At 43.8% G+C, this 72,089-nt stretch overlaps 2 protein-coding genes across 3 annotated transcripts; both read right to left on the bottom strand.

Annotated features, from left to right (window-relative positions):
• Nucleotides 1-3,476: 3,476 nt before the first annotated feature.
• gats (opposite strand transcription unit to Stag3) lies at nt 3,477-27,323 on the bottom strand. 2 transcript variants are annotated; one of them, XM_014159990.2, is made up of 9 exons: nt 26,982-27,323; nt 22,538-22,608; nt 20,363-20,556; nt 19,008-19,143; nt 18,605-18,728; nt 18,279-18,389; nt 11,864-11,988; nt 11,664-11,758; nt 3,477-4,711 (listed from the first exon to the last, which is right to left on the bottom strand). In XM_014159990.2, the coding sequence occupies exons 1-9, from the start codon at nt 27,092-27,094 to the stop codon at nt 4,643-4,645; spliced, it is 1,038 nt and encodes a 345-aa protein (XP_014015465.1). In that variant the 5' UTR covers nt 27,095-27,323; the 3' UTR covers nt 3,477-4,642. The 2 variants fall into 2 exon arrangements, with proteins under 2 accessions (XP_014015465.1, NP_001167286.1); NM_001173815.1 differs by having other exon boundaries at nt 11,906-11,988; nt 26,982-27,251.
• Nucleotides 27,324-27,669: 346 nt separating this feature from the next.
• Nucleotides 27,670-53,607, bottom strand: nipsnap1 (nipsnap homolog 1 (C. elegans)). The gene is made up of 10 exons (XM_014159993.2): nt 53,341-53,607; nt 51,829-51,947; nt 51,142-51,187; nt 50,860-50,954; nt 50,550-50,620; nt 48,616-48,756; nt 29,484-29,515; nt 29,191-29,285; nt 28,864-28,947; nt 27,670-28,391 (listed from the first exon to the last, which is right to left on the bottom strand). Exons 1-10 carry the CDS (start codon nt 53,412-53,414, stop codon nt 28,327-28,329), a joined length of 822 nt encoding a protein of 273 aa, XP_014015468.1. The 5' UTR covers nt 53,415-53,607; the 3' UTR covers nt 27,670-28,326.
• Between the last annotated feature and the right edge of the window lie 18,482 nt (nt 53,608-72,089).

The following is a 72,089-nucleotide window of genomic DNA, read 5'->3' on the forward strand; positions in this document are numbered from 1 at the left end:
GTGGGGTAAGGTACAAAACAACAGGCAGTCTCAGGGTCAGGGCAGGTAGAACGGTCAAAACCTGGAGGGACTAGAAAACAAGAGCAGGGAAACAAACACTGGTAAGTTTTACAAACAAAACTAACTGGCAATAGACAAAAAGAGAACACGGGTATAAATACACGGGATAATGGGGAAGATGGGCGACACCTGGAAGGGGGTGGAGACAATCACAAAGACAGGTGAAACAGATCAGGGTGTGACACCACAGTTGGAATTGGAGCAGGGAAGAGGACCTGAGCAGTGCATTACCATAGAAGTGAAGCGGGGAAGCTCAATGGTAGGAATATGTAACCTGAAAGCGAGCGGTTATTGGCATAGATGTTTGTTAGTCTTTATTATTTTTGCCTGGTGATGTCCTGAGGCAATCCACAGCTCCAGCCATGCAGAACCTGCTAAATTTAAAGTTCTGTGTTGATTTTCAACCAGCAACTATTGGGGAAATAACACTGATCACGTGCTTCACATGTACAGTGTTTGTTTCATCAGCTGTTGTACACATTTCATACAAAACAAAGGAAAAACTGAATTTTGGCTACACTGAGCTTTTAATATGAATGGCAAAACAAATACAGTAAAAGTAGTCATTCATTACAGTATTCATGTTTTTTTAATTAAATATGAATAACATTTACAGTGTTTACTACCTACAGCTCCAGTTCTTGAAGGGAACATCACCCATTTCATACTTATTTTTGAGGTGTTCATATCAATCGCATGACAAATTGAACACATACATTTTGTGTGTAAATTGAACACAAATGTCCAGTTTATAAAAAGGCCACCACTACTTGACGTAGCTAAGAGACCAAAAGTGGCAAGTTTAAACACAAACCCATATAGTGTACAGTTAAAAACAACCTACAGTACACGGATGCATTCATTTGTAGTATACAATGACCATCTATGGCATAGGCAACACTTTAGTATCCAGCATCAAAATGAAACTGACAGACGTCAGCCTGCTATCTGTGTTGTGTGAGGATGCAGGGAGGAAGTCATGAGATGTGATTGATTAGGGAGGCAGTGACTGCGTCCCAAATGGCACCCTATTCCTAATTTAGTGAACTACTTGGGCTCTGGTCAAAAGTAGTTCACTAGAGCATAGAGTGCCATTTGGGACACCACCTTTCACTGTGTGATTTCCTGATCGTCCTGGAAGTGCCCGTACTACTTCCTGTGGTTCTACTTCACTCTATAACCACAACTACCATCATCCCTGTGCATCAGCTCAGTCAGGAGGAGATGCTCCTTCAATTTTGACTCGTTCGACCAGGATACCCTCAACCAGGGATGTTGTCATAAAAAAAATTGATGAGCAAAATTCCTGAGCTTCGTGGGTAAATAGATCCCTAACCCTAAACTGGGTTTACTGTCCACTACCTCATTGACCTCAATGTATCTGCCATGTGTGGGGCATAAAGGAATAATTGAGGCTCCATAGACAAGTAGCAGTAGGGACAAAATAGCTTAAAAAGAGAGTGAACTGAGTAGCTTAAATATGAATACAAAATTTGATAACGGTAAGAGCAAACCAATGAATTTGATTCAAGACCGTGTTCTGGACTGTTTCGAAAATAACAAAAAATTAATTAAAAAATAGATATAAAATATATACTGTGCAGCAATCAAACTCTTCTCTTTCACATTTATATTATTGGCGGTTGGCCTTTGTCCCAATTGTTCAGTTACATGAAATACCTGATTATTTTGGAATAAATATCCTAAAATCACCCTTGGGTGACAAACAACCACTTTGTATAATCCTCACACAGTGTTATCCTTAAAGACAGCAACTTCCTGTAACACAATGGCCAGAAATTCCTTGTGCCCGTTTAGCACAGCCCAGCCATAGATCTTTTTCTCATAGTCATCATGGAGCATATCTTGGGGCTTAGTGGACGTAGTAGTGGGTGTGTTTGGGTCCAGAATCTGCAGGAGCATCTCTACGCAGCCAGAGAGTTTCCTGAGACGGTTCCTGGAATCCCTCAGGAGGCCCAGAAGAATCTGAGTGTCATTATCTGAGACCTCCAACATGTCAGTCATGTATTTGGTTACCATGTCGATGTGCCAGTGGAAGATCATGGCTTTGTTGGAGATGTTCTGAAGCTTCTGCTTAAGGGTGGAGCCAGCGATGGTTGCTGAGGGAACCCCATCCATGCTGGGGGCCTGCTGGCCATTCAGGAAGCCATTTGTTTTCATCTGCAAACACGAGGTGGGTAATTCAAATCAATTCACTGACATTCTCCTTGTGCAATTGACCTGTTTTCTAGTATAGTTCAGAACTATGCTGAGCAGTGTAGTTACAGCTTTCCCATGAATAATACAGTTCTGAGAAAAGCATATGAAATCATGTGGGTTAACAGTCATCACTGTCTAACCCTGTGGAATACTGGCAGAAAGTTGAGCTTCAAACAATAATTGCCGTGACACTGCGACGGGCAGTTCTGAGAAAACCCACGTGATCTCATATGGTTAAGTCATCACTTCGAATCATGGGGAATTTGGGAAATTAATTCGCCAGAAGAGGCCATCACTACGGTTTGTCACGGTGACCCCCGGTTCCCTACAGGCCCCCAATCCTTGGTTAGCCCACTGAGATAAAGCCCAGTCATTAACCTGGGGAGCTAATGCAATTCATCAGGTTTCGGGCAAAGATATTGACCGAACCACCTCCATTCAATCTTGTTACTTACGTAACTAGTCAGGAGGATGCCAGCTTCATGATCTGACAGCCTGGAAAGCTTTATGGTTTGGTCTAAAGTCTCCTGATACTGGTCCATATTTCCAGAGTGGGGTGCTGCACGTGCTGTCTCCAACTTCATCACTAGAAAGACGCTGAGTAAAACTGGTGAAGGGCAACATGGTTATTACAATGTTTGCTACACAGTGTTTATGTATACTTAGCGACATAACACACACTTTACGCATGCATACAAAAACTTGAATCACAAACAATAGTAGGTTATTCTTTTAACAATCCAAGTACGTCACAAATGGTTAACTGTTGTTGTAAGAGTACAGTAAAAATATTTACCAAACATATTGTAAGTCTGTTAGAGCTCTTCTGTGCTGGTGAGCGAAGGAGACACTTATGATGGCTTGATCAACTCTAATATACGAGTGGTGTCTCAACCACAACCAATAAAGGAAATAATGTCACATTTTCTTAGAATTTCTATAAAAATGTCATGTTTGTGTGGAACTTTCTCCCATTTAAATGCACTCCCACTCATCTAATATAGATTACAAGTCTACTCAACAAGACTGAAGAAACACAACGGTTGTCATGAAGACATTGCATAACTTAGTTTGTCAAAGTATGTGTAATGTCTCAAACCCATATCTAAGCTATTTTAGTGTAAATTCATCCATACAAAAGTAAATTAACAATCAAATGTTAACTGGAAAAAAATGAAGTGACAATGTATCCATAATGAAGTCCAGAACCAATACATTATTTAATAATAAATGTCTTAATTGTGCAAATTGAAAAAGAAAATTGAAGAATAAGACAAAGTACAGAAATGTTGACCCTTAAAAAAATATTGATGTTGAAGCTGCACCACGGCACTGAATAAAGCTACTCTTTAACCTGGATAATCATGGGATGTTATTTTTTCCCTAGTATTGCCAGCGTATGTTTTTCAAGAAAATATAATTCTGATATGTTTAACAATTAACACTAATTTCCACCAATATACCTCAAACTTTATCTTTTTTTTGGTATGTCTTTTTTTCCCTCTAATGTGATTGTCCAAAATAAGACTTGTGCTGACACATCACTGAGCGTCTTCAGTTATTGGGGTGCGATTAACCCATTTACGTGCCTTACTACAAGTACAATTTGTGAAGATATGGCGAATAAAAAGCACCAATGGAGAATCATTTTTTACCAATGCGTAGTTGTGCTTCACATAATTCACTCAACCATGAAATAACTTGACCTTTGACACAAAGGGTGGTGTTCTGACACAGCATTACGATATAAACATCACTGGAAGACAGTCGTGTTGTTTATAGTACTAGTAACATGTTTGTGCCCTGCGGCAAGCAGGTAAGTAGCATAAGAAAATCCATCACGGTTACATTTTATAAACTGCAGGTATTATGCATTATTAAATGTTAAACATGTACAAGCCTTTATAATGCATTATTACAAGGTTTGGGCTATGACTTGATGGCTGTTATTTAGTCAGTATCTTTATGAGACGATAACAAGACATGAGGGGGTTATATATGCCTGTAACAAGTCTTCTAATGAAAACATAACCGCATCATAATGCATTATACCTGCAGGCCTTAAGTACAGTGTTACCATCATCACAACTGTATTTCAGTTCACCAATCCCCTTGTCCCATTGGTCGGGGGTCCTGGCAGCGTCCAATCAGTGCGTCTCCCAGGTGATTCTGGGAAGACAAGAGGCTCTCTTCAGACACCCCTTCCTTGAAGCGCTTTTGGTGGTCATGGCAACAAAGTTTATGGTTAATACTGCTCACGCTGCAGTGCTAGTCTAGGCACAGAGTTCGCATCTCTCTTCAGCCCTGTACTGCCCCAGGACACGGAGAGGGGTGTAGTATGGACCAAGCCGTCAGGTCGCCATCAACAGGCTGGCTCTTTCCTGTGCTGCTGGAGCATCTCAGTCACACTCACTATGTCCTCTTCAGGTACCTACAGTAGAACACAGGAGAAGAGAACAGAATGGAATATGGTTCCAATTCCTACTGCATCAGCATCTTAAATCAAATTGTATTGGTCACATACACATATTTAGCAGATGTTATTGCGGGTGTAGCGAAATGCTTGTGTTCCTAGCTCCGACAGTGCAGTAATATCTAACATTATACAACAGGTCTGATCCTGAATGCTGATTGGTTAAAACTGCATTTCAGCCGTTGTCTATTCCACAAGTTACCACCGGCTAAATCTATGATGTTGAAATGCCCATTTATCTGTTCCATTTGTCTGCGCAATCCACTGTCTCATCAGTCCAGCTAGGCACTTCATAAACTTGATCGCCACTAGAAAAAGCATCTTGTCATTCTCACATTTCTTTTAGACTAACATTTTAGTTTTCAACAGCGGAGATTTGTATAAACCTTGCTGTCTGTCTCTCCGACATGAATCAGCTGCCATAATTTTTATGGATATGTACAAAGAAATGTAATTAAAAAAAAAAAAAGGTCAAATGAAATGAAATGCAGCTAGTTTGCAGTCTTTCCAGTTTTAGTTTTAAGTGATTGTTAGCTGTGTAGTTGGTTAGCTCCTCTGAACGACAGTGTGAGCACATTTTCTATGCCAGGCGAAATCGTGCCTCATTAGCTCATTTATTTATTTATGTAACCTTTATTTAACTAGGCAAGTCAGTTAAGAACAAATTCTTATTTTCAATGACAGCCTAGGAACAGTGGGTTAACTGCCTTGTTCAGGGGCAGAACAGATTTTGACCTTGTCAGCTCGGGGATTCAATCTTGCAACCTTTCGGTTACTAGTCCAACGATCTAACCACTAGGCTATCTGCAACCTACCTGCCGTGTGTGTGTGTGTCAGTCAATCACTCAGTCGGAGTACAGACCCAACTGAGTGATTGACTGACTGACACACACACACACACACACACACACAGTAAGGCAGGCTGGCTATCACTTCCTCTCAACTAGCCCTGCCCCAAAACATGCGTGCACCAGTTCACGCAAAAAAAGTTACAAAAAAAAGGCATTTATAATCGATTAATAATCCACTCGGGCGCATATGGATGTATCCAAATAAATGTCACTAGAAAACACCTTAAAACAAATGTCCCTATTTTGCTGTTATTCTGGCTTTTTGACGTGACTAAGTTAGCCGTAGTTGGCTAGCTAGCAACCAAGGGATAAGAACGTTGCCAGCCAGTATGGCAATGGAACATTTAGCATGAACGACTGGGTCGCGTCTCTTGAACCGAACAGAAAGAATGAATGACCAGTCCGCTTGTGTAGCAAACCTAGATTTGTGTCAGGACTATATCTACTAAGAAGAATGAAACGATATGAATAAATTAATCAAAATAACATTTAAATACAATGTCAATCATTATTTGAATAAATTGGTAACCAGTTGTGTAAAAGTGATAATGCCCGAGAAGTCGGTGTCTGGAGGATATATTGGCACGGTTTGCAGGCCCGGGACAAAGTCTCGGGCCTAACAACCCCCGTGCCAATATATCCTCCAGACACCGGCTTCTCAGGCATTATCACTTAAATACGCAACAATACAAGCAAATTTAAAAGTAAAAGAATGGAACTAAGAAATATTAGGACAAGCAATGTCGGAGTATAAGTATATATGACGGGATAAAATACATTAAAATGGACACTATGTGGATAGAATATCTGACTAATAGGTAGGATAGAATAGTATATGTACAGCAATAGTTGAATAGGATGGCCTTGACTAGAATACACAATATACAGTTGAAGTCAGAAGTTTACATACACCTTGGCCAAATACATTTAAACTCAGTTTTTCACAATTCCTGACATTTAATCCTAGTAAAAATTCCCTGTCTTAGGTCAGTTTGGATCACCACTTTATTTTAAGAATGTGAAATGTCAGAATAATAGTAGAGAGAATTACTTATTTCAGCTTTTATTTCATCACATTCCCAGTGGGTCAGAAGTTTACACAAACTCAATTAGTATTTGGTAGCATTGCCTTTAAATTGCTTAACTTGGGTCAAACATTTCAGGTAGCCTTCCACAAGCTTCCCACAATAACTTCGGTGAATTTTGTCCCATTCCTTCTGACAGAGCTGGTGTAACTGAGTCAGGTTTGTAGGCCTCCTTGCTCGCACACGCTTTTTCAGGTCTGCCCACAAACTTTCTATGGGATTGAGGTCAGGGCTTTGTGATGGCCACTCCAATACCTTGACTTTGTTGTTCTTAAGCCATTTTGCCACAACTTTGGAAGTATGCTTGGGGTCATTGTCCATTTGGAAGACCCATTTGCGACCAAGCTTTAACTTCCTGACTGATGTCTTGAGATGTTGCTTCAACGTAATTTTCTCACCTCATGATGCCATCTATTTTGTGAAGTGCACCAGTCTATCCTGCAGCAAAAGCACCCCCACAACATGATGCTGCCACCCCCATGCTTCACAGTTGGGATGGTGTTCTTCAGCTTGCAAGCCTCCCCCTTCTTCCTCCAAACATAGCGATGGTCATTATGGCCGAACAGTTCCATTTTTGTTTCATCAGACCAGAGGACATTTCTCCCAAAAAAGTACGATCTTTGTCCCCATGTGAAGTTGAAAACCGTAGTCTGGCTTTTTTAATGGCGGTTTTGGAGCAGTGGCTTCTTCCTTGCTAAGCGGCCTTTCAGGTTATGTCGATATAGGACTCATTTTACTATGGACATAGATACTTTTGTACCTGTTTCCTCCAGCATCTTCACAAGGTCCTTTGCTGTTGTTCTGGATTTGATTTGCACTTTTTGCACCAAAGTACATTAATCTCTAGGAGACAGAACGTGTCTCCTTCCTGAGCGGTATGACGGCTGCGTGGTCCCATGGTGTTGATACTTGCATACTATTGTTTGTACAGATGAATGTGGTACCTTCAGGCATTTGGAAATTGCTCCCAATGATGAACCAGACTTGTGGAGGTCCACAATTTTTTGGGGGGGCTGATTACTTTAGATTTTCCCATGATGTCAAGCAAAGAGGCACTGAGTTTGAAGGTAGGCCTTGAAATACATCCACAGGTACACCTCCAATTGACTCAAATGATGTCAATTAGCCTATCAGAAGCTTCTAAAGCCATGACATAATTTTCTGGAATTTTCCAAGCTGTTTAAAGGCACAGTCAACTTAGTGTATGTAAACTTCTGACCCACTGGAATTGTGATACAGTTAGTTATAAGTGAAATAATCTGTCTGTAAACAATTGTTGGAAAAATTACCTGTGTCATGCACAAAGTAGATGTCCTAACCGACATGCCAAAACTATAGTTTGTTAACAAGACATTTGTGGAGTGGTTGAAAAACGAGTTAATGACTTCAACCTAAGTGTATGTAAACTTCCGACTTCAACTGTATATATGAAATGGGTAAAACAGTATGTAAACATTATTAAAGTGAGCAGTGTTCCATTATTAAAGTGACCAGTGTCTCATGTCTATGTACATAGGCAGTAGCCTCTAAGGTGCAGAGTTGAGTAATCAGGCTGTTAGTGACAGTGACTAAGTTCAGGGCAGGGTACTGGGTGGAGGCTGGCTAGTGATGACTATTTAAGCTGGAAGCTGTTTTTCCGTCTCTCGGTCACAGCTTTGATGCAGCTGTACTGACCTCTCCTTCTGGATGATAGCGGGGTGAACAGACCGTGGCTCGGGTGGCTGAGGTTCTTGATGATCTTCTTGGCCTTCCTGTGACACCGGGTGCTTGAGATGTCCTGGAGGGCAGGCGTGTTTACCCCGCAGGAGAGCCCTGCAGTTACGACGGTGCAGTTGCTGTACCAGGTGGTGATACAGTCAAACAGGACACTCTCAATGGTGTATCTGTAAAAGTTTGTGAGAGTCTTAGGGGCCAAGACAAATTTCTTCAGCCTTCTGAGGTTGAAGAGGCGCTGTTGCGCTTTCTTCACCACGCGGTCTGCGTGGATGGACCATTTTAGATTGTCAGCGATGTGTACACCAAGGAACTTGAAGCTTTTCCCCTTCTCTACTGTGGCCCTTCGATTTGGATGGGGGCGTGCTTCCTCTGCGGTCTCCTGAAGTCCAAGATCAGCTCCTCATTTTGTTGGCGTTGAGGGAGAGGTTATTTTCCTGGCACCACTCCGCCAAAGCCCTCAGCCTACAGGGAGGAGGTGTCTCGTCGTTGTTGGTAATCAGGCTACCGCTGTTGTGTCATATACAAACGTGATGATTGAGTTGGAGGCGTGTGTGGCCACGCAGTCATGGATGAACAGGGAGTACAGAAGGGGGCTGAGCACACATCCTTGTGGGGCCCCTGTGTTGAGGATCAGCGTAGTGGAGGTGTTTTTGCCGACCTAAACCACCTGGGGGGCAGCCCATCAGGAAGTCCAAGACCCAGTTGCACAGGGCAGGGTTCAGACCGGGGGTCCCAAGCTTAATGATGAGCTTGGAGGGTACTATGGTGTTGAAGTGGGGCTGTTACGGTGACAGTATTACCGCCACACCGGTGGTCACCAGTCATGACCGCAGTCAAATTCCACATGACCGTTTAGTCATGGTAACTAGGCTTCTTCAAGCTCTGATGCTGCTGATGGTCATTAGTTAATTGCATTTTTGAATATTTGCGCTTATCTGCTGTGTGCGCATTGCTGCGCTTATAAATGTGAAGAAATAGTCTAATAGTTTATCAACATTTTAAGATAAACATGTTGCATCAGCCTCATTGCTTTTAAAAGTGTTTTATTTAATGCGAGTGGTTGTATTAATTTGGGATCCATCACATCCCACAACTGTTCCAGAGTATGTTTGGAATATTTAGTAATTGCACAGATGGACAACTTTTAGAATAGGTCAACTTTTGTACTAATGGGGGAGAGTAGATTGACATAGGCTAGTGCTTTTAATGTTCATTAGGCCTACTCATCTTGTTGAAGGTTAAATGTGGACAGTTCTTCTAACATCTTCAATATGCGTCTCAGAATTCAATAACAGGGACTCGCGCAGTCCCAATATGTCGGTATTCACTTGTAGCCTACTTTTGTAGCTGAGATGCCTGTGAGAAGGACCCGATCACGTGACGGAAATTGGCTAATAAGAATTTAGATATCTGAGCGAGCCATGTGAGGGAGAGGTGCTTCGGAGCACGGCAGCTGGGAAAAGGGAATTCAAATTAATATATTGAGCCCAAGGGCACAACAGCCACTTTGGCTGCAAAAGGCATAGATTTATTAGATGGCATTACACTGGAAGCCTGGTTAGAAGATTATCAAGTGCTTGTTAAATTGTGTGCAGCCTGCACAAAAAACTAAGCAGAGCTCATGCCTTCCATGCAACTTTTTTCAAAATCATCATTAGTCGCATCATGCAGCCTTAGAATGTATTAAAAATCTAAACATATAACCCAACATTTGTATCACAACTAAAGTTGCAAAGACAACTCTAGATTTTGCATATAGGAGGACCTGTTTATTTGTTAACCGCTCAACACAGAATAGCGGCATGTGCGCACTTCCTTGGAAATCATTTGAAAAAATATCCTTTCTATTTTATTCAGCTCAATTGTATTGTTCATACTATAAAATAATACCACAGAATTTTAGGCATATCTTGTCTGCTAAATGAACTAGTGTAGCCCATAGCCATATTGGGGCCTAACATACGGACAACTCAAGAGTATGCTATTCTGGCCTTCTGAATATTCTGTCCCTTCATATCATGTTTCTATGACCCAAAATAAATAATGGATTTATTGTGATGGCGTGTATTAAATTGATTTATTATACTTTTTAAAATGTAGATGTTCCAAAGGTCTGCATCTGTGGCTTGTAGGCCAAATGTGTTCACGTAATTAACAGTCAATTACCTTGACACCGGCAGTTATTTGCTTGACAATCCCCGGCCGACAAAATGTCATGACCGCCACAGCCCTATGTTGAAGGCTGAGCTGTAGTCAATGAACAGCATTCTTACATAGGTATTCCACGTCCAGATAGGATAGGGCAGTGTGCAGTGCGATGGCGATTGCATCATCCATGGATCTATTGGGGGGGGGTATGCAAATTGCAGTGGGTGTCAGCTAAGGTGATATGATCCTTAACTAGCCTCTCAAAGCACTTCATGACAGAAGTGAGTGCTACGGGGCGATAGTCATTTAGGTCAGTAACTTTTGCTTTCTTGGGTACAGAAACAATGGTGGACATCTTGAACCAAGTGGAGAGAGCAGATTGTGATAGGGAGAGATTGAATATGTCCGTAAACACTCCAGCCAGCAGGTCTGCACATGCTCCCTAGCCGAGGACTCGGCTAGGGATGCCGTCTGGGCAGGCAGCCTTGAGGGGGTTGACACGCTTAAACTTCTTACTCACGTCGGCCACGGAGAACTAGAGCTTACAGTCCTTGGGAGAGGCCCGCGTCGGTGGCACTGTGTTATCATCAAAGTGGGCGAAGAAGGTGTTTAGCTTGTCCGGGAGCAATATGTCAGGTTCCGCGACGTGGATGGTTTTCCATTTATAATCTGATTGTCTTCAGCATGAGAAGCATTCTGACTGACAGCTTATCTCTTAGTCAGGTATCTCACGTCAAACTATCGGTGTCATTCAGGTGTCAACTATGCAGATAGTGCAGAAGATACGTCAGACCAACAAAAAGCTGGAAAGTCCACAGGAAGCGGTTGATTTAGCATCCTCTGACAAATCAAACATTAATTCTGTCATCTGATAGCGCTGCTGACGTTCTTGTGATGTTTATAAGCCCTGTTGCAAACACCTGCTACTGTAGTCTTGGATAAAATAACTACCAGTCATTTAACTACACGTTACCCTTTATCCAGGGGTGAACAGTGCCCTCTGTTGGTCAGAATCAGAACATGCCCTCTTCTAAAGTTCGATACTCCATGTTCTGTAGAGTAAAGCTGGGTGCCAGTGGGTGTCACATCAGCAGCTAAAGGCTTGCTCACCAGGGCATGGTCGAAGCTGAAGGTGCTGATATAATAGGCTGAGATGTTGTTGTCGGCTAAGGGCTGGGATATCTGGGCAACAATGCCACACTCGTCTGGAGAAGAGAAGAGAGATGGAGAGAGATCAACAATGAAGTATTTGTGATATCAGTATAAGTATCAGTCTACCCAGGCTAGAGTTGGGCATGATCCTAACATACTTATAGTGGGTCTTTCAGATGATGGATTAAAAGTTGGTTTACCGAAACCCAGAGGCTGTCCCCCAATGCGCACCATCCTCCACAGCTCCCTGGAGGAACTTGTGAAGAGAAGATCAGCAGGGAACCTAGAATACACACAGACACACAGTGTTGATCATTGCTGCTACCAAGTATCACAGGCCAGAATTCAGGAGGAGCAACAGCACCACCATCTAGCTATCGCCTACCATTGAATGCCTGACTAAAGTCTGTGTGACGCCTGACTCTTAAAAAAAAATAGCCTGGAACCATAGTGCCATTATAATACCGTAAAGTCTCAACTGCGGGAGGGTCTACATATTTTTTTTATTCTATTTTCTTTATTTTAGGCTCAAAAGAAGTGTCTTCTTTCATCAGGGGTTTCAAACTCATTCAATGGAGGGCCTAGTGTCTGCTGGTTTTTGTTTTTTCCTTTCAATTAAGACCTATACAACCAGGTGAGGAGAGTTCCTTACTAACCAGTGACCTTAATTCAACAATCAAGTACAAGGGAAGAGCGTAAACCCGGAGACACTCAGCCCTCTGAGTTTGACATGTCTTATATGGCACTGCAGGCAAATTTTGAATAACAATAGTAATATATACAACATGCATCAATCCACTGTCTCTAAGGTATCCATCAACTTCGCTGCTTTGCTTATAGCCCTTGGGGCCCGTGCGTGACGTCTTCAACTGTGTAGGCCTATCATGACCCGTTGCACTGTTTTCCTCTAAGTCTTAAACTAACCATCGTCAAATCCTTTCAAATAAAGCAAGGTGCATAGAGTCAAATAAGCACTAGGCCTCATGTTATTTTTTTGTATTACATTGTTATTGATTACTGCATTGTTAGGTTTAGTGCTTGCAAGAAGGCATTTCACTGTACTTGTGCATGTGACAAAACTTGAAACATTTCATTTCTATTGTTCTTTTGATATGTTTCTGCTGATCATTTCTGCCATTTGGTAGGCTATTTGTTAGTCAACAAAAATTGGATACATGCAGCTTCTCGTCATTAGCCTACTTGTTACTCTAGAATACAATTTGAAGCCTTGCTCACCATAATAATGTTATAAATCAATAGAATGACGAATGCATGGAAAATCTAGTTGACATCGGTAGGCTAAAGTTCTCTTTCATGTCTGCTTCTCTCACAAAGCGAGTACTTTTAAGACCGGAAGCGAGGACTTTTAGGGCCGAGGAGGTTTCCGTGCAAAATTTCTGATAGAAGTCATGTCAAGCATAGTGTTGTCATATAAGATTGAAATGGGAAAATAATAGGCCTGGATAAAAATGATGATGCATTTGATTTCTTAGCACTTGAATTGTGACCACAGACCTTCCGCAAAGGAACACTCCTAGCTGATGGGTGATGAAAGCAGTGTGGACTAGAAGGCAGGACAGGAGATCATGAGGTGGGCTTTGTGCTGTATAGTTTGTTCGTTCAGTTCTTAGTTCAGTAGGGAGAGTTTTGGAGAAGGGAAGCCAATCTGTTTAGATGTTGTGAAAAATATATGAGTAAAGGTAACTCCATTGGCATGTAATAGCCTGTAAACGGTCTGCTCTGCCATTGCGCTCCTTCACACCAGGGTGAAGGAGAGTTTAAGACGGAAATCGGAAAACTGGACCAGTAAAAAGAAAATGTAAAAAAAAAAAAAAGAAAATGGGGGAAAAAATGAAATAGGTCCCCAATACCGTGTGAATGTATATGTTTATTGTTGCCTATGACTTGAATGGTGACCGGTGACCTTCCAAAAATACAGTTTAATGTCAAGTTATTTGTAGTTCACAACAGCTTATGGAAATAAACTCAGCCAAAAAAATAAATATCCCTTTTTCATGACCCTGTCTTTCAAAGATATTTGAATTTTTACTAATCAACTTCGCTGATCTTCATTGTAAAGAGTTTAAAAACACTGTTTCCCATGCTTGTTCAATGAACCATAAACAATTAATGAACGCACACCTGTGGAACGGTTGTTAAGACACTAACAGCTTACAGACGGTAGGCAATTAAAGGTCACAGTTATGAAAACTTAAGCCACTAGAGAGGCCTTTCTACTGACTCTGAAAAACACCAAAAGAAAGATGCCCAGGGTCCCTGCTCATCTGCGTGAACGTGCCTTAAGCATGCTGCAAGGAGGCATGAGGACTGCAGATGTGGCCAGGGCAATAAATTGCAATGTCCGTACTGTGAGACGCCTAAGACAGCGCTACAGGGAGACAGGACGGACTGCTGATCGTCCTGGCAGTGGCAGACCACGTGTAACAACACCTGCACAGGATCAGTACATCTGAACATCACACCTGCGTGACTGGTACAGGATGGCAACAACAACTGCCCGAGTTACACCAGGAACGCACAATCCCTCCATCAGTGCTCAGACTGTCCGCAATAGGCTGAGAGAGACTGAGGGCTTCTAGGCCTGTTGTAAGGCAGGTCCTCACCAGACATCACCAGCAACATCATCGCCTACGGGCACAAACCCACCGTCGCTGGACCAGACAGGACTGGCAAAAAGTGCTCTTCACTGAGGAGTCACGGTTTTGTCTCACCAGGGGTGATGGTCGGATTCGTGTTTATTGTCAAAGGAATGAGCGTTACACTGAGGCCTGTACTCTGGAGTGGGATCAATTTGGAGGTGGAGGGTCCATCATGGTCTGGGGAGGTGTGTCACAGCGTCATCGGACTGAGCTTGTTGTCATTGCAGGCAATCTCAACCCTGTGCGTTACAGGGAAGACATCCTCCTCCCTCATGTGGTACCCTTCCTGCAGGCTCATCCTGACATGACCCTCCAGCATGACAATGCCACCAGCCATACTCATTCTGTGCGTAATTTCCTGCAAGACAGGAATGTCAATGTTCTGCCATGGCCAGCGAAGAGCCCTGATCTCAATCCCATTGAGCACGTCTGGGACCTGTTGGATCGAAGGGTGAGGGCTAGGGCCATTCCCCACAGAAATGTCAGTGAACTTGCAGGTGCCTTGGTGGAAGAGTGGGGTAACATCTCACTACAAGAACTGGCAAATCTGGTGCAGCCCATGAGGAGGAGATGCACTGCAGTACTTAATGCAGCTGGTGGCCACACCAGATACTGACTGTTACTGTTACTTTTGATTTTGACCTCACCTTTGTTCAGGGACACATTATTCAATTTCTGTTAGTCACATGTCTGTGGAACTTGTTCAGCTTGTGTCTCAGTTGTTGAATCTTATGTTTATACAAATATTTACACATGTTAAGTTTGCTGAAAATAAACACAGTTGACAGTGAGAGGATGTTTCTTTTTTTGCCGAGTTTAGGAGTACGCCATCTCAATGTCTGGAAGGAGTATAAATCTTTTCCCAGTCACATGCGGAAAGTTCATTCAGGAAAGCCTGTTCACAAAACTGCTTGACATTCCCTTTATTACCCGAGGGGGTAATTTGGGGATTTTATTGTGCCTTGCACACACACACATTGTTTGGGTAGATACAGATGTCCGGGTACTTACGCAGGTTATTAGTTAGGAAAATATCAATTACCGTCAATTTAGAGAGGTCTTTAGGGTTCAGCCTTGTAGCTGCCCTTATCAACTGGGTGAAATTCAATGTATTGCATAGCCCTTTTATGGCGTTGGAGTTTGCCGATAACCAGTCCCAGTTTAAAATCGCCCACGAGAACCATTATTCCCCCAGATACGTAAGAGCTCAGCGAGGGAATCTAGAGACTCGACCTTATCACATAGGAATCCAGAAGCTGACAGTTGCAATTTCATAAAACACTAGATACGGCGGAATACAGACAAAGCTGCTGCACTGTCGGATAAACTGGAGAAAAGCTGCTGCACTGTCGGATAAACTGGAGAAAAGCTGCTGCACTGTCGGGTAAACTGGAGAAAGGCTGCTGCACTGTCGGGTAAACTGGAGAAAAGCTGCTGCACTGTCGGGTAAACTGGAGAAAAGCTGCTGCACTGTCGGGTAAACTGGAGAAAAGCTGCTGCACTGTCGGGTAAACTGGAGAAAAGCTGCTGCACTGTCGGGTAAACTGGAGAAAAGCTGCTGCACTGTCGGGTAAACTGGAGAAAAGCTGCTGCACTGTCGGGTAAACTGGAGAAAAGCTGCTGCACTGTCGGGTAAACTGGAGAAAAGCTGCTGCACTGTCGGGTAAACTGGAGAAAAGCTGCTGCACTGTCGGGTAAACTGGAGAAAAGCTGCTGCACTGTCGGGTAAACTGGAGAAAAGCTGCTGCACTGTCGGGTAAACTGGAGAAAAGCTGCTGCACTGTCGGGTAAACTGGAGAAAAGCTGCTGCACTGTCGGGTAAACTGGAGAAAAGCTGCTGCACTGTCGGGTAAACTGGAGAAAAGCTGCTGCACTGTCGGGTAAACTGGAGAAAAGCTGCTGCACTGTCGGGTAAACTGGAGAAAAGCTGCTGCACTGTCGGGTAAACTGGAGAAAAGCTGCTGCACTGTCGGGTAAACTGGAGAAAAGCTGCTGCACTGTCGGGTAAACTGGAGAAAAGCTGCTGCACTGTCGGGTAAACTGGAGAAAAGCTGCTGCACTGTCGGGTAAACTGGAGAAAAGCTGCTGCACTGTCGGGTAACTGGAGAAAGGCTGCTGCACTGTCGGGTAAACTGGAGAAAAGCTGCTGCACTGTCGGGTAAACTGGAGAAAGGCTGCTGCACTGTCGGGTAAACTGGAGAAAAGCTACTGCACTGTCGGGTAAACTGGAGAAAGGCTGCTGCACTGTCGGGTAAACTGGAGAAAAGCTGCTGCACTGTCAGGTAAACTGGAGAAAAGCTGCTGCACTGTCAGGTAAACTGGAGAAAAGCTGCTGCACTGTCAGGTAAACTGGAGAAAAGCTGCTGCACTGTCAGGTAAACTGGGGTTACGGGGGACCTTTGGAAAGATCTGGGGAGACTGTCCCTATTGGAGGAAATAACGACCAATATTGCATAATTGGGTCTGTCAAACAGGTAAGACTACCCTACTTATTTCTTAAATAGGGCTCCAACAAAGCTTTTAGTAAATTGGCCTACTCAACTTTCAGCACTGGGCACTGTCCATATTTATTTTTGAAATACAGTGTATTCGGAAAGTATTCAGACCCCTTCCCTTTTCCCACATTGTTACATTACAGCCTTATTCTAAAATGGATCAAATGAAACATGTTCCTCCATTTTTTTTTTTTTTAAGTAATCCATTTTAGAATAAGGCTGTAACGTAACAAAATGTGGAATAATAACAAAAAGGGTCTGAATACTTTGCGATGGCACTTTAGGCCTAGATACAGGAGTGCCGGCTGCATATTAACTAGCCTAATCTTTTTTCTTATATACCATAAAATAAGTTGTTACTGTTCTTTGTGATAGACCTATTTTAGCTAAATGTACTATATTACAGTCATGCTAAGCATAGGGTTGTCTTATAAGATTTTTTCATGGACATTAGGACATTTCATGTACATGTTCATTGTCAGATATGAAATAGTAAACTGACACGTAACATGTAAGTGTCACGTGTAAACAACGTCTACATGATGTTAGCAATTTATGTCTATTCTTCAATAACACAAACTCCAAAGCAAATCAGGGGGAGAAAAATAGGTTTATTCAGAGAGGACAAATCAAGATGTTTTGCTGGGAGGCAGATGTTCAGTCACCCCCTGTCGTCAGCATTTCCCCCCTTCAGAACAAAGGACAGGATGCCACTTATAACCCCCCACCCTAGCCCGGGGTTGACCAATCAGAAGTCCTTACAGGACAACTTGGCCTATGGCCAAATAACAAGTATCCCACTCCAGACTCAATGTACATACCAATGAAAACGTGGCCCATGTAGAACACGTTGCTCTGAGTTCAGGAGTGACATTCCACAGATTCTGAACAGATGTTGAACTGAAACCCAACTCCTATTTACAATTCGCTATTGACCATTAGTACTCAAAGTTTTTGTCCTCTCAAACGCAGCGTTGTGTATTTATCTTCCAAATACTATTACAATGATGTGTGCATGTCACATGACATGAACACGTCAGCAGTTTGACTGCAAAGAAAAAAATACTAAAAATAATAATTAGGTGGGTGCTTATATGTCCTATTTCTTGTGTGTATTATACGCATGTGTGAAATGGAGATAGGATAGGATATGCAAAACCAAACTCCCCCTAAGACCCTCAGAGAGTGGGGTCACAGCCAGGGTCAGCCATTACCAATGGGGACCCTGGAGCAATTAGGGTTAAGTGCCTTGCTCAAGGGCACAGACGGATTTTTTACCGTCTTGACTCAAGGATTCTAACTAGCAAGCTTTTGGTTACTGGCCCAACGCTCTAACCGCTAGGCCACCATTGACCACCCACAAAGTGAAACTTTAAGGCAGCTCAGATGTAAGAGAGGTGAGAGGAGATGAGTCTTACTGTCTTTGTGCCTCTGTGTCCATGACCAGAGAGACGTAGCCATCGATCAGAGAGAAGGAAAAGAACTTGATACAGTCCAGGTCCTGGCTGGGAAGAGCACCCTCTTTAGGACTGGGGGAGAAAATAATTTACACCATAGAATCAGAATAGCAACACTTGTGTGCCGTCTTAAAAAAAAGCTTTTTTTACAAAAATATGTCAGAACCATTACCCTAAGTAAGGATAAACCCGGCATTAACTAGGGATTTCACACTGCAGCCATCTTGACTTGAACTGGTAAGGCAACAACTCTGATAAAAGGGACAAGGGTTTTGCGCAGAGCTCACCTGTTGGAGTAGAAGAGCACGTCGATGAGTGTTGTTGCGATGGCAGGCAGAGTGTCTGGGTCCAGACTCATCACACAGAACTGGTTCTGAGGTATCAGCAAAGGGTGCACTGTCAGCTGGGGGGCTGGATATGAAACAGAAGGAGAATAATAGTTTAGAACCTGAACCCAACCTGAATTAGCCTATAGCACTGGAAAAGTGAAAAGTAGTGTTATAGAGTACAAGCATGTCTTCACTTTATCATGTGGGGGGATTTTATTGTAAAACATGGCTATTCTGTTACCCATAGTTCCCTCAAAAAACAACAGAGTGATATTATCTTTTCTCGATGTCTGTCCCTTTCTGTGACTCCCTCCAATACATTCAGTCTCACCCCCCCTCCCCTCTCTCTGCTGCGACGTACCTTCTTTGCCGTTCTTCTGGAAGCCATTGCAGACATCTTGGCTGAGAACAGCCGAGTACTCTCCCCCCACCTCTCTGTAGATGTTGAACTCTTCCTCCAGAGTGTTAATAACTACAGCCAGGTCCTTCTCCCTCACCTACAGTAAGCGGACAACATATGGGCTGACAGTCAGTGACATTGAGAGAAGAAAAAAAAGCTACATTGTAGTCACTTCAAATAGACTAGTGGCCTATTTGTACTTGGGATAACATTTATTTTAAGTTTGGAGTGGGACAAATGGAACTGCTTTGCAAAGCTATACCTACTTCATCACAACTTATCATCGCTGTCTTCCGTAACATGCAATGCTTTGACCCATTGTTTTGACCCATTGCTCCCACCGTTGTGAAATATCCTCTTTTTTGTCACGGATACGAGGGGACACAAAGTAAGTGAGGATGGCAGGTTTGAGTTCGAGAATTTTGCATTTTTTCAAACACCTGAAACAGCTTATTCCTGCAATAGAGCCACAATCATTATGCTTAATTCTATGTCAAAAGTCTGTTTATTTTTCTGCATATTTAAGCATACCTCTTGAGCTGTCTGTATCCTCCTGACTGATGGTTCTTTTGTTAAAAGGAACCAAATATGCTTCTCTGCATCTCTGCTCAAATCTGGGTAAAATATTGAAAGGAATGTGAGTCTTAATCAGTATTTAGTTATTGCTTGCTTTTCTAAAGTCTAGTAACCTTGCCAGCAGGCAAGCCAGCTAAGATAATTAGACAAGCTACTCCAACTTGATTAATAGCCTAAAATGGCTTGGTAGCTAGTTATGAGGTATTAGAGAGAACCAATAATAAAAAAGATTTACTCATCAAGAAGGAATCAGTAGGCTACATAGCTTGATCAAATGAATTTACAGCATACCTCCTGAGAGTCCTGCCCATCACGGGCAGCTATAGGCAGATCAAACGCTGTGCGTCTTTCCTCTGTGGCGCACCTTGGAAGGAACCACTTACTTGGGAAAATGGGGGGGTACACTTTACTTGGTCCAGTCAGTGTGCCCCCTCCTCCTTTTTATAAATAATGATAAAACGTGGGCATAAAAAGGAAGTTCAGTAATTCATTTAAAATCTGAAAAATTAGGACAAATCTGTGCCCTTGTGCCCCCTATGGGCATGACGCCTATGGCTATCGCTTAGCAACTGTTGTAATGGTTAGACACCAGGGGCCCGTTTAGGAGGGAGTAACGTTACAGAATGTTCAGAGAGAAATGTAGACCTATTACATTGAAAAACAATGATAAAGAATCACATCAGACAACCCAATAAGCCCCAGCAGGTAATAACTGGAGGGGTCACAGAGACGGGACTCACAAGGATGAAGTCCGTCTGATAGGTTGAGAGCATGAAGACTGACACGTGCTGCTGGGCCAATGGGGCGATGACAGACTTAGCGATTTTGGTCACGCCCACCGCCTGCGAGCTGCTGGAGGAGTTGCCGTTGGAGACCACGTTGAGTGGCAGCCACACAGAACTTTCGACCAGTAGATGCTCCGAGGGCTGCAGCTCTGCAGGGGGGAGAGGGGTGGTGAGGGGGGTTTAGGTAATGTCCGAACACACACCACTTCACTCAAACAAAGACTATCCACTAGTGGTCTATACTGTATTGAACAGAAAATGCACAGCAAGTTGGGCCTTCTTTCTAAAAGCAATTGTACATACAGGCCCAATGCAAAGTTGTTACTTTCCAAACCTGACCTTATGTCTACACAGCTATTTTAAGTAATTTCCTCTGATTGGACCCCACCCCACTGCATCCACTTCCTTCGGGGGGGAAATAATGGCAACATCCACTCTCCACCATCCCATACATCCCCACTATGGTCCCTACAGTATGTTGGAAGTAGAATGAAGTGCCCCCAGAGAGCTACTTGGGAAACAGGTGTGAGCTCAAACTTTTAATGTAATATTTGATTTATACAGGAAGTATACGGGAACTGGGAGGAAAGTGCACTAGGATATTGGGTTGTATACTGGGATATGTGCACAATCACTTTTTGAAATACAGTGAAATACACTAGCAGATGCATTGTACTGGATTTAACAAATCCTTGTTTGTTTACCAAAATAAATTGAAATAAAGGCAACCTGCAACAATTTCAAAGATTTTACTGAGTTACAGGTCATATAAGGAGATCAGTCAAGTTGAATAAATTCATTAAGCCCTAATCTATGGATTTCACATGACTGGGAATACAGATATGCATCTGTTGGTCACAGATACCAAAAAATAAAAAAAGTAGGGATGCGAGTCAGTATCTGGTGTGACCAACATTTGCCTCATGAAGCGTAACAAATCTCCTTCGCTTAGAGTTGATCAGGCTGTTGATTGTGACCTGTGGAATGTTGTGCCACTCCTCTTCAATGGCTGTGCGAAGTTGCTGGATATTGTCGGGAACTGGAACACGCTGTTGAACATGTCGATCCAGAGCATCCCAAACATGCTCAATTGGTGACATGTCTGGTGAGTATGCAGGCCGTGGAAGAACTGGAACATTTTCAGCTTCCAGGAATTGTGTACTGATCTTTATATGTCACACCTGTCAGGTAGATGGGTTATCTTGGCAAAGGAGAAATGCTCACTAACAGGGATGTAAACACATTTGTGCACACAATGACAGAATTAAGCTTTTTGTGTGTTTGGAACATTTCTGGTATCTTTTATTTCAGCTCATGAAATATGGGACCAACACTTCATATTTTTGTTCAGTGTATTTTGTTGCTATGTTATTTAATCTCATGTAGCAATGCGTTTCTATATTAGTTGCTATAGAGCCTATTTCATTCCACATAAGAAGAGCACTGTCATGCAACAATTCAGTGTTCTCAGGGATGAGTCTGGTTTGAATGAAAAATGTGTGAAGTGAACTTCAATTACTTCAGGGGATGAAGAAAAACAACACTTTCAGGCTGGGAAACTAATGGTATTTATTCACAAGAGTGCCAGGACTCTGAACCCTCTCTCAAAAATCAACAGTAAACATTACACTTACAAAAGATCCAAAAGCATAACGACATTTCAAATGACATGTCTATATAGTGTTGTAATGATGTGCAAATAGTTAAGTAATTATCTTTTTGTTTTCTCATGATTTGGTTGGGTCTAATTGTGTTGCAAGGCTCTGCTCTGCTTCTCTCTATTTATCTATTCCCCTACAAAAGGGGAACTGTTCTGGTTGGAATCATTTGTCAGAAGCAGCCCCTTGTGGCTTCTCTGCACCAGCTTTCACCTCTTAAAATAGACAGAAAGAGAGAGAAGGCCTGGAGGCAATATGTGCCTGTAATGACAACTACATCTGTGAGATACAGACATTGGGAATAAAATACCTCACAAGAAAAAGAGTATCGGCCATAAAAAAAAACAAAAAAAACACGTGACGTTGAAGTTGTTGACTTCAGGATGTTAAGGGAGTGTGATTGAGAATAGGCTGGGGGTGGAGGTTTGTTAAGAGGTGCATCTCTGGTTGATACAGAGGAGGAGTCATTTACCTTTAAATCCCTCTTCATCCAGGACAACAGTGTAGTTCTCCGGGGTCTCTGTCAGACTGAAGAACTTGCATCTGAGAGAAAAGGAGAGAGAAGATTAGATCCCCATTTTCAGAACAAACTAAAACAGCTTGCCAATACGAGTGTTACTGTGTAGTATGGCGATGGTGTGTGTGTGTTAGGGGTGATTTAAACCTAGTGCCCTCTGGCCAAGCACCAAACTCTAGTCTTCACTGTGCCAATATTCCCCCAGCATGCCTGGTCTGCTCACAATGTGTGCACCCAATCGAACAAGGCTCTGCTTTGCTTCAATCACCCACTGTGTTTTTTAATCCTAGAGAGAGCAGAGCCAAACCCGGCCACTCTGAGATGGGACGGCAGGATGGTTCTTCTTTCGAGGGCCCCATTCATTAGGCCCAATGCTGTGCTGCCTAGCATTGGGGAACACTGGGTACATTGGGGTAAGCGGGAGACTCCGACTGGCTTCATTATTTCAGGCCTGAACCCAAAATACTTTGGTCTCAGAGACAGAGGAGTTTTGGAGACACTCCGTCCACAATGTCTTTGTGGCAGACTGCCCCCTGGCCAGCAGGAGGGAGCGGTTCACGAGGACTATGCATAATACAAAGTAGAAGTTTTGCAGGAGAGGAGTGAAAGAACAGGAAGTTCATTCAGCATAAACATACAGTATGTGGCTCATTCAAGACCACACCCCTTCTCCCTTGCAAGGTTGCTGCAAAACCGAGGAGGACATAGCCTGGCCCCAGATCAGTTGGTTCTGTAGACTTGTATAGTCAACTCCTATGGTTGTTGTCACGAACACAGAGTTAGAGTCAGACCAAACTTCTGGATGATTAAACAGTGCAACACCTTCCTCTTTAGTGTTATTCTGCCTCAGCAACAGACAGCAACATCCCTCTCTGCTGTCATTAGAAAACATCGCTCCACCCTCCCCCCCCCCCCCCCATCTGTATAACACTAGAATCCTGTACGGGGTCCTACTCAGCAAAACGTAATCCGCTGGTTTCATGAGACAGGGCAATCAATCCAGAGAGAGGCGTGCATCCGAAATGGCACCCCATTTCCTACAGAGTAGTGTACTGCACATCATACAGTAGGGAATAGGGTGCCATTTCAGACGCAGACGCAGCCGTCTGTAGAGCGAGCGAGGCAGCGAGCTAACTCAGCAGACCATTGTCTACTGTCACCTCACAGTCAGCCCTTCCTGTTGACCTCTCACCCTGTCCGGCTCTACAGCTACATACTGCTAGATAGCCCAGCGCCCGTCAGAGCATGAACAAGGCCAGTGAAAGTTTGCTTCATTCTCAACCTCGGAATTTAGTGCTAGATTTCCGACTTGTTATTGTAAAGCCTGCAAGAAGAAGGGGGAGAGGATGGTGCTAACAGGTAGCAACCCTCAGTCTGCTTCGTTAAGGCTACTGTTGGAAAAACTGCAAACATTTAATGGCTCATTAATGATATTTTTTTTTTTAATTACCAAAGGGAGAGTGTAGCCTAATTGATGCAGGTACATTCTTTAAATGGTTTGGCGCTGGGCATTTAACTTCCTATCCACGTGATGCTGTTGCTGGGTTAGGATAGTTTCCCCGTTTCTGTGCTAGTCATTCTACATGTTCTATAAAAGCTTCTACAAAACATCTGCAGCACTGACACGGATGTTTAACATTCTAATTCTTTATCCCAGCCTCAGATGAGAATAGTAAACATTCATTCCATTCTCATGTGTCTCCATGATGCAACAAAGGCACAGTCAGCACATTTATGATCGGTGATAAACAATTTATTTATTTTGTGGTGTGAGGGCAAGAGAGCAAGTGAGTGTGTGAAAGAGAGAGACTTGGAAAAAAATGGCACTCAAAATGTTCTTTACCAATACAGAGGAGAGAACTGGCGTTCCATCAGAGGAAAGGTGAGGGTTGTGAGCCGTGATGGCGTTCTGTGTTATGAACCATCTCCCACCAACTCTGGATGAACACGGTGTATGTGTCTAAACTTGCGGTTGGCTAGAGGCTGACCTAATGGGCGTTCCACTTTCACAGAGCGTCTTCGAATGAACAATGGATGAAGTTTACCCAGCTCTCCCCCCTGCTGCTAACCCAGGGCCCTTGACTGCCTACTGTAGAAGGCAAATGGAGAAGAAAAAAAATCCCCATTAGTTTTGGCTCAGAGTTGCGACCCATGCTCTTTCGTTAGCAAGCTTCAGAGGTAAGGGGACAGGCAGCAACATAGGCTACTGGCTAACATTATACAGTATGAGTGTGCATCCCTGACCACCACCACCACCTTACATATTAACACTGTAGCAGACACCAAATTCAGCTGGGAGAGAGATAATCCTTATCATGTAGGCTGACAGTGCTCATTTCAGCAGAAGAATAACAGTGACAAGATGAAACAGAAACTTGGTGAGAGAGAGAGAGATGATCAATAAAGTTACCATTACCAGCTGGTTAATTGTTGAACACTAGAGTAGGCTAGATTCAATAATACACCCATACAGATATTCTACAATAGATTGTTGCGGAATGAGAATTGTGCTACTGAAGAAACTGTCAGACAGAGCTATAACAAGAAAACAGCCTACAAGATCTGCTTGCTACTATACTGTGCTGTGCTGACTGGTTAGGTAGCCTATCCTTAAAATTCCTTCTATGGTTGTTTGCGTTTGAGTGATTTTGTGCCCTATATTATAATTTATCGCAGAGCCCTACAAGAGGGAGATCTGTAGTCTAAAACCAATTATATTGTGAAACAGTCTAAAATAAATAAATAACATATTGTTTATATTAGGGTTGTTGTTGTTATTGTTATGTTCCCCAAATGCATTCGTGGTAACTCAAAACAATTCAGTCTAAACCATTATTTTTCCACATGGCCTGATCCTCACCCCAAAACAGGAAAACAACCAGGACACAACAGAATATGACATAACTACAAAGCAACAAAGAGAGACAAAATCCATGTAGGCTAACAGCCTAAGTCCCTAAGCTGTTACTGCATGACAGGGCAATTCTACTTCATTCTGACTTTTCTTTGGATTGAACCCTAGTAGCTGACCTGTCATGAAGTGTACCCATAGGCCAGCAGGTACAAAGAATAACCTACTAATGACTCACTGGAGGGAGAAGCTGAGGAACTCTTTAGGTGACTAACAACTTTAGAAGCTATCATTGAGCAATATATCCAGTGTGTACATGTCTCTACACGTCTAAAGAAAGTGTGTGGGGGGGGGGTCAAGGCCAACTCTATCATCAGTGACGCTTGTCAGAGGAGTTTGGTGCCTGAGCTGGTAGACTGATGTTACTGGATTGATCTGTGAAACTTTTATGATAAGCAAGTCCTTGAAGACAGCCGGTAGAGCTGCTTAGACCTCGCAGAACACAGTGGGGTCTAGGCTATAAAAAACACCTTTTAAAAACAGCCTTCTCCAACTTGGCATGGATGGCATTTCTTCCCAAACTATGTAGGCCTACCATGTATGTTAAGCCTCCTTTCCACCTCTGAATTCATAGGCCTACCATTATATAGGCTACTACTAAATATACTGCTAGCCTGTATAGTATCTGCCAGATGTATAATCCTTTCTTCCGGCTGATGCATATGCAGGACAGGCCGAGTCATAAACAATTACATAACAAAGGCAGGATTTCCAGGGATTAACTAAAAATTGCCACTGCAGCCACCATCCGTTCCAGACACTTTAAAAGCTTTATATTCAGTCTCTTTAAAGATTAATTTCCAGAGTTGCCTTTGCCATGACAAGACAAGTCTTGGGGAAGTGATCAGGTCCCATTGAAAGGAAAGTGCTTTCATCATCATCATATCTTGTAAGAACAGACAAGTACCTGAATAGAAAACAGTGAAAGTGACGTGTGGTTGACTAATAGAGATATATATATATATATATGAATACGTGTTTTGTTTGTTGGCATAGTTACCAATAGGCCTATAACAACTAAACATACTTTAGGTTTTCTAATGATCACTCTTCAAATACTAGCTAAACATTTACTGAGTTACTGTTTCAGCAAATGAAAGACTGATATTAGTATAGAAAAATTAAACACTACATTTTGGACTGGTGTGCTCATTCATTGACGGCAAGTACAATAAACAGTGCACCACATGAAATTGTCTGGTTACCTTTGGTCCACGTTTTAATCATTGTTTAGGGGTGCAGCTGGCTACATTGACATAGCATGACATGCACAATTACGGCCTTAATTGAATGGGATAGCGTCGCTAACTACAGTATATCATAACATTTACATAGCAGATGAATGCGAGACAGGATTAACAAACGTTAGCTAGCAAGCATGTCTGCTATCAGCGCGTGCGAACTGCCTATTTTTTTGTTGTTGCAGGTTTTAGGATCGCTGACGGTTTTAAATTAGCTAAAATAATCTCGTCATGCAAACAACCTTACCTTGCTCTGTTCCGCAGGAAAATTAGTTTGATGAGGGGGTGAGTGAAATTGACCAGACCATTTTTGCAAATGCTGGTCACTCGCAGTCTGTGATCCAGAATGTGCAAATCCATGGTTCTGAATAGCGCAATCCCCTAGTTGGTTTGAATGAATGCTTGACTATTTGCAGGAACGATCCAATAAAAGGTTCCTAAATTAACGTTTTGAGTGTGTTATTTTCATTCCTGAGGACTAGACGCTCGCTGCTTAGTTATTTAACTGTATGTCTTGCATTAGTCAGTCACAGATAAAGAGAAAAACATCAGACGCAATCTGACTCCGCTACTGTATATTCAAATAAAAGGCATCATATAATAACACGCCCCCTGCTCTTAAAGCTACACAAGTGAATTTGTCCAAATTAAAAGTTTTAGCTTCACTGTCCAAATAAATACGAAGGGGAGTGTATAATAACATATTCTGATATAACAATATCTGATACCCATAGCCTAATTATCACACCTATACACAAAAATGTAACAATTCTAGAACAGTGTTTGTAATTGGGGTCTGCAATACCACAACTGCAAAAACATGTTTCCATATATTTAATACATTTCCAGATCAAATAATATAACATTTTTTTAATTCAATAGATTAACATGACACTATCACAATAAGATAAAACACAATCAATGAGACATAGAAAAAGATTGCATAACATTTAATAATCCAGTGTTCATGTTTCTCAGTTCAAAGATGCATCTACCAATGTCTATTGATTTACTTCTTCAGATGGTTGACAAGGGAAGAGGCTCACATTTGCTTACATTGACCTATAGGTTTCTTATACCTGAGATATGGCATATGCTTCTACATGTCCACTGAGTAGGCATTTCTTACTCCTGTATGTTCACACACTCAAGATGCATAATCATAATACAGTAGCAACAAGTTCATTTCCCTATCATAGCTATTTAATTCACAGTTTCATAGCTACTTCATACCTTATTGAAGTCATTGAAGATTTCCTTTCCCTTGTTTGGCACATAATTCACCTGAAATATAATTTATCTATCAATTTAGGTGAAATAAAATCTCTCCCCTATTCACCATGGTAGCAAAAATGGAAACTGGATTCTATTTTGAATGCAGTCTTCAAACTGAGGGCTTGCCAGTGCACCAAAACATTAGTTTTCATCAAAAGGTTTTATCTACCACAGTTCATAGATTCAAGCTTTACATGTAGGCCTACGTTTTCTGCACCTACAACAAAAGAGAAAAAGACAGAGACAGACACGATGGAAAAATGCCCATAATCTGTTCTCGCTTAGGTCTTCCAGAAAGGGAACTTGACTGAATCTGGTTATTGCAGAGGTGAACTCTTTGTAGGAATCATAATCCTAGACTCCATGCTCCTGATCAAAGGCACTAGGAGAGAAGATGTGACAGAGAGAGCGGTTAGAGCTCAACATCAAACATCTAAAACCGTGTTTCTCAACTCCAATCCGTGAGTACCCTCAACAGTACACATTTTTATTGCAGCCCCAGACAAGCACACCTGATTCAACTTGTCAACTAATCATCAAGCCCTGGATGAGTTTGTCCAGGGTACTGTTGGGAAACACTGATAAAAAGACAGCAGCCTATATTTTGTGTCAAGACGGAGTAATACAGGGTTTTCATTAAATTATTTGAAATTATCAGTATTCATGGATGTACTTCAGTGAGTCTGATCCGACAACCCACAAGACAATTAATTTAGACTTACAAACATAGTGAAATACTGAGAGTTTGATGCAATTGAAAAACATGATTATTCTGAAGCCAAAAAGCACAATGCATTGCCAGAGAGGTTTTGATTGATGTCTATGTGTTTGTTTTGTGTGTATTCGTCTCCTACCTGTATAATAGACACTAGAATCCCATCCCTCCTTTTGCCAGGCAGAGTTTCTTGTCTCTTCTCTGGATTGAAGGTCTTTATAGGCTGTAGATGGAACAAATGATTTAGTATGCATGTATTCATGATATACAAATAGGGGCAGGTACAAAAGACCTTGACCTACAGTATAAACAATAATCCAACGTGTTGCACCATAGTGTGTGTATTGATAGTAGTAAACTGTCTGTCACAAACTCATTGGGATAATTCCAAAAACACAGCATTGTTTGGCTTCATTTGATAAAAGAGTGTCAATGTTATGCACACGGGTATCATCAGCCGACTCACCCCACAGATGATGAACTTCATACAGGTCTCCTATCTGAGAGAAGAACCCTCCAACTGCCTCATCGTTCTCCTGTCGATGTTTGATCGCCCTCGCCCTATCAAGATAGGTAATGAATACAGTCAATATTGGACATATTTGACATTCTACTGAAACATTTACTGATATTACTTATTGTATACCAGCTTTATTTCTGCAAAAATTATTTACAAAATGACATGCAACTTACATGCATATGGTACATGCACATTTCTCTCAAACAATGTACATATTGCAGTCTCATGAGAAGTCTTACCAATGATTCCCCCATTCAATCATCGTTCCAGGCTAAAAGTTCGTGGAGAAAAAGAAAAACAATGTCTTTAACCATGTTTCCATCCAGTTTTTATGCAAGTAAAGTCATATTGTATGAAAGAAATGATCACGACATATATGATGGAAACAGGAAGTTTGTGTAAATGTCGACAGATAATGTGTTAGTTCGACATTTGTGTCGGTAAAATTAATTATGCGGGAAATGGCGGTGGAAACGCTTTGATGCACAAATATTGATATAATAACCATCATATTGAAGTAAACTTGGATTCACGCAATGATATGATGTGTGGTCCTCCCACCATGACTTTGAAAACCATGCAGTTTATTAGGCTACAGGGTGGTGAAAGTGTACGGTGATGAGCTTGACACTGCTTTCTAACAAATATCGAGGGTCTTACTTTGGTGACATGATGATCGATGTTTGACTGCCTTTTGACAAATAAAAATATTCTCGCTATTTTCCATAATAATCTCATGTAGACCACAGGATGTTGGTGGCATCTTAATTGGGGAGGACAGGCACGTGTTAATGTCTAGAGCGAAATAAGGACCAGCTGACATCATGTCAGTGATTCTCTCGTTAACACAGGTGTTAGTGTTGACGAGGACAAGGCTGGAGATCACTCTGCCATGCTGATTGAGTTCGAATAACAGACTGGAAGCTTCAAAAGGAGGGTGGTGTTTAGAATCATTGTTCTTCCTCTGTCAACCATGGTTACCTGCAAGGAAAAACGTGCTGTCATCATTGCTTTGCGCATAAAGGGCTTCACAGGCAAGGATATTGCTGCCAGTAAGATTGCAACTAAACCAACCATTTATCGGATCATCAAGAACTTCAAGGAGAGCGGTTCAATTGCTGTGAAGAAGGCTTCAGGGCGCCCAAGAAAGTCCAGCAAGCGCCAGGACCGTCCCCTAAAGTTGATTCAGCTGTGGGATCGGGGCACCACCTGTACAGAGCTTGCTCAGGAATGGCAGCAGGCAGGTGTGAGTGCATCTGCACGCACAGTGAGGCAAATACTTTTGGAGGATGGCCTGGTGTCAAGAAGGGCAGCAAAGAAGCCACTTCTCTCCAGGAAAAACATCAGGGACAGACTGAGATTCTGCAAAAGGTACAGGGATTGGACTGCTGAGGACTGGGCTAAAGTCATTTTCTCTGGTGAATCCCCTTTCCGATTGTTTGGGGCATCCGGAAAAAAGCTTGTTCGGAGAAGACAAGGTGGGCGCTACCATCAGTCCTGTGTCATGCCAACAGTAAAGCATCCTGAGACCATTCATGTGTGGGGTTGCTTCTCAGCCAAGGGAGTGGGCTCACTCACAATTTTGCCTAAGAACACAGCCATGAATAAAGAATGGTACCAACACATCCTTCGAGAGCAACTTCTCCCAACCATCCAGGAACAGTTTGGTGATGAACAATGCCTTTTCCAGCATAATGGAGCACCTTTCCATAAGGCAAAAGTGATAACTAAGTGGCTCGGGGAACAAAACATCGATATTTTGGGTCCATGGCCAGGAAACTCCCCAGACCTTAATCCTATTGAGAACTTGTGGTCAATCCTCAAGAGGCGGGTGGACAAACAAAACCCCACAAATTCTGACAAACTCCAAGCATTGATTATGCAAGAATGGGCTGCCATCAGTCAGGATGTGACCCAGAAGTTAATTGACAGCATGCCAGGGCGGATTGCAGAAGTCTTGAAAAAGAAGGGTCAACACTGCAAATATTGACTCTTTGCATCAACTTCATGTACCTTCATGTACCTTCATGTACCTGTACCTTTGACAGTTATGAAATGCTTGTAATTATACTTCAGTATTCCATAGTAACATCTGACAAAAATATCTAAAGACACTGAAGCAGCAAACTTTGTGGAAATTAATAATTGTGTCTTTCTCAAAACTTTTGGCCACGCCTGTAAGTTAGCATAGGCTTTGTTGTGCCCTCTTCACAACTGTCTTGGTGTGTTTGGACCATTCTAGTTTGTTGTTGGTGTGGACACCAAGGACCTTGAAGCTCTCAACCTGCTCCACTACAGCCCTGTCGATGAGAATGGGGGCGTGCTCGGTCCTCCTTTTCCTGTAGTCCACAATCATCTCCTTACTCTTGGTTACGTTTGAGGGATAGGTTGCTATTCTGGCACCGCCCGGCCAGGTCTCTGACCTCCTCCCTATAGGCTGTCTCGTCGTTGTCGGTGATCAGGCCTACCACTTTTGTGTCATCTGCAAACTTAACGATGGTGTTGGAGTCGTGCCTGGCTATGCAGTCGTGGGTGAACAGGGAATACAGGAGGGGACTGAGCACGCACCCCTGGGGAGCTCCAGTATTGAGGATCAGCGTGGCAGATGTGTGGCCCGTCAGGAAGTCCAGGATCCACTTGCAGAGGGAGGTGTTTAGTCCAGGATCCTTAGCTTAGTGATGAGCTTTGAGGGTACTATGGTGTTGAACGCTGAGCTGTAATCAATGAACATCATTCTCACGTAAGTGTTCCTTTTCTCCAGGTGGGAAAGGGCAGTGTGGAGTGCAATAGAGATTGCATCATCTGTGGATCTGTTTGGGCGGTATGCAAATTGAAGTAGGTCTAGGGTTTCTGGGATAAGGAACTTGAAGCTCTCAACCTGCTCCACTACAGCCTCGTTGATGAGAATGGGGGCATGCTCAGTCCTCCTTTTCCTGTAGTCCACAATCATCTCCTTTGTCTTGATCACTGTTACGAACCCCTTTTGCCCTGCAGTCTAGGGGGATGGAAACAAGACCAGTTACATATCTCATGCAAATCACACCAGTGAAAAAGTAACAGTGAGAATGAAAAACCACAGACAACTTAAATCTAGCTGGACCCAAGGAAATAAATAATAAATATCCAAACAAACCCCTAAGCTAGTCTAGCCTGCTTTAAGAACAGCTAGCTAACTAACCAAAAATACAGTGGGTGGTCCGCCCAGTTCTAACTAGGGTATTTAGACAATGTTTTCCTACGGGTAAAGTAGGCCCATGGGCGACTTGGCTGGTTATCCCCTTTTCCCACCAACAAACAGTCATACACTATAACAATACAATACTCACAGGATAACGGACAAAGTGACATGTAGGTGAAAAAACAAAAGAGAGATCTCCAGAGAGAACTGATTGGGGATACTTTTAAACCAAGGGAAAAGGGATGTGATTGGGTCCAGGGTCCAGTTGCAGAGGAAGGTGTTTAGTTCCAGGGTCCTTAGCTTAGTGATGAGTTTTGAGGGCACTATGGTCTTGAACACTGAGCTGTAGTCAATGAATAGTAGACACGAGGAGTTGCTTCATGTTCTGATGGAAGGGTTCCAGGACGTGGCCGAATGTCACGACCTAGCATTGGACGCATTGTGGGAGCAATTCCGTGGGTTGCCTACCAGGCAGCCTACCATGACGGTAACCTCTCAGCCAGTCAGTAACCCAGCTGGTAGCAGTGCAATCACCCCGGTTTCCCGGGAACCCCGCTTACCTCCCCGAAGCGCTACGATGGAGATACCAGAACCTGCTGGGCTTTTCTCTCCCAATGCTCCCTCATTTTCGAGCTGCAGCCTTCTTCGTTACCCTCAGACCACTCAAAGATAGTGTACATTATTACGCTAATGTTTGAGAGGGCACTCGCCTGGGCCACGGTGGTGTGGGAGCAACAATCCGCCTTCTGTCTCAGTCTGGAGGTATTCGTGGCGGAGGTGAGAAAAGTTTGAGGCTCCGGTGTCCGGGAGAGAGGCTGCCTGGAAGTTACTCAAGCTTCGGAAGGACACCCTCAGTTTGGCAGGCTATGCGGTGGAGTTTCGCACGCTAGCAGCGGAGGGTACATGGAACCTGGAAGCGCTGTTCGACACATTCCTGCATGGATTATCGGAGGAGGTAAAGGATGAGCTGGCAGCCCGAGAACTACAAACGGATCTCGACTCACTCATTGCTTTAACCATCCGGATCGATGATCGGCTACAGGAACGTAGGAGGGAGAAGAGGTCCGATTGCAGTCCCAATCGCTCACTCAAGGATCCCACCTTGCATCTGATGAAATCCGGAAGTCCCCGGCGTCTACGTCCCCGAGAGGATCCGAGCTTACCCGAGTCCCTCCAAGAGCCTCCCGAGACTGCCGATTCACCTCTTCCCGAGCCAATGCAGCTCGGCAGGGCTAGGCTGTCTCCAGCCGAATGCGTATGCAGACTTGAGACCCAGAGTTGTCTGTATTGCTGTACTGCCGGTCATTATGTGTCTACCTGTCCCTTCAACAGACCTAGCTCATTTGTTGGAGCGAGTACTCTGGTGGGCCTTAAAGATAATTTTCTGTCTCCCCTTGCTCGCCCACATCTCTGTGCCATCCTGCGCTGGGGCGACCAGTCCAAGTCTCTCCAGGTACTCATCAACTCGGGGGCCGATGTGAGTCTCATGGACGTTACCCTGGCATCCGAGCTGGGCATCCCCACTCAACCCCTCTCGATTCCCATGGGTATTAGAGCGCTGGACAGGCGCTCTATAGGCCAGGTCACCCACCAGACCACCCACTTCAACCTACGAGTGTCGGGGAAACCACAGCGAGACGATCCAATTCCTGCTGGTTGAGTCTCCGCAGGTTCCCGTGGTATTGGTATTCTCTTGGCTCCAACGACACAATCACTCCATTGACTAGGCTACTGGTGCCATCGTGGGCTGGAGCCTGTCCTGCCACACTCATTGCCTGAAGTCAGCTCTGCCTGCCCTGGGATGTCTTCCTGGGGCTTGGAAATTGCCCTGGAACTCTCTGCCAGCTACGCAGAGAACCAGGACCTCCGGGAGGGGTTCAGTAAGGCTCGGGCAACTTTGCTTCCGCAGCACTGACTGGTATCCAAGAAGGTCAGGCCTGAGGCACTGGCACATCGCTATATTGTCGCGGCTACACCCCCGGAAGCCGAGACCTTTCCCCCCTGCTCCAAGATCATTAGCCCCTCTGCTGTTCGTCCTCTGTTCCCCCGTACCCTCCGTATTTTTCCTACCTTTTCTGTGCCTAGAGTTAAAACCATGTCTGACTGCCCCTTGTCTCCTGTTTCCAGGCACACCCCTCTCCCCCGTTTCATCGACTGCCGACCAGCATACATGGTGAGACGTCTCCTGAAGTTTCGACCTCGGGGCAGGGGATTCCATTACCTGGTTGACTGGGAGGGTTATGGCCTGGAGGATGGGTGTTGGGTCTCCACAAGGGACATCCTGGACCCAGGCCTCATCTCTTGAGTTCCAGCGCTGGCACCCCGTTCAACCATGTATGCGCCCCGGTAGGACGCCAGGTGGCATCCATAGAGGGGTGGGTGTTGTCACACCTTGATTTGTTTCACCCGTCTTTGTGCTTGTCTCCACCCCCCTCCAGGTGTCGCCCATCTTCCCCATTATCCCCTGTGTATTTATACCTGTGTTCTCTGTTTGTCTGTTGCCAGTTCGTTTTGTTACTCAAACCTACCAGCGTTTTTCCCCTTGCTCCTGCCTTGTCTATTTTCCTGTTTTCTAGTTTTCCCGGTTTTGTCCTTTCTGTCTGCCCTGACCCTGAGCCTGCCTGCCGTCCTGTACCTTTGTCTTCTACTCTGGATTACCGACGTCTGCCTGCCCTGACCCTGAGCCTGTCTGCCGTCCTATACCTTTGCCCCACCTTTCTGCCCTTGACCTGTCCTTTCGCCTGCCCCTGTTCGAGTAATAAACTTTTGTTACTTCGACATTGTCTGCACCTGGTTCTTACCATCAAACGTGATAAGTGAAGACACTTGCCAGTTGGTCAGTGCATGCTCGGGGTAGACGTCCTGGTAATCCATCTGACCCTGCGGCCTTGTGAATGTTGACCTGTTTAAAGGTCTTACTCGCATCGGCTGCGGAGAGCTTGATCACACAGTCGTTTGGAACAGCTGATGCTCTCATGCATGTTTCAGTGTTACTTGCCTCGAAGCAAGCATTGAAGTTATTTAGCTCGTCTGGTAGGCTCGTGTCACTGGGCAGCTCTTGGCTGTGCTTCCCTTTGTAGTCTAATAGTTTGCAAGCCCTGCCACATCCGACGATTTGATCTTAGTCCTGTATTGACGCTTTGCCTGTTTGATGGTTCATAGGAGGGCATAGCGGGATTTCTTATAAGCTCCCAGGTTTTAATTTATTTTATTTCACCTTTATTTAACCAGGTAGGCAAGTTGAGAACAAGTTCTCATTTACAATTGCGACCTGGCCAAGATAAAGCAAAGCAGTTTGACACATACGACAACACAGAGTTACACATGGAGTAAAACAAACATACAGTCAATAATATAGTAGAAAAATAAGTCTATACACAAAGTGAGCAAACGAGGTGAGATAAGGGAGGTAAAGGCAAAGAAGGCCATGGTGGCGAAGTAAATACAATATAGTAAAGGTCGACCGATTAATCGGAATGGCCGATTAATTAGGGCCGATTTAAAGCTTTCATAACAATCGGAAATCGGTATTTTTTTTAGACCTTTATTTAACTAGGCAAGTCAGTTAAGAACACATTCTTATTTTCAATGACGGCCTAGGAACGGTGGGTTAACTGCCTTGTTCAGGGGCAGAAAGACAGATTTTTACCTTGTCAGGGATTCAATCTTGCAACCTTACGGTTAACTACTCCAACGCTCTAACCACCTGCTTTACATTGCAATCCACAAGGTTACGCGAATGCAGTAAGAAGCCAAGGTAAGTTGCTAGCTAGCATTAAACTTATCTTATAAAAAACAATCAATCAATCATAATCACTAGTTATAACTACACATGGTTGATGATATTACTAGTTTATCTAGCCTGTCCTGCGTTGCATATAATCGCTTAGGTACACGTTGCTCCAACCATAAACATCAATGCCTTTCTTAAAATCAATACACAAGTATATATTTTTAAACCTGCATATTTAGTTAATATTGCCTGCTAACATTAATTTCATTTAACTAGGGAAAATGTGTCACTTCTCTTGAAAACAGTCAGGGTATATGCAGCAGTTTGGGCCGCCTGGCTCGTTACGAACTGTGAAAACTGTGAAAACTGTGAAGACTATTCTTCCTAACAAAGACAGCCAACATCGCCAAATGGGGATGATTTAACAAAAGCGCATTTGCGAAAAAAGCACAATCGTTGCACGACTGTACCTAACCATAAACATCAATGCCTTTCTTAAAATCAATACACAGAAGTATATATTTTTAAACCTGCATATTTAGCTAAATGAAATCCAGGTTAGCAGGCAATTGGTGAAACCAGGTGAAATTGTGTCATTTTGCGTTCATTGCACGCAGTCAGGGTATATGCAACACTTTGGGTAATTTGTCAGAATTTTACGTAATTATGACATAACACTGAAGGTTGTGCAATGTAACAGGAATAACGTTTTGTTTTCGAGATGATAGTTTCCGGATTCAACCATATTAATGACCTAAGGCTCGTGTTTCTGTGTGTTATTATGTTATAATTAAGTCTATGATTTGATAGAGCAGTCTGACTGATCGATGGTAGGCACCAGCAGGCTCGTAAGCATTCATTCAAACAGCACTTTCGTGCATTTTGCCAGCAGCCCTTCGCAATGCATTGCGCTGTTTATGACTTCAAGCCTATCAATTCCCAAGATGAGGCTGGTGTAACCGATGTGAAATGGCTAGCTAGTTAGTGGGGTGTGAGCTAATAGCTTTTCAAACGTCACTTGCTCTACATGGGTAACGCTGCGTCGAGGGTGGCTGTTGTCGATGTGTTCCTGGTTCGAGCCCAGGTAGGAGCGAGGAGAGGGACGGAAACTATACTGTTACACTGGCAATACTAAAGTGCCTATAAGAACAACCAATAGTCAAAGGTATATGAAATACAAATCGTATAGAGAGAAATAGTCCTATAATTCCTATAATAACTACAACCTAAAACATCTTACCTGGGAATATTGAAGACTCATGTTAAAAGGAACCACCAGCTTTCATATGTTCTGAGCAAGGAACCTAAACGTTAGCTTTTTTACATGGCACATATTGCACTTTTACTTTCTTCTCCAACACTTTGTTTCAGCATTATTTAAATCAAATTTAACATGTTTCATTATTTATTTGAGGCTAAATTGATTTTATTGATGTATTATATTAATTTAAAATAAGTGTTCATTCAGTATTGTTGTAATTGTCATTATTACAAATAAATAAATAAATGTAAAAACAATCGGCAGATTAATCGGTAGCGGCCTAGTTTGGCCCTCCAATAATCGGTATCGGCGTTGAAAAATCATAATCGGTCGACCTCTACAATATAGCAAGTAAAACACTGGAATAGTAGATTTGCAGTGGAAGAAAGTGCAAAGTAGAAATAGATGTAACGCCCTGGCCATAGAGAGGGGTTTTTGTTCTTTATTTTGGTTAGGCCAGGGTGTTACATTGGGTGGGCGTTCTATGTTCATTTTTCTATGTTTTTGTATTTCTTTGTTTTGGGCCATGTGTGGCTCCCAATCAGGCACAGCTGTAGTTCGTTGTTGCTGATTGGGAGTCACACATAAGTAGCCTGGTTTTCCTTTGGGTTTTTGTGGGTGATTGTTTCTGTTTAGTGTCTTGCACCTGACAGTACTGTTTGGCTGTCGGTTTTGTTGTTTTGTTGTATGGTGTTCTTACGTTTATTAAAACTCAAGATGAACACTAACTCCGCTGCACCTTGGTCTACTCTTTCCATAGACAGCTGTTACAATAGAAATAATGGGGTGCAAAGGAGCAAAATAAATAAATACAGTAGGGGAAGAGGTAGTTGTTTGTGCTAAATTATAGATGGGCTATGTACAGGTGCGGTAATCTGTGAGCTGCTCTGACAGCTGGTGCTTAAAGCTAATGAGGGAGATAAGTGTTTCCAGTTTTAGAGATTTTTGTAGTTCGTTCCAGTCATTGGCAGCAGAGAACTGGAAGGGGAGGCGGCCGAAGGAGGAATTGGCGAGATATACCTGCTGGAGCGCGTGCTACAGGTGGGTGCTGCTATGGTGACCAGCGAGCTGAGATAAGGGGGAACTTTACCTAGCAGGGTCTTGTAGATGACCTGGAGCCAGTGGGTATGGCGACGAGTATGAAGCGAGGGCCAGCCAACGAGAGCATACAGGTCGCAGTGGTGGGTAGTATATGGGGCTATGGTGACAAAACGGATGGCACTGTGATAGACTGCATCCAATTTATTGAGTAGGGTATTGGAGGCTATTTTGTAAATGACATCGCCGAAGTCGAGGATCGGTAGGATGGTCAGTTTTACGAGGGTATGTTTGGCAGCATGAGTGAAAGATGCTTTGTTGCGAAATAGGAAGCCTATTCTAGATTTAACTTTGGATTGGAGATGTTAGATGTGAGTCTGGAAGGAGAGTTTACAGTCTAACCAGACACCTAGATATTTGTAGTTGTCCACATATTCTAAGTCAGAACTGTCCAGAGTAGTGATGCTGGACGGGCAGGTGCAGGCAGCGATCGGTTGAAGAGCATGCATTTAGTTTTACTTGTATTTAAGAGCAGTTGGAGGCCACGGAAGGAGAGTTGTATGGCATTGAAGCTCGTCTGGAGGGTAGTTAACACAGTGTCCAAAGAAGGGCCAGAAGTATACAGAATGGTGTCATCTGCGTAGAGGTGGATCAGAGACTCACCAGCAGCAAGAGCGACATCATTGATGTATACAGAGAAAAGAGTCAGCCCAAGAATTGAACCCTGTGGTACCCCCATAGAAACTGCCAGAGGCCCGGACAACACGCCCTCCGATTTGACACACTGAACTCTATCGGAGAAGTAGTTGGTGAACCAGGCGAGGCAATCATTTGAGAAACCAAGGCTATTGAGTCTGCCGATGAGGATGTGGTGATTGACAGAGTCGAAAGCCTTGGCCAGGTCAATGAATACGGCTGCACAGTATTGTTTCTTATCGATGGCAGTCAAGATATCGTTTAGGACCTTGAGTGTGGCTGAGGTGCACCCATGACTAGCTCTGAAACCAGATTGCATAGCGGAGAAGGTGCGGTGGGATTCGAAATGGTCGGTAATCTGTTTGTTGACTTGGCTTTTGAAGACTTTAGAAAGGCAGGGTAGGATAGATATAGGTCTGTTGCAGTTTGTGTCAAGAGTGTCCCCCCCTTTGAAGAGGTGGATGACCGCAGCTGCTTTCCAATCTTTGGGAATCTCAGACGACACAAAAGAGAGGTTGAACAGGCTAGTAATAGGGGTTGCAACAATTTCTGCAGATAATTTTAGAAAGAAAGGGTCCAGATTGTCTAGCCCGGCTGATTTGTAGGGGTCCAGATTTTGCAGCTCTTTCAGAACATCAGCTGACTGGATTTGGGAGAAGGAGAAATGGGGAAGGCTTGGGGGGTGCAGTGCTATTGACCGGGGTAGGGGTAGCCAGGTGGAAAGCATGGCCAGCCATTGTCAATTATAGTGGATTTGTCGGTGGTGACAGAGTTTCCTATCCTCAGTGCAGTGGGCAGCTGGGAGGAGGTGCTCTTATTCTCCGTTAGAGTCCCGCTCCTTGAAAGCGGCAGCTCTACCCTTTAGTTCAGTGCGGGTAGGCTATGCGAGTTACCTCAATTACCTCGGCTAACCAGTGCCCCCGCACATTGACTCTGTACCGGAATCCCATGTGTATAGCCTCGCTACTGTTGCTAGTCAATTATTTGTAATATTGATATTGAAAAAAAATGTCTTATTTCCATTTTTTTCTTATATAATTATAACATATATTTGTAGTCTTTATCTGTATTTTTCATTTTTTTTTCTTTCTTAAAACTGCACTGTTGGTTATGTAAGTAAGCATTTCACTGTAAGGTCTACACCTGTTGTATTCGGCACATGTGACAAATAACACTATTTTCTCCATTCCAGCCATTATTATGAGCCTTCCGCCCCTCTGCTGCCTCCACTGATGTAGACTAGACAACTCACACAGCCTACATGCACTATATCGGCGAGCTGTTAGCTATTGCGCAGGTTGCAAGACCAGAGTAGGCACATTTGCTATTTAATGCAACCGCTTCTGTGATAAAACTAATCGGTAGAGTTGAAAATGCAATGGAAACACATTGAACACATAGATTTTTATTCGGTACAGTGGTTAGAGCATTGGACTAGTAACCGAAAGGTTGCAAGATCGAATCCCCGAGCTGACAAGGTAAAAATCTGACGTTCTGCCCCTGAACAAGGCAATTAACCCACTGTTCCTAGGCCATCACTGAAAATAAGAATTTGTTCTTAACTGACTTGCCTAGTTAAATAAAGGTAAAATAAAACAAAATAAAAACATGAACATTTAAGCGAAAAAGTACATTTTGTGTGCACTACATCATCACATAATGATTGTTACCTTCAACAAGTCCATTTGCTGGAAACATGCCACTGGTGGAAAAATGCACATATTTTCTTTATGCGGATTCTAGAATATTCGCATGAAAATCTTTCGCCAATTAGATGGAAAGCTAGCTACTGGAGATAATTACACTGAAGAATGAACACAGGAAACATTTAACTTCATAACCACCCGTGTCCTTCACCAACAGAATGCAACAGCATCCCATTTACATACCATACTCCTAGACATGCAGGTGCTGCAATCAAAACATACAGTTCTGTACACAATGCAGTGTGACCTAGTGTTAGGGTTAAACTGGATATTTGTTTGCATAACCTATATAAGATACCGGTGTCACGACTTCTACTGAAGTTGATGCCCCTCCCTGTTCGGGTGGTGTTCGGCGGTCGACGTCACCGGCCTTCTAGCCACCATTGATCAGTTTTTCATTTTCCATTGGTTTTGTCTGGTCTCTTTACACACCTGTTTCATATCCCAGTAATTATATGTTGTGTATTTAACCCTCTGATTCCCCTCATTTCTCTGTCGGTGATTGTTTGTTTGTTATGTACGTGTTGTTTCTATAATCGGTGTGCGACGGGTTATTGTTTTACCCGGATTCTTTTCTACGTTGGTTTTGGAAATAAATATTCCATTTTTAAACCACTCTGTTTTCTCCTGCGCCTGACTTCCCTGCCACCTACATACACGGACTATGACAGAATCACCGACCAATTTTTTTAAGTCAGCAGGAGAAGAGATCCCGGACAGGGAGGTGGAGGAGCGCATCCAGAAGAATGCAGAAAGACTATTACATCTATGCGCTGCTATGGATCGCGCTGTTCAGCTGATGGACCGCTTAGAGAGACGGGAGATTCAGCCAGCGCCTCCACCAGCCCAACCGGGGTCGATCCAAAACACCCCTTGTCAACCTGAACCGGGTGGTATCCGTCTAGCCATGCCTCGGGGTTACGACGGAAGTACTGCCAACTGCCGGGGTTTCCTGCTCCAATTAGAACTTTCTCTGGCCACGGTCCACCCAGTCCCATCAGACCGAGAGAAGATTTTCGCCCTCGTCTCGTGCCTCACCGGGAGAGCCCTGGAATGGGCCAGCGCTATGGTTGAAGGAGGAGATACGGCGTTGGACCGATATGAGGAGTTCATCCGCCGTTTCCGGGCAGTCTTCGACCATCCACCTGAGGGCAGAGCGGCGGGTGAGCGCCTCTACCATCTGAGGCAGGAGACGAGGAGCGCCCAGGATTTTGCATTGGAGTTCAGGACCCTGGCAGCCGGTGCAGGATGGAATCACGGGGCCCTGATAGATCATTATCGCTGCAGTCTGCGGGAGGACGTCCGTCGGGAGCTGGCCTGTAGAGACACCACCCAAACCTTCGACCAGCTGGTGGATCTGTCCATCCAGTTGGACAACGGGCTGGCTGCTCGTGGACGTCCAGATCGGGGTCTGGTGGTTTCATCCTCCTGCACCCCCTCTCCTATAACCATGGAGCCAGGAGAGAGGGTGGACAGGGAGACCGGAGGGAGTTCCCGCTCGCATACCGTCAGTGACCGCAGAGGACACACTGCTGGTCGGTGCCGGGCAGGTTCTTCTGGGAATCGAGGTAACAGGCAGGGCGCTCTGGCACCACCCCAGGTGAGTAGGCACCATTCTCATCCAGAGCCCTCTGTTGCTCATATATTTGTGTCTGTCACTTTTCCTGATTTTTTTTCCCCTCATTCCCAGCATAAGGCACTAGTAGATTCAGGTGCGGCTGGGAACTTTATTGATCAAACGTTGGCTCATAGTTTAGGGATCCCTATTGTACCGGTGAAAGTACCTTTTCCCATTCACACCTTAGATAGTCGACCATTAGGGTCAGGGTTGATTAGGGAGGCCACGGCTCCATTGACTATGGTTACGCAGGGGGGTCACAAGGAGAAAATTAGTATTTTCCTTATCGACACTCCTGCGTATCCGGTGGTGCTGGGTCTTCCCTGGTTAACTAGTCATAACCCCACTTTTTCTTGGCCACAGAGGGCTCTTACGGGGTGGTCGCGAGAGTGCTCAGGTAGGTGTGTAGGGGTTTCCGTTGGTGCTACTACGGTGGAAAGTCCAGACCACGTCTCCACCGTGCACATTTCCCCCTGAATATGCCGATTTGGCTCTCGCCTTCTGTAAAAAGAAGGCGACTCAATTACCACCTCATCGACAGGGGGATTGTGCGATAAATCTCATGGCAGACGCTGCACTTCCCAAGAGTCACGTGTATCCCCTGTCGCAAGCGGAGACGGTGGCTATGGAGACATATGTTTCCGAATCCCTGCGTCAGGGATACATTAGGCCCTCCATCTCACCCGTCTCCTCGAGTTTCTTTTTTGTGAAGAAGAAGGATGGGGGTCTGCGACCGTGCATTGATTATCGAGGTCTTAATAAAATTACAGTGGGGTACAGTTACCCGCTACCTCTGATCGCCCCGGTGATTGAATTAATGTACGGCGCGTGCTTCTTCACAAAACTGGATCTCAGGAGTGCGTATAACCTGGTGCGTATCCGAGATGGAGATGAGTGGAAGACAGCATTTAGTACCACCTCAGGGCATTATGAGTACCTTGTCATGCCGTATGGGTTAAAAAAAGCTCCATCAGTCTTCCAATCTTTTGTCGATGAGATTTTCAGGGACCTGCACGGGCAGGATGTAGTGGTGTATATCGATGACATTCTGATTTACTCCGCTACACGCGCCGAGCATGTGTCCCTGGTGCGCAAAGTGCTTGGTCGCCTGTTGCAGCATGACCTGTATGTCAAGGCTGAGAAATGCTTGTTCTTTAAACAGTCCGTCTCTTTCTTAGGATATCGCCTATCTATGTCAGGAGTGGAGATGGAGAGTGACCGTATTACAGCCGTGCGTAATTGGCCGACTCCCACCACGGTAAAGAAGGTGCAGCGATTTTTAGGGTTTGCCAATTACTACCGGAGATTTATCCGGGGTTTTGGTCAGATAGCTGCTCCCATTACATCACTGCTGAAGGGGGGTCCGGTGCGCTTGCAGTGGTCAGCTGGGGCGGATAGGGCGTTTAGGAAACTGAAGGCTCTGTTTACCTCAGCTCCTGTGTTGGCTCATCCGGATCCCTCTCTGCAATTCATAGTGGAGGTGGACGCATCTGAGGCTGGGATAGGAGCTGTGCTCTCTCAGCGTTCAGGTACGCCACCTAAGCTCCGCCCCTGTGCCTTCTTCTCGAAGAAGCTCAGCCCGGCGGAGCAAAACTATGATGTGGGGGACAGGGAGCTGTTGGCTGTCGTCAAGGCTCTGACGATGTGGAGACACTGGCTTGAGGGGGCTAAACACCCTTTTCTCATCTGGACTGACCACCGCAATCTGGAGTACATCCGGGAGGCGAGGAGACTGAATCCTTGCCAGGCAAGGTGGGCCATGTTTTTCACCCGTTTTGTGTTTACCCTCTCTTATAGACCAGGTTCCCAGAACGTCAAGGCAGACGCACTGTCCCAGCTGTATGACTCAGAGGAGCGGTCCATGGATCCCACTCCCATCATCCCAGCCTCTTGTTTGGTGGCACCAGTGGTCTGGGAGCTGGACGCGGACATTGAGCGGGCATCACGTGCAGAGCCCGTTCCCCCTCAGTGTCCAGCTGGGCGTCTGTACGTTCCGTCCGCTGTCCGCGACCGATTGATCTATTGGGCTCACACGTCACCCTCCTCTGGTCATCCTGGGATTGGTCGGACAATGCGCTGTCTTAGTGGGAAATACTGGTGGCCCACCTTAGCTAAGGACGTGAGGGTTTATGTTTCCTCCTGCTCGGTGTGCGCCCAGTGCAAGGCTCCTAGACACCTACCCAGGGGTAAGTTACAACCCTTACCCGTTCCACAGCGGCCGTGGTCGCACTTGTCGGTGGATTTTATAACCGATCTTCCACCATCACAAGGTAACACCACGATCCTGGTCGTTGTGGATCGCTTTTCTAAGTCCTGTCGTCTCCTCCCTTTGCCCGGTCTCCCTACGGCCCTACAGACGGCGGAGGCTCTGTTTACACACGTCTTTCGGCACTACGGGGTGCCTGAGGATATAGTGTCTGATCGAGCGCCCCCAGTTCACGTCAAGGGTTTGGAAGGCGTTCATGGAACGTCTGGGGGTCTCGGTTAGCCTTACCTCGGGTTTTCACCCCGAAAGTAACGGGCAGGTGGAGAGAGTTAATCAGGATGTGGGTAGGTTTCTGAGGTCTTATTGCCAGGATCGGCCGGGGGAGTGGGCGGAGTTTGTGCCCTGGGCAGAAATGGCTCAGAACTCGCTCCGCCACTCCTCCACTAACCTCACTCCGTTTCAGTGTGTGTTAGGTTATCAGCCGGTTCTGGCCCCTTGGCATCAGAGCCAGACCGAGGCTCCTGCGGTGGACCACTGGTTCCGGCGCGCGGAGGAAACCTGGGACGCAGCTCACGTCCGCCTTCAGCGCGCCGTACGATGTCAAAAAGCTGGTGCAGACCGTCGCCGCAGTGAGGCCCCGGTGTTTGCACCGGGGGACAGGGTCTGGCTCTCGACCCGAAACCTGCCCCTCCGCCTGCCCTGCCGGAAGTTGAGTCCGCGGTTTGTGGGGCCGTTTAAAGTCCTGAGGAGATTGAACGAGGTATGTTATAGGTTAAAGCTTCCCCCCAATTACTGCATTAACCCCTCGTTCCATGTGTCTCTCCTCAGGCCGGTGGTGGCTGGCCCGCTCCAGGAGGCCGAGGTGCGGGAGGTTCCTCCGCCCCCTCTGGACATTGAGGGGGCCCCGGCGTACTCCGTTCGATCCATCCTGGATTCGAGACGTCGGGCGAGGGGTCTTCAGTACCTCGTGGACTGGGAGGGGTACGGTCCGGAGGTGCTGGGTTCCGGTGGAGGACGTGTTAGATCCTTCCATGCTGAGCGAGTTCCATCGTCTCCATCCGGATCGCCCGGCGCCTCGCCCTCCGGGTCGTCCCCGAGGCCGGTGTCGACGCACTGCTGGAGCCGCGCGTCAGGGAGGGGGTACTGTCACGACTTCTACTGAAGTTGATGCCCCTCCTTGTTCGGGTGGTGTTCGGCGGTCGACGTCACCGGCCTTCTAGCCACCATTGATCAGTTTTTCATTTTCCATTGGTTTTGTCTGGTCTCTTTACACACCTGTTTCATATCCCAGTAATTATATGTTGTGTATTTAACCCTCTGATTCCCCTCATTTCTCTGTCGGTGATTGTTTGTTTGTTATGTACGTGTTGTTTCTATAATCGGTGTGCGACGGGTTATTGTTTTACCCGGATTCTTTTCTACGTTGGTTTTGGAAATAAATATTCCATTTTTAAACCACTCTGTTTTCTCCTGCGCCTGACTTCCCTGCCACCTACATACACGGACTATGACAACCGGGGAAGCTATGCTACATTATTAACCTGTTAGGGCTAGGGGGCAGCATTTGCACGTCTGGATAAAAAAAATGTACCCGATTTAATCTGGTTACTAATCCTACCCAGTAACTAGAATATGCATATACTTATTATATATGGATAGACAACACTCTAAAGTTTCTAAAACTGTTTGAATGGTGTCTGTGAGTATAACAGAACTCATTTGGCAGGCGAAACCCTGAGACATTTTCTGACAGGAAGTGGATACCTGATGTGTTGTATTACCTTTAAACCTATCCCATTGAAAAACACAGGGGCTGAGGAATATTTTGGCACTTCCTATTGCTTCCACTAGATGTCACCAGCCTTTACAAAGTGTTTTGAGTCTTCTGGAGGGAGATCTGACCGAACAAGAGCCATGGAACGATGATGTCCCATTAGACACCTGGCGCGCGAGTTCATGTTGGGTACCCTCGTTCCAATACGTTATAAAAGAGTATGCATTCGTCCACCTTGAATATTATTCACGTTCTGGTTAAAAAAGGCCCTAATGATTTATGCTATACAACGTTTGACATGTTTGAACGAACGGAAATATATTTTTTCCCCTCGTTCATGACGAGAAGTCCGGCTGGCTTAGATCATGTGCTAACAAGACGGAGATTTTTGGACATAAATGATGAGCTTTTTTGAACAAAACTACATTCGTTATGGACCTGTGATACCTGGAAGTGACATCTGATGAAGAGAATCAAAGGTAATGGATTATTTACATAGTATTTTCGATTTTAGATCTCCCCAACATGACGTCTAGTCTGTATCGCAACGCGTATTTTTCTGGGCGCAGTGCTCAGATTATTGCAAAGTGTGATTTCCCAGTAAGGTTATTTTTAAATCTGGCAAGTTGATTGCGTTCAAGAGATGTAAATCTATAATTCTTTAAATGACAATATAATATTTTACCAATGTTTTCTAATTTTAATTATTTAATTTGTGACGCTGACTTGACTGCCGGTTATTGGAGGGAAACGATTTCCTCAACATCAATGCCATAGTAAAACGCTGTTTTTGGATATAAATATGAACTTGATAGAACTAAAAATGCATGCATTGTCTAACATAATGTCCTAGGAGTGTCATCTGATGGAGATTGTAAAAGGTTAGTGCATCATTTTAGCTGGTTTTATGGTTTTGGTGACCCGGTCTTTGAATTGACAAAACATTACACACAACTCTTGTAAATGTACTGTCCTAACATACTCTAAATGTATGCTTTCGCCGTAAAACCTTTTTGAAATCGTAAAACGTGGTTAGATTAAGGAGATGTTTATCTTTCAAAGGGTGTAAAATAGTTGTATGTTTGAAAAATTTGAATTTTGACATTTATTTGGATTCAAATTTGCCGCTCTTGAAATGCACCTGCTGTTGATGGAGTGCACCACGGGTGGCACGCTAGCGTCCCACCTAGCCCATAGAGGTTAAGTATATAAACTACGGATAAGTCAACTGCTGAAGACAAGAACTACAACCGGCGACAGGAAGTGCGTCACGAGGCTGGGACCAGCCTGCACGGCGACGATAGGAGGAGCAAGTTTAAACCACGCTCCTCCTCCCTCTGACAGGCCAGCATTGAGCGGGAACTATCACTGTCAGAGTATATAAGAGAGAACAATAGGATGTGATGCTCTCTTCTCTGTCTGCCCTGCGAGGTGTAACAGCGAGACCGTATATATACGAACAACTCATTTACCATACACGTGTTTGCATTAATTAAAGTACAAATAAATCAGAAGTTACTATGTGCTGACTATTTTGTTGATACCAGAATCGAATTGACGCAACTTTAACACTAGGCCTACATACTCATTAGATACAGTCAAGCCAGACATGTTGGTTGTGTTTGAGAGTAGACTTTTATCTTATCTTAGGTACATGATGTCCATTGTGTTCTGTAGGTCCACTGTTTGTATATCTCTGGGTGTCCTCACAGCAGTATCTTACCTTGAGTTTCTATGAGTGCAATTCGTATGTCTAGGTCATCGCAAGACTTATCTTAAAGGGATAGTTCAGGATTTTGGCAATGAAGCCCTGTATCTACCTCCCCAGTGTCAGATTAGCTTGTGGGAACCTATTTTATGTATCTGCGTCTAGTACGAAGGAAGTTAAGAGGTAGTTTTGCAAACCAATGCTAACTAGCATTAGAGCAATGACTGGAAGTCTGCATGCTAGCTGTTCCCATAGACGTCCAGTCATTGCGTTACCGCTAGTTGGCAATTGCGCTAACGTAAGTTAGCGACTTCCTTAAAACTGAATGCAGATATATAAAAATGGTATCCACAAGTTCATTGGACTCTGGGGAAGTAGATAACAGGCCTCATTGCTAAAATCCTGAAGTATCCCTTTAAGTTTGCATGTTTCTCGTCCCAATCAGTGTCTTACCTTGAGTTTGTATGAGCGCATCTCGTATATGTTGGGTCCATTTCTGGGTGTTGGCTCGTTCCAGAAACTGAACTCTAGAAGAAGCTGGTTCCGCCGTGAGACCAGCATTTTACTCCTCTCCTTCCTGAAGTGCAGATACTCCTTTAAAAGAGTTTCATGTTGTTTGAAATTCATGAATTAGTAAACTAAAGAAGAATAGTTGTTTCACGTCAGCGAGTAGTAGAGCCATGCTTTCCCCCCAAAACAATGAGGAAACTCTGATATTTATACAGTTGAAGTCGGAAGTTTACATACACCTTAGCCAAATACATTTCAACTCAGTTTTTCACAATTCCTGACATTTAATCCTAGTAAAAATTCCCTGTCTCAGTTCAGTTAGGATCACCAAAAAGTTGACATACTCTCAATTCATATTTGGTAGCATTGCCTTTAAATTGTTTAACTTGGGTCAAACGTTTCGGGTAGCCTTCCACAAGCTTCCCACAATAAGTTGGGTGAATTGCTCCTGACAGAGCTGGTGTAACGAGTCAGGTGTGTAGGCCTCCTTGCTCGCACACGCTTTTTCCGTTCTGCCAACAAATTTTCTATAGGATTGAGGCCAGGGCTTTGTGATGGCCACTCCAATATCTTGACTTTGTTGTCCTTAAGCCATTTTGCCACAACTTTGGAAGTATGCTTGGGGTCATTGTCCATTTGGAAGACCCATTTGCGAATAAGCTTTAACTTCTTGACTGATGTCTTGAGATGTTGGTTCAATATATCCACATAATTGTCCTTCCTCATGATGTCATCCTTTTTGTGAAGTGCACCAGTCCCTCCTGCAACAAAAGCACCCCCACAACATGATGCTGCCACCCCCGTGCTTCACGGTTGGGATGGTGTTCTTCGGCTTGCAAGACTCCACTTTTTCCTCCAAACATAACAATGGACATTATGGCTGAACAGTTCCATTTTTGTTTCATCAGACCAGAGGATATTTCTCCAAAAAGTACAATCTTTGTCACCATGTGCAGTTGCAAACTGTAGTCTGGCTTTTTTTATGGCGGTTTTGGAGCAGTGGCTTCTTCCTTGCTGAGCGGCCTTTCAGGTCATGTCGATATAGGAATCGTTTTATAGATACTTTGGTACCTGTTTCCTCCAGCATCTTCACAAGGTCCTTTGCTGTTGTACTGGGATGGATTTGCACTTTTCGCACCAAAGTACGTTTATTTCTAGGAGACAGAACGTCTTTCCTTCCCGAGCGGTATGATGGCTGCGTGGTCCCATGGTGTTTATACTTGCGTTCTATTGTTTGTACAGATGAATGTGGTATCTTCAGGCATTTGGAAATTGCTCCCAAGGATGAACTAGACTTGTGGAGGTCTACAATTTCTTTTCTGAGGTCTTGGCTGATTTCTTTAGATTTTCCCATGATGTTAAGCAAAGAGGCAGTGAGTTTGAAAGTAGGCCTTGAAATACATCCACAGGTACACCTCAAATTGACTCAAATGATGTCACTTAGCCTATCAAAAGCTTCTAAAGCCATGACATCATTTTCTGGAATTTTCCAAGCTGTTTAAAGGCACAGTCAACTTAGTGTATGTAAACTTCTGACCCACTGGAATTATGATACAGTTAATTATAAGTGAAATAATCTGTCTGTAAACAATTGTTGGAAAAATGACTTGTGTCATGCACAAAGTAGATGTCCTAACCGACTTGCCAAAACAATAGTTTGTTAACAATAAATGTGTGGAGTGGTTGAAAAACGAGTTTTAATGACTCCAACCTAAGTGTATGTAAACTTCCGACTTCAACTGTATATAACAATATCAGATTTACAAATATTTGACATAACTTGATATACATTTTGAATGATCTGTTGTAGTACTGATTTGTCCAGAACATCATTTCTAATTGCTTTTAAAATGCTAAAAACATGTAGTTTACCTTACCTTATTGTTGTTCAATTTGGTCAAGCATTCAGTCAATGCTGGGTAGCCTCCTGTATACCGCCAAATGTGCACTGCAACAAACAGACAGCAGAGGTCAGTGATGTATTGGCCAAACTGTTTACCTCCGTCAGCTAGATGCTTCTGGTGAGTGACATCATTGTACAAGAGGCCTATCTTCAGGAAAAGGTTTGTGATAACATTAGATCAGGGTTAACAGAGAACATTAGATTACATCAACAGATCATATTAGATAACAGTCGATTAGGGTTTCGTGACAATGTTGTTATGCACCAACGTCTCTGCCACTTACCAGCTTGGTCTTGGTCCCCATACCAAGTATTCCAGCTCCCCACAACATCACAGGGATAGTCCTGGTCTAAGTGGAGTTTGCTCTGCACCTCAGCCCTGAATTCATGGGGAAAAGTATAAAGACACAATATCACAGATACTGTATATGTCTGCATTTTCATCGATTGTGCAGTCCTACTCACAGATATCTAGTAAACATCTACTGTGAATGACCAAAAGAGGAGTCTGTCAGTTAGTATTTACAGCACATATGAGCAAAACTAAAAATGAAAGATGAACTCACTCTAGATTGTTGTATGCCTCCAGACACTCTGGCTTGACATTGTGAACTGAGAGAGAAGGGGACAGAATAAGCTAGTCTGAATATTGGTGGGTGGACATTAGGCTAAAAAAAGGAAAATATCATATAACATACTCAGCAGCATCAGTTATATTATTAGACTAATGCGTTATTCCTTCTGCAAATAAACTATTTTTGGATCATCGTCTTCCTACCCAATTTCCCTGCTGGTTGTAATGGTCTTTCTAACCCAATTTCCCTGCTGGTTATAATGGTCAGGCTAAAGTTATAGACAAGTCAAAGGACAAACTATCCAAAGTTAAATTATGTGATGAGAACTAGACATTTCTAATGACATTTTTGTCACAACAAAACACATGATAGCATTGTAATGATACCATGTAATTACACATTCTCACTTTATTTAGCCCCAGATCTGCATGCATCTTCCTGTAGGTCCCTTGGTGCAATAATATGCCTTAAATTCTGATGATCCTTTCACTGTTTTCCAAAGAGACGGATCGATAAAATGTCACACAGAGGCTATGCCGTGTACAAAGCAAATGAATCCAATTCAACATCATTTTCTATATTTGTCTCACATTTAGTTTATTATTGAACCTCAAGCACTGCTGCAGAAGAGTATATAGATGTGTTGATGCAGCTAGGATATAATATATTATTACATACACTGTATTTTGTAGAGGTCGCTGGTCTCACTCTTCGACAGCAGGTTGGAGTGGGCATCTTTCCTGGCCTCCACCTCGTGCACAAACATAGACTGGAACCATCCTTTGTCTGAAAACCTCCTACACCATTTTTGTTGTTGTTGAGAATTTAAAAAATCAAAAGAATTTAGAGTTTTTGCAGGATCAGGCAACTTGGCATTGATATACAATAGAAACATGTCTGATCAGTATAGGCCATGAAATCTAAATGAGTCCACTGGTGGCACTGCAGTTATCACGCTATGATGAGTGTGATCAATAGCCATTTATGTTAGTCTGGTCAGTTGAATGAGAACAGCATTACTCATGTGTTATTTACAAGGACCTTGGATATTGCATAGAAGATTTCCAATATGACTTGTGAAGATGTGTTACCATTTTAAATCCAAGAGTGTCATGGATTTGTCCATTAGTAGTGGCTCAGAAGAACTTGGTTGAATCAAGTTATTGACCAAGCAATCTGACAGGCCTACAGATCATCTGCTCTGGTGTCACTGACTCAAATCAGATGGATTGAATGGAAATGCAAAAGCTGGCAAAGCAGTTAAAGGCTGAGTGTAGGCTAGCAGTGGATCACTTAAAAGTGGGATTATAAACTGGGTGGTTCAAGCACTGAATGCTGATTGGCTGACAGCCGTGGTATATTTAAGCAATTAAGCCAGAGGTGGTGTGGTATATGGCCAATATAGCATTTATAACAGACATTATAACAGACATTATAAACTGGGTGGTTCAAGCCCTGAATGCTGATTGGCTGACAACTGTGATATATCAGACCATATCCCACGGGTATGACAAAACAATTTTACTGCTCTAATTACGTTGGTAAACAGTTTATAATTGCAATAAGGCACCTCGGGAGGTTGTGATATATGGCCAATATACCACGGCTAAGGGCTGTATCCAGGCACTCCACGTTTCGTCGTGGAAAGAACAGCCCTTAGCCATGGTATATTGGCCATATACCACACTTTATCGGGTCTTATTGCTTAAAATATAGAATATGGAAAATTGCATGCTGACTTGAATTTGCAGTCAAGGAAAGGATAGAGTAGTTGTTGTTTGTTGCCATGTTGTCAAAGGGTTTAGTTACATTGTGTCAGCATTGGAAAAGAGATAACACCACAAAGGTGATCCCATTTGAAATGGGTCAAAGTTCAGGTGCCCAGCAAATTATTAAAGTAGGCTAGTAGACTCAGTTAGTGCAACATTTTCATCATTAATCAGGATGTATCCTCCCTCCTTTTGTGACCAACAATTGCACATAACGTACACATTTAGCAGGCAGTTATTGTTGGATATATCGTCCCTATTGTAATTAGTCTACGTTTCAAAGCGACCTAGTTCACATAATTAGGGTTCACATTCTCAAAGTATTTAATTGCGCTTTGTAAGATTAGGATAAGTACATTCTCTGTTGAACAAAGATGCGAGTAAATGTTAGCATTTAAAACCTCCAACGGTTTCACTTTACCTTGCGACCTGCAGCTTGACAGCATTCCTGTACAGTAGTTGGCCCTTGGGCAATATTGAACACGTCGCCGCCATCTTCCACAGACACTGAATGGAAACCTTTGCCTCGTTTGTGTGAAGCTTTATATATACGGCCTATGTAGTGACGTTATGACGAGAGCTAAACAGAATCAACAGTTTAATATTTAACTAAGGATACGTATCTGACTGTTAGCTGTAGTCAGAGAGGAAAAGGCGCAGCGAGAGATTTTACTCTGCCCAAAATCTGTCCACGAAAATAAACCCACGAAGTGAGGATTTTTTTTGTATGGAAGTCAATGAGTATCGAATTTGGTCAACAACAAGAATGTATTGTTAGTTTGCTACGTGAGGTTTATTTGATAGAATATAAGTTTCGTAATGGTTGGGTTGTTACGAATCGAATGATATATGTGGAGATACGTGGAATAGCGACAGTTTGGGAAAAAAACTACTTTATATCAGAGTTCTGCCTGTTGTCATAAGTTAGCTGACAACTTCACAAAAACGATGCGCACACTTCAATGGGGCAGAAGTCTGTGAGTTATGATTCTGGCTGGCCAGATAGCTACCAACAATGACAATAAACTGCCATGTGGGGAATCGTAAGTGACTCGTTTCATCCTGTTCTTGTGTGGGATTTATGGCGGACTACAAACCAAAAATCTGTATTGCCCCCACCAACTGGACAGGGTTAAAAAAAACAAGGTAAAAATACAATTCATATGTGATAGGGAAAACAAACTTAATCCACCCAAATGAAAATAGCACATTGACAAAAACAAAACTCCCACTAATGTCTTCTTTCAAATCTCCATATCAAGAGTCTGAGAGGGTGGTAAGGCTTTTGACAATACTCCATGCAACTCCTCTGCCGAGAAGTCTTTCAGTCCCAGCCAGGAACCGCTCAGCCAGGAGGCGCATACACAATATCTATTTTCCTGAACTTCCTCCACCTTGGCAGTGCCATTAATCACCATAGCTATAAAGGCCACAAAGTTCACCTTCTTAACCTTTAACCTATATTTTATGTATTTATTTTTATTTAACCTTTATAACATATCTGGGTCCTGCTGGTGAAAGGCAACCCCTGCAGCCTGCAGTGAAGGCCTATCCACCACATGGACTCTTCAGAAGCACCATTCAAACCCTCAACCGTTTTAACAGCCGCTGCATATGAAATGCTCTGGACAACCCTGACTTTGGCCACCTCATTCTCTTTCAGCCTTGTCGGGCATTCCAAAGACGTGTCTTCATGGTTCCCACCACAATTACAACATGTCACATATTCATCACTTTTAACACATGAAATTATATTTTCCACAACTTGGCTTCAACTTTCTGCAAACACTTGAAACATGTCCAAAAGCTTTACAGTGATCACACTGCATTGGTCTTGGGATAAATGCTCTGACTCTGTAGTTAATATACCCCAACTGCACTTGAGTAGGGAGACTCCATATCAAAAACGAAAGAACATATACCCTTCACTTTTTCTTCATTCACAACACAATTAATCCGATGTGCATCAAACACTCCATTCATATTTTTCATCTCTGTAACATCCACTTCCCACGAGACACCAGATATTACCCCCTTGAGGGGTGTCCTGTTCCAAAGAGACACACACGACACGTCAAACTTCTCAAATCGGATAAGACGCAACACACATTCCTGCTGATCCTCAGAAGTACAAAAAAATCTAAACAAGCCCTCCTCTCTTGATCCTCACAGCCTTCACTTTACCCAGTTCTCTCTCCACCAGTTTGGATATCTCAAATGGATTCTTCAAAATTGGTAATCCAATCAGCTGCTCTTTATTAACAAACCATACTCCTACAAGATAAGAAAGAACATTCTCAGCACTGTACACTACTTTGCTCAGTTTTTTCATTATTTTGGACAATAGTCAACCGGCTGTGATTGGGAGTCCAATAAGGCGGCACACAATTGGCCCAGCGTCGTCCGGTTTAGGGTTTGGCCAGGGTAGGCCGTCATTGTAAATAATAATGTGTTCTTAACTGACTTGCCTAGTTAAATAAAGGTTTCATTTTTTTTTTTTTAGGTGTTTTGACTGATATCATGTCAATGTTAATATGTCTCAAATTCGCTAGCTTGCTAATGTTAGGGTTGAACTGGCTATTTGTATGCATAACCTTTATAATATACCGGGGAAGCTATGCTACAATATTAAGTATATAAAATACGGGTAAATCAACTGTTGAAGACAAGAAGAACTACAACCAGCAACAGGAAGTGCATCACGACGCTGGGACCAGCCTGCACGCCGACGATAGGAGGAGCAAGTTTAAACCACGCTCCTCCTCTCTCTGACAGGCCAGCATTGAGCGGGAACTATCTCTGTCAGAGTATAAAAGAGAGAACAATAGAATGTGACGCCCTCTTCTTCTGTCTGCCCTGCGAGGTGTCACAGAGAGACCGTATACGAACGGCATATTTACCATACACGTGTTTGCATTAATTAAAATACAGCTAAATCAGAAGTTACTATGTGCTGACTATTTTGTTCTGATACCAGAAACGAACTGTCGCAACTTTAACACTAACCAACAACTGTAACAATGGATTTGAGAGACTAGTACCCAATGTGAAAATGTTTTTATGTTTTCAATAAACATTGGAGACAAAATATAGTTTACATGTTGTCAACAATCTATGCCAACCCCGTCTGTTTTGCCTTATAGATACACACGGCGAGGCAGGGCTTAACGTGATCACGCCCCCGAGTAGGGTACAGCCGTAGGGTACTCTTGTTACTTCTATGTTAAATTGTCTACTTTACTCATAACCCAACAATGGCTGTATTAGTATTAAAATAAAATGTTGTATCATTCTATAAACATTTTGTATATGCTTGGTAGGTCGTTTTTAACATACTTCCACGTCGTCTGAATCAACAAACTACAACATACCTAAAAGAAAAGAAAAAATCCAAAAGATTTTTTTAGCATGAACAGATAGGCTGTTTTGTGGAATTTACAGTGCATTTGGATAGTAATCATACCTGTCATGTCTACTCCTGCTCCTCTCCTCCAGCGTTCGATGTCACCGGTAAACTAACCACCGGTCCTGGCATCAATCATTACGCTCACCTGCACGTCATCATCAGACACACCTGGACTCCATTACATCACTTATTACCTCCTCTATAACTGGCACTCCCTTAGGTTCTTTCCCCAGTCAGTATTGTTTATGTGTTTCATGTCTATATGCTACTCGTGTTTGTTATATTGTTTGACGTTCCGTTTATTTTCAAACTCACCACCTGCACTTGCTTTCCGACTTGCTTTCCGTTACAAGATCCATTCACTTTTTGAAACTTCGCTCTAGCCCCGCTCTGGAACAGGTTTTCATCAAGGATCTCTCTGTACTTTGCTCCGTTCATCTTCCCCTCGATCCTGACTAGTCTCCCAGTCCCTGCCGCTGAAAAACATCCTCACAGCATGATGCCGCCACCACCATGCTTCACCGAAGTGATGGTGGCAGGTGGAGTGCTGCAGAGATGGTTATCCTTCTGGAAGTTTCTCCCATCTCCATAGAGGAACTCTGGAGCTCTGTCAGAGGGACCTTTGGGTTCTTGGTCACCTCCCTGACCAAAGCCCTTCTCCCCCGATTGCTCCGTTTGGACGGGTGACATTTTTTGTTACCCTCCCCTAGATCTGTGCCTCGACACAATCCTGTCTCGGAGCTCAACGGACAATTCCTTCGACCTCATGGCTTGGTTTTTGCTTTGACATGCACTGTCAACTGTGGGACCTTATAGAGACAGGTGTGTGCCTTTCCAAATCATGTCCATTCAATTGAATTTACCACAGGTGTACTCCAAGTTGTAGAAACATCTCAAGCATGATGAATGGAAAAAGGATGCACCTGAGCTCAATTTCGAGTCTCATAGCAATCGGACTGAAGACTTATCTGAATGTGATTTATAAAATCTTGTTTACACTTTGTCATTATGGGGTATTGTATGTAGATTGATGAGGAACATGTTTTATTTAACACATTTTAGAATAAGGCTGTAACGTAACAAAATGTGGAAAAAGGGAAAGGGTCTGAATACTTTCAGAATGCACTGTACATCACAATTATCTGCCAACGAGGTAACCCTGTTTTTAAGATGCCGAAAAGCTGTTGGGTACCGTTTTCTCTGAACAATAGTAGGAGAAAAAGAACAGCAAATTAAGTTTCATCAACGCCCAGGAACCAGGTTAGAAGAACCTCATGGTTTCAGGCTATTACGCCGCGATGATGGAAAGCTGTGGGCTCCAGTTGCTTGATACATTTATCTGTGTTCGAAGCACTTCATCACCAGTATGTCGCTAAGTCTTGTTTGTATCTAACTAGCTATGTGTATTTCATAAAACTTGCTAGTTAGCTTGTAGTTAGGACTAGTGAGCTGTATCTGTCCAAATAACAGCTGTAATATTCTTCTGCATTTGGATATTCATGCAAACCTGGAGATTCCTCAAAGTACAGTTGAAGTCAGAAGTTTACATACACTTAGGTTGGAATCATTAAAACTTGTTTTCAACAACTCCACAAATTTCTTGTTAACAAACTATAGTTTAGGCAAGTCGGTTAGGACATCTACTTTGTGCATGACACAAGTCATTTTTCCCAAAATTGTTTACAGACAGATTATTTCACTTATAATTCACTGTATGAATATTCCAGTGGGTCAGAAGTTTACGTACACTAAGTTGACTGTGCTTTTAAACAGCTTGGAAAATTCCAGAAAATGATGTCATGGCTTTAGAAGCTTCTGATAGGCTAATTGACATCATTTGAGTCAATTTGAGGTGTACCTGTGGATGTATTTCAAGGCCTACCTTCAAACTCTGCCTCTTTGCTTGACATCATGGGAAAATCTAAAGAAATCAGCCAAGACCTCAGAAAAAAATGGTAGACCTCCACAAGTCTGGTTCATCCTTGAGAGCAATTTACAAATGCCTGAAGGTACCATGTTCATCTGTACAAACAATAGTATGCAAGTATAAACACCATGGGACCACGCAGCAGTCATACCGCTCAGGAAGGAGACGCATGTCTCCTAGAGATGAACGTACATTGTTGCGAAAAGTGGAAATCAATCTCAGAACAACAGCAAAGGACCTTGTGAAGATGCTGGAGGAAACAGGTACAGAAGTATCTATATTCACAGTACAACGAGTCCTATATCGACATAACCTGAAAGGCCGCTCAGCAAGGAAGAAGCCACTGCTCCAAAACCGCCATAAAAAAGCCAGACTACGGTTTGCAACTGCACTTGGGGACAAAGATCGTACTTTTTGGAGAAATGTCCTCTGGTCTGATGAAACACAAATTGAACTGTTTGGCCATAATGACCATTGTTATGTTTGGAGGAAAAAGGGGGAGGCTTGCAAGCTGAAGAACACCATCCCAACCGTGAAGCACGGGGGTGGCAGCATCATGTTGTGGGGTTGCTTTGCTGCAGGAGTGACTGGTGCACTTCACAAAATAGATGGCATCATGAGGAAGGACAATTATGTGGATATATTGAAGCAACATCTCAAGACATCAGTCAAGAAGTTAAAGCTTGAGCGCAAATGGGTCTTCCAAATGGACAATGACCCCAAGCATGCTTCCAAAGTTGTGGCAAAATGGCTTAAGGACAACAAAGTCAAGATATTGGAGTGGCCATCACAAAGCCCTGACTCAATCCTATGGAACATTTGTGGGCAGAACTGAAAAAGCGTGTGCGAGCAAGGAGGCCTACAAACCTGACTCAGTTACACCAGCTCTGTTAGGAGGAATGGGCCAAAATTCATCCAGCTTATTGTGGGAAGCTTGTTGAAGGCTACCCGAAATGTTTGACCCAAGTTAAGCAATTTAAAGGCAATGCTACCAAATACTAATTGAGTGTATGTAAACTTCTGACCCACTGGGAATGTGATGAAAGAAATAAAAGCTGAAATAAATAATTCTCTCTACTATTATTCTGACATTTCACATTCTTAAAATAAAGTGGTGATCCTAACTGACCTAAGACAGGGAATTTTTACTAGGATTAAATGTCAGGAAATGTGAAACTGAGTTTAAATGTATTTGGCTAAGGTGTATGTAAACGTCTGACTTCAACTGTAGGTGTAGATATTGCCATAGGCTACTTGGACCATTTGGTAGGGTTGTCTCTCCGGCAGGTTGAAAGGACATATAGGCCAGCCAACAAGAATCAACTTTCTAAACACCTAGACCGTTCACGGGCAGGCAAAGACTGTAAGTACACTGAACAAAAATATGAATGCAATATTCAACAATTTCAAAGATTTTACTGAGGTACAGTTCATATAAGGAGATCAGTCAATTGAAAGAAATTCCTTAGTTCCTAATCTATGGATTTCACATGACTGAGAATACACCAAGATGGCGTAGCAGTGGGGATGTCTGTTTTGATTGTCTTGTCCCGTCCCTTGTACACTGCTCAAAAAAATAAAGGGAACACTTAAACAACACAATGTAACTCCAAGTCAATCACACTTCTGTGAAATCAAACTGTCCACTTAGGAAGCAACACTGATTGACAATTAATGTCACATGCTGTTGTGCAAATGGAATAGACAACAGGTGGAAATTATAGGCAATTAGCAAGACACCCCCAATAAAGGAGTGGTTCTGCAGGTGGGGACCACAGACCACTTCTCAGTTCCTATGCTTCCTGGCTGATGTTTTGGTCACTTTTGAATGCTGGCGGTGCTTTCACTCTAGTGGTAGCATGAGACGGAGTCTACAACCCACACAAGTGGCTCAGGTAGTGCAGCTCATCCAGGATGGCACATCAATGCGAGCTGTGGCAAGAAGGTTTGCTGTGTTTGTCAGCGTAGTATCCAGAGCATGGAGGCGCTACCAGGAGACAGGCCAGTACATCAGGAGACGTGGAGGAGGCCGTAGGAGGGCAACAACCCAGCAGCAGGACTGCTACCTCTGCCTTTGTGCAAGGAGGAGCAGAAGGAGCACTGCCAGAGCCCTGCAAAATGAACTCCAGCAGGCCACAAATGTGCATGTGTCTGCTCAAACGGTCAGAAACAGACTCCATGAGGGTGGTATGAGGGCCCGACGTCCACAGGTGGGGGTTGTGCTTACAGCCCAACACCGTGCAGGACGTTTGGCATTTGCCAGAGAACACCAAGATTGGCAAATTCGCCACTGGCGCCCTGTGCTCTTCACAGATGAAAGCAGGTTCACGCTGAGCACATGCGACAGACGTGACAGAGTCTGTAGACGCCGTGGAGAACGTTCTGCTGCCTGCAACATCCTCCAGCATGACCGGTTTGGCGGTGGGTCAGTCATGGTGTGGGGTGGCATTTCTTTGGGGGGCTACACAGCCCTCCATGTGCTCGCCAGAGGTAGCCTGACTGCCATTAGGCACCGAGATGAGATCCTCAGACCCCTTGTGAGACCATATGCTGGTGCGGTTGGCCCTGGGTTCCTCCTAATGCAAGACAATGCTAGACCTCATGTGGCTGGAGTGTGTCAGCAGTTCCTGCAAGAGGAAGGCATTGATGCTATGGACTGGCCCGCCCGTTCCCCAGACCTGAATCCAATTGAGCACATCTGGGACATCATGTCTCGCTCCATCCACCAACGCCACGTTGCACCACAGACTGTCCAGGAGTTGGCGGATGCTTTAGTCCAGGTCTGGGAGGAGATCCCTCAGGAGACCATCCGCCACCTCATCAGGAGCATGCCCAGGCGTTGTAGGGAGGTCATACAGGCACGTGGAGGCCACACACACTACTGAGCCTCATTTTGACTTGTTTTAAGGACATTACATCAAAGTTGGATCAGCCTGTAGTGTGGTTTTCCACTTTAATTTTGAGTGTGACTCCAAATCCAGACCTCCATGGGTTGATAAATTGGATTTCCATTGATTATTTTTGTGTGATTTTGTTGTCAGCACATTCAACTATGTAAAGAAAAAAGTATTTAATAAGATTATTTCTTTCATTCAGATCTAGGATGTGTTGTTTAAGTGTTCCCTTTATTTTTTTGAGCAGTATATTTTGTATATATTTGTATTATTTTTTGAAATCTAATTTTCCATCTACAGACTGAACATACTTCCCTGCAACCCGCTTCACTCAATGTGGTATGGATCTGATATTTTTACACTTTTGAACCGGAACCCCCTTCAGAAGCTAGCCAGCTTACTAGCTAGTAGTCAGTTAGCCACTGCTAGCGGACATCACCATTAAGCCGGACTGCCAGCCTCAGCCCAGGCAACTCCTGCCAGCCTGCACAGCGCGATATCTACCCAGAGCATATCGGACTGCTTTTCTCTACCACATCTCCGTATTCCTACCGCTAGCTCTGAACCTTCACTCCGGATCATCGCAGCTAGTTAGCTGCTATCCGAGTGGCTATTCCTGTCTAACGTCTCTGTCCCAAAGCAAGCACCAGTTAGCCTGGAGCTAACCTCAAAATAGGCCCATCTCCCAGCTAGCCGAATAGATTCCATCAAGCAATCCCTGGGCTTCAATTACCTATTTTACCAATTGGCCTGGACCCTTTGCTGCCGACACGGAGCCCCGCCGATCCATCATGACTGGTCTACCAATGTAAATGTCCGAGGGGGTTTCTGTCCTAAAGCAAGCACCAGTTAGCCTAGAACTAGCCTTGTGCTAGGCCCTTCTCCCGCCTAGCCGAAGAATTCCATCAGATAATTCCTGGGCTTCAATACCTCTTCTACCAATTGGCCTGGACCCTTTGCTGCCGACACGGAGCCTCGCCGATCCATCACAACTGGTCTGCCGACGTAACCGTCCGAGGGGGTTTCAACAGACTCTCCATTGTGACGTTCCCCTGAGGCCCATCTGCTAGCCTGCTGCTAGCCGCGGCCTGCTAGCTGTCTGATCCGCCGTGCCTCCAGCTCGCCTAGCCACTCAATGGACCCTATGATTACTTGGCTACACATGCCTCTCCCTAATGTCAATATGCCTTGTCTATTGCTGTTTTGGTTAGTAATTTTTGTCTTATTTCACTGTAGAGCCTCCAGCCCTGCTCAATATGCCTTAGCTAGCCCTTACGTTTCACCCCCACACATGCGGTGACCGCACCTCGCTTAAATGGTGCCTCTAGAGGCAACACCTCTCTCATTGTCACTGAATGCCTAGGCTTACCTCCACTGTACTCACATCCTACCATACCCTTGTCTGTACATTATGCCTTGACACTATGCACGAGACGACCAGTTCTTTTAGCCTTTAGCCGTACCCTTATCCTACTCCTCCTCTGTTCCTCTGGTGATGTGGAGGTTAACCCAGGCCCTGCAGCCCCCAGCATCACTCCCATTCCCCAGGCGCTTTCATCTGTTGACTTCTGTAACCGTAAAAGCATTGGTTTCATGCATGTTAACATTAGAAGCCTAAGTTGTTTTATTCACTGCCCTAGCACACTCCGCCAACCCGGATGTCCTAGCCGTGTCTGAATCATGGCTTAGGAAGGCCACCAAATATCCTGAAATTTCAATCTCTAACTATAACATTTTCCGACAAGATAGAACTGCCAAAGGGGGTGAAGTTGCAATCTACTGCAGAGATAGCCTGCAGAGTTCTGTCATACGATCTAGGTCTGTGCCCAAACACTTCGAGCTTCTTCTTTTAAAAATCCACCTTTACAGAAACAAGTCTCTCACCATTGCCACTTGTTATAGACCCCCCTCGGCCCCCAGTTGTGCCCTGGACACCATATGTGAATTGATCGCCCCCCATCTATCTCCAGAGTTTGTACTGTTAGGTGACCTAAACTGGGACATGCTTAACACAATCTAAGCTAGATGCCCTCAATCTCACACAAATCATCAAGAAACCTACAAGGTACAACCCTAAATCCGTAACCATGGGAACCCTCATAGATATAATTCTGACCAACCTGCCCTCTAAATAAACCTCTGCTGTCTTCAACTAGGATCTCAGTGATCATTGCCGGTGTGCGTACTGGGTCCGCGGTCAAACAACCACCTCTCATCACTGTCAATCGCTCCCGAAAACACTTCAGCGAGCAGGCCTTTCTAATCGACCTGGCCTGGGTATCCTGGAAGGATATTGACCTCATCCCATCAGTAGAGGATGCCTGGTTGCTCTTCAAAAGTGCTTTCCTCTCCATCTTAAATATGCATGCCCCATTCAAAAAAATGTAGAACTAAGAACAGATATAGACCTTGGTTCACCCCAGCCTTGACTGCCCGTTCTGCATTAGCATCGAATGCAACTTTTCAGGGAAGTCAGGAACCAATATACTCAGTCAGTTAGGAAAGCTAAGGCTAGCTTTTTAAAACAGAAATTTGCTTCCTGTAGCACTAATTTCCAAACGTTTTGGGACACTGAAAGTCCATGGAGAATAAGAGCACCTCCTCCCAGCTGCCCACTACACTGAGGATAGGAAACACTGTCACCACCGATAAATCTACGATAATCGATCATTTCAATAAGCATTTTTCCACGACTGGCCATGCTGTCCACCTGGCTAACCCTACGCTGGCCAACATCTCAGCATCCCCTGCAGCAACTTGCCCCCATCCCCCCCCCTCCCGCTTCTCCTTCACCCAAATCCAGACAGCTGATGTTCTGAAAGAACTGCAAAATCTGGATCCCTACAAATCAGCTGGGCTAGACAATCTGGACCCTCTCTTACGAAAATTATCAGCCGAAATTGTTGCAACCAATTACTAGCCTATTCAACCTCTCTTTCGTATCGTCTGAGATCCCTAAAGATTGGAAAGCTGCCGCGGTCATCCCCTCTTCAAAGGGGGAGACACTCTAGACCCAAACTGTTATAGACCTATATCCATCCTGCCCTGCCTTTCTAAAATCTTCGATAGCCAAGTTAACAAACAGACCACCGACCATTTTGAATCCTACCATACCTTCTCCACTATGCAATCTGGTTTCCGAGATGGTCATGGGTGCACCTCAGCCACGCTCAAGGTCCTAAACGATATCATAATCGTCATTGATAAAAGACATTACTGTGCAGCCGTCTTCATCGACCTGGCCAAGGCTTTCGACTCTGTCAATCACCGCATTCTTATCGGCAGACTCAATAGCCTTGGCTTCTCAAATGACTGCCTTGACTGGTTCACCAACTACTTCTCAGATAGAGTTCAGTGTGTCAAATCGGAGGGCCTGTTGTCCGTACCTCTGGCAGTCTCTATGGGGATGCCACAGGGTTCAATTCTTGGGCCGACTCTTTTCTCTGTATATATCAATGATTTCGCTCTTGCTGCTGGTGGTTCTCTGATCCACCTCTACGCAGACGACACCATTCTGTATACATCTGGCCCTTCTTTGGACACTGCTAACAAACCTCCAAATGAGCTTCAACGCCATACAACACTCCTTTCGTGGCCTCCAACTGTTTTTAAATGCTAGTAAAACTTAGTGCGTGCTCTTCAACCGATTGCTGCCCGCACCCTCCTGTCCGACTAGCATCACTACTCTGGACGGTTTTGAGCTAGAATATGTGGACAACTACAAATACCTAGGTGTCTGGTTAGACTGTAAACCCTCCTTCCAGACTCACATTAAGCATCTCCAATCCAAAATTAAATCTAGAATTGGCTTCCTATTTCACAACAAAGCCTCCTTCACTCATGCTGCCAAACATACCCTCATAAAACTGACTATCCTACCGATCCTTGACTTCGGCGATGTCATTTACAAAATAGCCCCCAACACTCTATTCAGCAAACTGGATGTAGTCTATCACAGTGCCATCCGTCTTATCACCAAAGCCACATATACTACCCATCGCTGCGACCTGTTTGCTCTCGTTGGCTGGCCCTCACTACATATCCATCGCCAAACCCACTGGCTCCAGGCCATCTATAAGTCTTTGCTAGGTAAAGTTCCCCCTTATCTCAGCTCACTGGTCACCATAGCAACACCCACCCATAGCACGCGCTCCAGCAGGTATATTGCACTGGTCATCCCCAAAGCCAACTCTTCCTTTGACCGCCTTTCCTTCCAGTTCTCTGCTGCCAATGACTGGAACGAATTGCAAAAATGTTTGAAGCTGGAGTCTTATGTCTCCCTCTCTAACTTTAAGCATGTCACAGGGGTCGTTGAATGGAGACCAAAGCGCAGCGTGTATAGTGCTCATTCTTTGATTTTTAATGAAAACACTTCAACAACAAAACAACAAAATGACCAACAACAGTCCCGTCAGGTACTCTAGACTAAACGGAAACAACTACCCACAAACCCCAAAGGAAAACAGGCTGCCTAAGTATGGCTTCCAATCAGAGACAACGAAAGACACCTGCCTCTGATTGGAAACCATACCCGGCCAAAACATGGAAAACAACACATAGAAATAGACATCTAGAACAATCCACATAGAAAACAGGAAACCCAAAACACCTAGACAACCCCCCCCTGTCACGCCCTGACCAAACTACTAGGGGAAAATGACCTCATACCAGGGTCAGGATGTGACAAAGCATCAGCTGTCTGAGCAGCTTACCGATCACTGTACCTGTACACAGCCAATCTGTAAATAGCACATCCGTCTACCTCATCCCCATATTATTACTTACCCTCTTGCTCTTTTGCACCCCAGTATCTCTACTTGCACATCATCATCTGCACATCTATCACTTCAGTATTGCACATCTATCACCTCTAGGGCCTACGTATTGCCCAGCTCCCTACTCTTCTACATTTGCATACACTGTACATAGATTTTTCTATTTTTCTTTTGTGTTATTGACTGAACGTTCGTTTATGAGTAACTCTATGTTGTTGTTTTGTCGCACTGCTTTGCTTTATCTTGGCCAGGTCGCAGTTGTAAATGAGAACTTATTCTCAACTGGCCTACCTGGTTAAATAAAGGTGAAATAAATAAAATAAAAATAAAACACATGTGCATCTGTTGGTCACAGGTACCTTAAAATAAAGTTAGGGGCATGGATCACAAAACCAGTCAGAATCTGGCGTGACCACCATTTCCTTCATGCAGCGTGACACATCTCCTTCACATAGAATTGATCAGGCTGTTGATTGTGGGATGTTGTTCCACTTCTCTTTAATGGCTGTGCGAAGTTGCTAAATATTGGCAGGTACTGGAACACGCTGTCATACAGGTCGATCCAGAGCATCCCAAACATGCTCAAAGGGTGACATGTCTGGTGAGTATGGAGGCCATGGAAGAACTGGGACATTTTCAGCTTCCTGGAATTGGGTACAGATCCTTGTAATATGGGACCGTACATTATCATGCTGAAACATGAGGTGATGGCGGCTGATGACTGGCATGACATTGGCCTCCAGGATCTTGTCACTGTACCGCTGTGCATTCAAATTGCCATCGATAAAATGCAATTGTGTTCATTGTCCGTAGCTTATGCCTGCCTATACCATAACCCCACCGTTCACAATGTTGACATCATCAAATCTGTCTCGTACAGTTGAAACCGAGATTCATCTGTGAAGAGCACACTTCTCCAGTGTGCCAGTGGCCATCGAAGGTGAGCATTTGTCCACTGAAGTCAGTTACGACGCTTAACTGCAGTCAGGTCAAGACCCTGGTGAGGACGACAAGCACAGAGATGAGCTTCCCTGAGACCGTTTCTGACAATTTGTGCAGAAATTCTTAGGTTGTGCAAACACTTAGCTGTCCGGGTGGCTGGTCTCAGATGATCCCGCTGAACACGAAGCCGGAAGTCCTGGGCTGGCGTGGTTACATGTCGTCTGCGGCCGGTTGGCTGTATTGTCAAATTCTCAAAAACAACGTTGGAGGCGGCTTAGTGTAGAGAAATTAACATTTAATTATTTGACAACCGCTCTGGTGGACATTTCTGCAGTCAGCATGCCAATTGCTTGCTCCTTCAAACTTGAGATATCTGTGGCATTGTGTTGTGTGACACAACTGCACATTTTACAGTGGCCTATTCTTGTCCCCAGCATTGTGCACCTGTGTAATGATCATGCTGTTTAATCAGCTTCTTGATATGCCACACCTGTCAGGTGGATGGATTATTTTGGTAAAGGAGAAATGCTCACTAACAGGGATGTAAACACATTTGTGCACAACATTTGAGAGAAATAAGCTTTTATGCGTATGAAACATTTCTGGGATCTTTTATTTCAGCTCATGAAACATGGGATCAGCACTTTACATGTTGTGTTTATATTTTTGTTCAGTGTACAGTAGTTACATGACATATCTAAGACCAGCGAAATAGATCGAGATTAACTTCTCTCGCTAGCCAGCCAGCGTACCAGTAAAAAAACTAGGGGTAAACAAACAATGACGTAAGTATAATGCAACAGCTTTACTAGCTTTAATGTCAGTGTTAGCAAGTCGAGTAATAAATTAGAGTGGCAGGATAAGTATCATGCAAACCATTTGTTGTTTTGACAACCAAGTAATGCCAAGAGTGTGCAAAGCCGTCATCAAGGCAAATGGTGGCTACTTTGAAGAATCTCAAATATTAAATATATTTTGATTTGTTTAACACTTTTTTGGTTACTACATGATTCCATATGTGTTATTTCATCATTTTGATGTCTTAACTATTATTCTACAATGTAGAAAATAGTAAAAATAAAGAAAAACCCTTGAATGAGTAGGTGTGTCCAAACTTTTGACTGGTACTGTATATACTAGGCGGTGAGGAAGGCCCAAAAAATGGTTTAAGACTCCAGTCACCCAAGTAATAGACTGTTCTCTCTGCTACCACACGGCAAGTGGTACCTGAGCGCCAAGTCTAGGTCCAAAAGGCTCCTTAACAGCTTTTACCCCCAAGCCATAAGACTGCTGAACAATTAATCAAATGGCCAGCCAGACTATTTACATTGACACTCTCCCCCCTCTGTTTTTACGCTGCTGCTTCTCGCTGTTTATTATCTATGCATAGTCACTTTACCCCTACCTACTTGTACAAATTACCTCGACTAACCTGTACCCCCGCACATTGACTTGGTACCGTACCCCCTGTTTATAGCCTCATCATTGTTATTTTATTGTGTTACTTTTTATTAAATTTTTTAGCGGATCGCACCTTCACGGGGTACCCGATTGTTACTGTGGGGGAGAGACAATAATAAGTGTTTAGGGTGTGAGGCAAGCAAAATAAAACTGTTGCCTTTCAAAGAACGTTCTTACATTCTGAAGTGATGGCATAAGTCTTATAAAGTTTTGCAACAAAATTTCAACAAGTAAAGTCACGAGTTTAAACCCCAAACTTTCTGTTTTACTATGCTGTCTTTATTAGGAGCATCTGTTTAATAACTCTGAATATTTGTTGAGAAAAGTGTATAAGCATAACAGGCAAAAACCCTTATATTGATGTCCTCTTGAGTGTTGTTTTCTCTTAGAGCCTGTCCTAAAGCTACTGCTCCATCCTTCCCCAGACCATTATGGGACAGATATAGATCACCTAATCAATCATTTAAACAAGATCAGAGAAATCAATATAAATGGGTTAACAATTATCATTATGCTTTCTTTGGCCTCTGGCTTTCAAACGGTGAGGACTAGGTGCACTGGCGTAACAAAGTTTCTCTGGCCCCCCTTCCTAAAAAATAATCAAATAAATTGAATACGTCAGCCAGACAGCCACGCACAAAGTATAGACTACCGATCGCTGTCCAAGGTGCTGAAATGTGTATGCGGCTGCCTATCGAATCGATGATATACTTTCTGTGGTGCCAGGGCATGTAGCCTATAGCTTTTCTTTAGCTAATGGATAAATGTTTATTGGTATGCCTATTTGGTCATAATTTTCTCATGTTAAGCCTAACATTTTATGAAGCCATACACAGTGTCGCAATGCTGTCATTTAGACTGCTGGTTGGCGACAATAATGTAATTATTGTTTAATAATTAAAGTTCGACATTTAAATAATGCAGATTGTAAAATAAATGTTTGATGCAATAGCATACTAATCAGCTACCAATTGATTTAAAAACAATTTACAACTGTCCTGTATAGCCTACCTCAACCTGCATGACATGAGAAGTCCTCACCCACTCTCCCAGCTTGGATAGAAAGTTGTTTTGCGTAAAACCAGTCTATTAATGCAAAATAATGCAGTCAGTCGACCTTGGCGGCAGGTAGCCTAGTGGTTAGAGCGTTGGGCCAGTAGCTGAAAGGTTGCTAAACCGAAAGGTTGCTAGATCGAATCCCCGAGCTGACAAGGTAAAAATCTGTCGTTCTGCCCCTGAACAAGGCAGTTAACCCACTGTTCCTAGGCCATCATTGTAAATAACAATTTGTTCTTAACTGACTTGCCTAGTTAAATAAAAATAACACTAGCTTACTAGAGATTGTTTCATTATGCAGTGTAGCTTACTATCTATAGCTATATACAGTATTTAGCTGCTATTTACTATAGACTTTTTATAAAAATTATACATTGAGCAATTCTCCTGAAGTATTCTCTCTCTTTTGCTCTATGTAGAGGCCCATAGTAGCTAAAGTATGTGACTGGCCTATAGTAGCTACAGTATGTGACTGGCCCATGGTAGCTACCCAGACAGTCTTTTCTGAGACATGCATTATATGTCCATTGCGCGCACACAATTTAAACTTTGTCTTGAATGGTGTATGCCAAGATATTCCAGAGATAAGACTGTTGATTTTGCCACACAACTCAAACGTCGGTTCACCAGTATGAACGAAATTCACAAACTGCTTTTTTTGTTTGAGCCCTCAAGAACTGTTGTCCACTAAAGATAATAATCTGTTTGCATCTGCCAATTTATTGGCTGTCCAGTATCCAGACGACCTGTCCCCAGAACTTTCTTTCTGTAATGTGCTGAGGCCAGAAATTAATGAGAATGAGAGGCTCAATTAAAGATGTTGCAGAATTCCTGTATTTGAAGCACCACTCCCTTCTGTCCAGTTTCCCTGATGTTGCTATGGCAATCAAGCTGTGTTTAACCATCCCTGTAACTGTCTCTTCTGCGGAAAGATTGTTTTCTAAACTAAAACTGTCACGCTCTGATCTGTTTCACCTGTCCTTGTGCTTGTCTCCGACCCCACTCCAGGTGTCGCCCATCTTCCCCACTTATCCCCTGGGTATTTATACCTGTGTTTTCTGTCTGTCTGTGCCAGTTTGTCTTGTTTGTTCAAGTCAACCAGCGTTTTCTCAGCTCCTGTTTTTCCCCAGTCTCTCTTTTTCTTGTCCTCCTGGTTTTGACCCTTGCCTGTCCTGACTTTGAGCCCACCTGCCTGACCACTCTGCCTGCCCCTGACCCTGAGCCTGCCTGCCGTCCTCTACCTTTGCCGCTACTCTGGATTATCGACCCCTGCCTGCCTTGACCTGTCTTTCGCCTGCCCCTGTTGTTGCAATGAACATTGTTACTTCAACACAGTCTGCACTTGGGTCTTACCTGAAACCCGATAAAACCCCATAAAGATCTACCTAAGAACCATGAGGCTCTCGGTCTGATATGAGCTCTTGAACACCTGAGTAAGCTTCATTTATTGCACTGGCGCCATCATAGCCTTGACCATGACATTTGTTCACCGATATTCCCTTACTTTAAATTAGTTCAATAATTTATTTTTCAAGGCCTGAGGCACTTTGATCAGTCACATTCTTGAAGCCCAGGAAACACACACTTAGCTTCCTAGTACATATGGAAATTAAAAAGGTTTATGAATGACGTTTTGGAGGGTAGATATCGATGACAGGCACATGGGGCCCCAGAGCTCGTGGTCCCCCCTGCCTTGCGTCAGGTTGCGGTGGTGTCCAGTCAACCAGGGACTAGGTGTGTTACCCCAAGGCAGCATTATATCAGTAGCCTACAATATTTAGTCTAATGATCTGACATTTACCCCGCACCACAATGGGAATTTGGTTTCACCAGTCCAATTCCAATTTGCAGGCGAGGAGAGGGAGCCACTGTAGACTAATTGAGTTGAAATGCAAGAGATAGCAGAAAAAAGGCAATAACAGTCAATGTAAACCAATAAAATGTCAGTATATCTTGATTGACACAGTTAATCATTAGGGCGGGGAATTGCCAGCGACCTCATGATAAAATGCTTAGGTACCGATACGATATGTATTGCAATTCTTACGATTTCGTTCTGTGGTTTTATTGTGATACGATGTTCCAAACATATTGCTCACCGTCTGTCTGCTGCAAAGGGACGAGAAAGAGCCATAATAAAACACCTTTTTTGCTCCCTATTTAGAACGAAGATGGAGAACAAGCTATGAAGGAAAAATACTGGCGTTTTGGTGCAGGTACAACCAACAAGCTCAAAAATAACATTACCATGGAGATGGTTCCTTTCCCCCTACTTAAACGAAGCAATTGTCTCTGTTTCAATTATGCAGATCTTGTCTGAAGCTGCACAGTCTGGTTTGTCATTCACTCTCGTCAGCACCAGAAGGTTTATGTCACAAATCTCATCCACATCCTAATTGAGTAGACTTTTAATGAAGGAGATTTCTTGACCTTTGAATGCCATAATCTACTACAAAAGCTGTGGTCTGTGGCTGCCTGCTCTGCATCAAAATGTCACCACTAGTGTGTGTGTGTGTGTGTGTGTGTGTGTGTGTGTGTGTGAGAGACCTTAGCCACAACACCATGGGAAATGAAGCAGGTAGGGATGTGTTTCCCAGGTAGGGACGTGTTATAAACTCAATGATCGTCACCGACTGCAGTCTTTTCAGTTGTCTGCAACGGATATTATTAAGGCTGAGAAACACGCTCGCATTGAGGGATTGATTAGGA

Source organism: Salmo salar, chromosome ssa20 (assembly GCF_905237065.1).
Source record: "Salmo salar chromosome ssa20, Ssal_v3.1, whole genome shotgun sequence".
NCBI lineage: Eukaryota > Metazoa > Chordata > Actinopteri > Salmoniformes > Salmonidae > Salmo > Salmo salar.

Excerpts from the sequence above, each read along its gene's own strand:
- gats (XM_014159990.2), bottom strand. The coding sequence starts at position 27,094 with ATGGATTTGCACATTCTGGATCACAGACTGCGAGTGACCAGCATTTGC. Across the intron at positions 11,759-11,863 it reads ATCTGAAAGACCCACTATAA|ACGAGTGTGGCATTGTTGCC; the intron begins GTATGTTAGGAT and ends TCTCTTCTCCAG. Across the intron at positions 4,712-11,663 it reads TCAGCTTCGACCATGCCCTG|GTACCTGAAGAGGACATAGT; the intron begins GTGAGCAAGCCT and ends GTTCTACTGTAG.
- nipsnap1 (XM_014159993.2), bottom strand. The coding sequence starts at position 53,414 with ATGGCGGCGACGTGTTCAATATTGCCCAAGGGCCAACTACTGTACAGG. Across the intron at positions 29,516-48,615 it reads TGCGCTCATACAAACTCAAG|CCTGGAACGATGATTGAATG; the intron begins GTAAGACACTGA and ends ACGAACTTTTAG. Across the intron at positions 28,948-29,190 it reads TGAAGTTCATCATCTGTGGG|CCTATAAAGACCTTCAATCC; the intron begins GTGAGTCGGCTG and ends TTCCATCTACAG.